Raw genomic sequence first — 57,106 nt, 5'->3', positions numbered from 1 at the left:
ATTTGGGTTTGTGTCTAGGTCACAGTGTCATATTGCACTTAAAGCTGCTTTGACTGATCTTGTACTAGAAGACAGAAGAACTGCAAACAGTCAGGCAGACCCAGTTCTGTCATGTTTAATCTTTGACTCGATGAAATTACTCTTTTCTCAGCTCTGGTTTGGTCTCCACCAACTCCTGTGAACAAAAAGGCAGGAGCTTAGTCCCACAAAACGTATTTGACTTTCTTCACTAGCTTATTGTTAACTTTCTCAGATTGCCTGTTTGTAAATTTGACACACAGATGCTTTTTAAGCCAGTGGCGTGCACTGGTGACCAAACCGGGGTTGATGAAAACAATAAGATAACAGAGTACAAAAAGCTAATTTAGGAGATACAATTCTCAATGGGTTTTCAACAAAGGCTGGGAAACCATAAATGTAAAGGCCACCTATACAATACTGATTTAATGAAGATGGTTTATCCCTAAATTTAATTCAGTGTCTGTGAGAGTAAATGCATTTTCATAAAATCAGTGACAATGTGGCTCAGCCCCTTTCTTCTCCTCAGAATCATTTAGGAGCAGTTATTTAAAATCAAACCTTGGTGCAGCAGGCTGATGAATGAGTATGCTGCATGTGTTTAATTTGTAAGGCCCTGTCTTCTGTGAATTGGAAGTGATTAGTTCATCGGACACTGCGGTTGAGTGTCATTCAGTGGACCTTCAGTTGTTGAGCTATTCATAGCAACACTTAGGTCTGTGTGTATAGCGTGGCTTGCCTGTTGGGTCGCCTGTTCCGGGTTTCTAATGCTTTAATCACAGGGACAGGAGCTTGATGCAAATGAAGTTACACGAACACGATGATTTCAGGCGGCCTCATTAGAGTAGATGTGTTAATTATGCGGGGGAAGAAATGAAGATATTTCATGCTATCAACTGGTGACGACCAAATCTTCAGCTGCAGGTATGAGTGCTTCGAAACATTACAGTCTATAAACAGTTTAAAAAAAAAGGATACTTGTGTGAAAATGTTTTTATTCTGTTGAGGTATCACATTAAATTCAATTATATGACAGAATTTACATGCAGGTTTCTTCTAATTTAGGGTTTTACAACAATCCCTCTGTGGCATATTTATCATATCACATCAAGGATCAGCTAATATGACCACATACAATGACATGAATGAATATCAGGATATTTCAATTGTGTATCATGTCCAAAGTTGAGACGAAGAACTTTTGGAGAATAATTTCAACACCGAGAGAAACGTCAACATATTTTCAGAGAAAAAAATGGTGAAATTACAGGAAGGAAATCCCTATTTTCTTTCATAAGCAATTTATTGCAATAATATTACTTTAATTTCAACAGTTCATTAATGATTTCCATCAAAAAACTTTCTCACAAAATTACAACTAAATTTAATATTCTAAAACAATAATGAAAGAAAATGACTTTGATTAAAAAATCTCCCTAATACAATATAATAAGAACCATATACTGATCTACAGCAATACAAAATGAGCACTGAGCATTCACTTGACATCTTGACAAGCTCACAACTATTATGTGATTTTTATTTTTTAGGTCAGTGTACATATAAGCTACAAAGTGAAATATACTATACATTCATTTTTAGACATTCACAGTCACTTGATGGATTCCGTGCCCTAAAAGCAACATTATTACATTAGCCCTGTCGTCCAGGACAGTGAGCAGGACGGACAAAACACTATCATCCTAATTAGATTGAGATCTTCAGGGGAACTCTCTCCTGGTTTGTTTCGCTCGGCGTCTTTGGGTTCTGGTAGGACAGTCTCACAAAAACCACAATGAGGATAGTTCCTGGAATAAAAGAAAAACACAATTTTGTTAAAATATTCCGGGACATTTCCCAACATTGCTGTGTTACTAGTGAACATTCACAGTGTCATGAAGTCTCGGTCAAATCTATATCATCTCGTATCAGCCTGCCACCAAAGCTGCTTTCAGACATGAGCTGAAGTCTGCACATTGTCCTTGAAATTTTCCAGATGAGCTCAAATCTCAAAGTCAGTTGCTCTAGAGTTTTTATGCAATTGTTCCTGCTAAGTTGAGTCTGTGAACTGAGTGTGAGTCGCTGAGTCAGCACGAAGCATCTTACCTATGACTGCAAAGGTGCCGAGCAGAATTCCCACTGCTGACTGAATAGTTGGCATGCCGTGCAACCGCTTGGCAGCCATTTTGCAGTTCCCTCTGACGTTGCAGGGACACACTGTCACTGACAGGAAAAGAACAACATCACACAAAAACATAGTTGTTAATTAAAAAAAAAAGAAATATAACCCACTGGAAAAATGTGTTATGTTCAGGACAGTTTGATTTGTTTTGTTTCAAACACTTCAGATGGCCTTGAAATAATGGAAAATGTGTTTTGGAGGCATATCTTCATTCCTGCTCATATATTTGACAATAACACACACAAACATAATCTCAATTTGGAGGTGACAGCTTGTTTTTCACACATGCTTCACTAGTGACTTTTCTCCCTGAGGTGCTTAAGAACCTCACCCCGTTTTAACTGTAAAATTACAGGCAGTTAAAACGCAAGGTCAATACTCTTCACACCTCTTAAGCTTATATTGAACTACATAGTTTATCTATCTGCACGATAACTTATGTGCTGTTGTGTGGTTTGTATATAAGGTGTCAGCAGCTTATGTTAGGCAGAACGCAGTTTTAGGACCGCTGTGTAATCACACGCCTGCAGCTGGAAAAAATCATTTGTAAAGCCACGTTAGGACAGAGTTATAGGACGAGCTGGCACACAGGGCTTGATCTCTATTGATTGTTCTTGTACGCTTTTGTCCCGTCACCTCCCCGCGCTCGCTTCGGCTCATCAGCAGGAGCGTCAGCATTTACCTGGCAGGTTTATGAAGGTGCTCCTGGGAGGGGAGCTGCTGTCAGAAATGGTGAAGGGCACGGTGTAGACCTCGGGGGACAGGTAGGGGATGTTTAAGGACAGGTTGGTGTGAGTATCTGAAGTAAAAAATAAATAATATAGAAATTGACTGATTATTACATTTTTCTCATAAATATATAACAATTATAGACACAAGGCGTTTCACATTTTTATTGGATAATAATTCAAATTTTGGAGGAGGGGTACATTTTGATCACACTTGCATATAATCTGTCCACTAGTCTCACATTTCGGAAACCATTCATCTTATCTGTTTCAGACTTTGCATGTGAATTGTTGAGAGCCAAATGAAGAGCAGTATTAAATTTGGTGTGATTTGGAAAAGTAATTTGTTCAATATTAATAAGCTTCGAGTAAGCATGGGACCAGTGCTCGGTGGCAGCGGAGACTGAAATGAATCGGTGTTCAGCGAACTTTAAATGAAAAGCTTCAGGGCTGCATGAACTAAGTGGCCGGTCACCACTTGCCGTCGACCAATTACTGCAGGTCACTTCCACAGTTTCAGAGAGAAAGCTGCAACCAGCATCACCACAGAGCAAGGGAACGGTCCATTCCAAACAGGCAGGTTTAGAACTCCCCTATTTAGAATGACTGAACAGCAGGACACAGTAGAAACAAGATGACGATGATGTTTGAGAAATAATAGGTGTACATTTCCTGATACTGCCATTTGGGGGCCAAAGAAACATGCACAAACAGCATTGCCTCCTGTGCAGCACGAGTTGTTATTCACAATCCAGGCTCACTGATCAGAAAAGGTTTTAAATTAAGATATAAACTCTTTGTTACATCTGCAACGCTGAAGCCTGTGTCAATAATTATCACATACCACTTTACAATCTTTTACAATTCTTGTTAGCAAGAGGAAAAGAACCAACCCCTTTTCTGCACAACACAGCATGAGAGACTGGTTTGAGCTGTTTATGGAGAGGTCTGTCGAGAGTGAGCCTTTATCTTATCTAAGAAAATCGGTCTAAAATACACGGCCGGCCGCGTGACGTAAAAGCCCTGTCCAGTAAGCGAAGTGTTTATCAAGCTGTTTGAACTCTTATCTGAAGGTCTTAAACTCCACGCTCACACCTTTACCGTCATTGCCCCTCATGTTCTATTTGTCAGCCGGGGAGGCACAAGCTGTGCCGTGCTCCTCGAGAGACGCCTAATGTCTTTATCCTCCATCGTCGCGTTGTTTAGCCTCTGATGAGACATTTTCACAGAGCGGATCTGTGGCCGGCTAAAGTATTTATACATCGCAATGTTATTAAATGTGTATGTGTCAGACTGGATGTACCAAGTCTCTCCCATTATGGCTTGACAGTACATTCGTGAGATGACACACACACACGACCACACACACACCCACCCACACACACACACACACACACACACACACACACACACACACACACACACACACACACACACACACACACTCTCCCTCTAACACACACACACACACACACACACTGGTTGTGGTTGTGCCACGCAAACGGGCAACCCTACAGCTGACATTACACTGGCACAAGCGCACATCATTGGTATACGGCCATTATTGGCTGAAATCAGGTGCAAAGCATTCTGGGTGGTTCCTCTTTTAGCCTCCATTAGCTGGCAGGAGCCCAGCGGTGACGCCATAGAAATTACACAGATGATATAATTACAGCCGGGCTCAATCAATAGCAACAGGAACAGGGGAGGGAAAGAAGGAGGTTTAAAAAAGAAAACAGGAAGGGAAGTGGATGAGCTGTTTGAATGACTTATTATGATAAGACGTCAGTGGCAGTAAGTGGTTGACATTAAATAAGGCCAACACGAGCGGTTTCCGAAAAAAGAACAAAAATATTATATTTCCCATCTCAGACAGGGCTGGAGAAATTATAAAGGAAGAAAAATAGAAGAGGGCGATTGGCACATGTTCAGGGACACATCTCTCGGTTTCTTTCACTCTCTCCCCGTGGACGGCTATGAGCTGTGAGTGAAAGCATAAGTAAAGAGGCTGCATTTGAAAATCCATTTATAGGTGATGTCACATTGCTCGGCCTTGTGGCTGCCTGATAATCTGTCTTCTCCAATAAATTCACTTTCTCTTCGCTCTCCAGAAGCAGATTCTTATCAATACAGACTTAAAGCTGTTTACTTTGAACAAACCAGTAGACACAAACCATTTCGAGCTGCAGGGGTAATTTATCTACATGTCCATGTGAAAGTCATTTTGAAAATCGAACATGATGGAACGTTTTAGATGTCTACTCAATTCTCTATTGCTCGGTCATTTTAGGAGCAAATGTCAGGCGGCTCACTTTGCATGCTCACCAGATCTGGTCAGGATTTATGGTCTTATTTGGGTTGATGAATATATGCATGTTTTGCAGTATTTTGTACACGATTTAAGTATAATTAATACTTTGATACCCTATAAGTACGGCCATGTTTCGGTCCCTGTGTGTGTTTGTGTGACAGATAGAACTTGAGGACGGACGTTTGGTAAATGCAATATTCCATATTCACACTCTCCAGCTGATTCACTTTCGGGGCTGATCAGGTAAAGGTCAACATAAACAAGGTCAGAAGAAATGCATTTTCCAAGATATCTCTGCAAATAAGGGAGTCAGTGAGACAATCCAGAGCGGATATAAGTGAGATCAGGAGGAAAACACAAAGGAGTCCGAGAATGACATCAAGATTCATCACACGATCTCTGCATCCTGTGGGAGCGACAGACATGACTAATTCATGATCATATCTGGTATGAACAGGGCAGGAATGACATCACTATGACATCGTGGTGAAGTCAGAAAATGACGTCACGTAGTGTCATCTTGCATGAACTGTGGCAGCCAATGAGAATCGAGAGAAAACCCATCACCTACACAGAACATGACATCGTTATAGAATGTACAAAATTGAATGAAATATTTTTATTCAATGAGTCCACTTTAAGAATTGATAAGAAAGTTGTTCTAATTATGATGAATGTAGAAAAGTGGCTTCCCCTGATAAACCTTAAGAAATTGTGCTTGTGTATGTTGGACAATGGACTTGCTTGGGTTTCTTTAGGACGTTTCACCTCTCTCATCCCCTCTCAGTTTCTGTGGGTCTGTACCTCTGTTGAGAGTACTAATGTTAAACTGTCAGTTCACTGACCCCCCCCCCCCCACCACCGGGTGAGGCTTGGTCCAACAGCGCCATTAGTCCATTAGAACTGAGGAAGCCTCTTTGGGAGGAGGTGAAACGTCTTCAAGAAACAAGTCCAGATGCCAACACACACAAACATACCGTAGATACAACGACCTGGATGACTGAGAATCTTCACAGATATTCTCCTGACAAAGAGTGACCCTCCTCTTCTCTCTTATCATCATGACTTGATAATCCTGGCTGGATTCACCTCGTCTGCGTTCACCTCACCGTTAATCGGCGTGAGCTTCCAGTTCCGCCGAACCATGGCATCACTGCGCAGGGAGAAGTTGAGCCGCCCCCCGTGCTGAGGTCCGTCACTGTCCCTCGAGGCCAACACCAGCGCCTGGTCCTCCCAGCGAGGAGTACACAGGTACTTCCAGGAGTAGTCTCCAACCAGCACCGGGCTATTGTCATTCACATCCAGGATATGCACTGTCACCAGGGTGGACGCGGATAAGGACGAGTTTCCTGAGGGGGATAGGAAGAGATGTGGACAACACAATTTCACACCAAGGTAACAAAGCCTACAGAACAAATCCATGTCTCAGTTGTTATGATCCCTGTTAAAACTAATCCCTGAAAAATCAAAGTAGATGCTGTGAGAATCAGAGGGATGGAAGTCGAGGCCGGAAGTCGATATAAAACTCCGCCAAGGAGTTTCCTTGACGGAGTTTCTCAGCAGGATTTGTTTGCTGCATTATGCAAAAACATAAATAAATATTAAGGGAACTGATATCTGTGAGTGAGATCAATGTGAGTTTTTGGGTACTGAGAGATGTTCTGATGCTTATCATTCAACTGGATGACTCCCAGTTCATCCCAGTTCAACCAAATCACTCACTTTAAAGCAGTCTATGAGATTCACACAAAGATGATTCAGTAGAAAGAAAAATAATGATCAAATAAATACATGTATTAATGGGTTGAATCATACCTGCATAACATTTAGTTGAATCAATAGAACATGCACAAGCCCAGACCTCTTTAATAAAACACTTGTTCAGTATGAATACAAAGAATAAAGGTGAACTTACGTCCATCAACCGCAATGACCTCCATGGTGTACGTGCTGTTCTCCTCTCTGTCAAGGGCCTGCACAGTTTTCAGCTCTCCAGAGTATTTACCTATTGAAAAGTATTTCTTTGTGTCCCCTTGAAGAGAATACCTGCAGAGAATAACAAGTGCGTCTCTGTCAAATTAGAGCTGCATTATTGCACGAGTGATCATTCATACAGTTTTCATCCAAGGTTTACCTGATGGGGTGCGAGTCGGGGTCATGGCCTCGGATGGTGGCGATGACCCGTCCCGGCTCCTCGCCCTCTCTGACGGTCACCTCGTAATGGCTCTGCGACAGGATCGGACCCTCGTTCACGTCGTCAACATAAATAGCGACTGTGGCCGTGGACGCCGGTCCGTAACGTCCGCGGACCAGAGCCACTGGGTTCTGACCGCTGAGCACCAGGATGTACTCGCTCTCACGCTCAAAGTCCAACACCTGTGACCACAAGCAAAACACCCACAGAGGACAGAGTATGACCTTATACAGAAAAATGATCTATGACTGCAAATCAAATTAAAGCCGTGAAGTGACGAAATCCCATTAGAGAGACCGGATTCGCCCAAAACAGAAACATTTTTGTTACCATTTAAATACCCAGACGGTTGATAGTTTCCCATTCCCATCATGCAACATCGTCATTTCCCTATTGGGTGCACAAGTGTACAAATTATAAAAACCATGCCTATTGAAGCATATATATACTCTTTCAGCAAACTTTAAACCAAGTTCAATGGAAAATTCAATAAGATGATTCACACGGCAGAGTTCTTGGTGTGAGAAGATGACTGGAAATGGAGGACGTATGGCTCAGATTGAAGAGAAGAAGAGACGCATTGGGAGGGCAGGCAAAAGTATTGAAAGGTTAAGCAATATATATATGATGAGGGAACACAAAAGTAATCCTCAAAAGAATTCCCGTTGCGACCCTGCAGGGGCTCAGTAGATTCCCTCTTTTGCGAATTCTCAATTGGATTAAATGGGGGCAAAAAAAGCTTCCTAAAAATATTTTCATTCTTCAATAGGCTAAATTACCCCCCCCCCCCGAATATTTAATGACATTATCGCTTTTTTCAAAGATACTCAACGTCTCAGAGCTACAGCTCCTAGAAACAAATTCAAAGACAAACCTTTGAATTTGTTCTGTGGAATCAAGTGCTTGTAATAAGGCTGCTGACAGACAGCCCAACACCCACGCAGTAAAGAAACACAGCATGTCATCTGGGACCCGGCACAGCCCCTTGTTTCCACTCTCTTTATTTTTCTTCCAAGAAAAAGGATTTCACTGGCAGAGTCTTGCTGCGTTTCCGATACGAAGCAGACACTGAAGTCACAGCGGAAAAAAATGTTGATTTAGTGTGTCACTAATTTTCCATGATGATACAACGGCTGCTACGTGATAGAGCACTGAATATCCCTGTGTAGGGCGGATGTATCGATAGATTTGTACGACAATGGAATTCATATAAAATGATGTTGACGTTACTGGACATTTGATACATGAATTGGTGATTGTAAAAGACTATAAATTATATTTATAAGTTCATGAGTTTAGCCATGTACCACTCTCAATGCTTGTCTGGGATGAACAATAAATAATAAGGAGTATGGATAATAAGGTAAATAAGGAGCGGTAGATTTCAAATAATATAATCTGCAAACTAAAAATAGTAAGTGGGACCTGTTGACTTTGTCGGACAGAATAAAAAATGAGTGGTATGTAGATATTCATTGGTAATTAGTACCTAAACCCACAGATTGAAGAGAAAGGAGTCATGATTTATCAGAATATCCTATTTATTAGATTAGTTTAATGTAATCCCATGGATCTCATCTTGGAGAGCGTGTGAGACATCAGGTTTTCTACTCCAACGTTTTCTCTGTGGCCACAAAAAACGAGACACGATTAAACCAGCGGCGCCTCACATCATGCTGCGCTGTTGCCAAGGAGAAGAAACACAGGCCTTGGAGGGTGCATGAGTACCACTGGTGACTGGAAGTGATGCATCCAACTACTCAGCGTGTGTCAGTGCACCAGAACATGTGCATGGACCCTGGAGGCTGTGGTCGGTCATCTGAACCACCAGAACAGGTGCCAGTGAGCGGACGTATTTAACCTTAAAACAAATACAGACGTTTTCAGACCCCTTCATTTTGTTGTAAAATCAAATTTAACATTGATGAAAAGGCAATTTTTTGCCAATTTAAGTGAGAACTTCTTTCTGGCTACTTGATAAAAAAACTACATTTTTATAAAAGTCTTATGACCCTCTGCTGTGGGACTTCAAACTTGGGTCCGGTTGGTTACACCATGTTTGCTTTATTTCCACCAAGGAGGTTATATATTCCTCTGCATTTGTTTGTTTGTATGTTACCAGGATTGCTAAAAAACAGCTCCACTGATTTACATTCAACTTTTTGGATGGTTGGGGAATGACCCAAGAAAGAACCCTTCAAAGTTTGGAATGGATCCGGATCAGGGGGTTAATCCAGCATAATTTTTTTCTCTTTCTTTAATATTTAAAAATTAGGGTAATGTAAAATTTTTGTTGGTTTACCGAGAAATAAATCAGAGACCTTCATAAAAAAATTACTATCCAGACTGTACAGTGAAAAATATTCCTTTCAAATGTATCAGAGAATGGATATTTCGCAGTATTGTATAAGTTTACAATACATGTAAATGCAACATGGCGGATCAGCCTTGGCGGAGGAAAGTGCTCGCAAAGTTCCATTCAAGTTTTGTTTATCTTTTTACTTTTATATTTCTACTACAAGACCTAGGCAATTGTGTGTAGGTTCATTCAGCCTTAGTGGATCTCTGGCTCAACTGGGTGTGATTCTAGTTACCACTGAGATACGTGTGGAACCTTGGGTTCACTTGGGGTCAACTCATTTTCTTAAAACAGGAAATTTGCACTTTAAACCGATGAGTGATGGATGAATTTGTGTTTCTTATTTATGTGATTAATTGAGGTGTTAAAAGCCTGGTAAAGTTTGATTTCGTTTTTCTTTAACAAATAGTAAAACGTCTGACGTGTACAGTTCTTTCCCCTTGATTCGATTCTCCTCACTTCCTCTTGTTCATTATACATTTACCTCAATGGGCAGCCTCGAGCCCGGGCGGTAAACTGCTATTATTGTTCACCACAATCTAATTATTCACTCATGGGCTGTGAGCAGTGTGTAATTTCTAATAATGAAACTTGTTTGCCTTGTGGCGCTGACCTCACATTCTGGCACGACGTATTAAAGGATTTGCTCAAGAGCGTGTGAATCCTCCGGGGTTTTACTTCCAAAAGATTTCGATTTGAGCTTTATTATTATATTTCTTCTCATGTGCTAAATAAAACAACAGTTTCCCTTCGAGTGGTGCACATTTAGTCACAGGAATATTTCACGAGGTCAATGAAAGAGCTTTAAACACAGCTCCTCAAAGAGAGTCTTCATGTGTGCAACTGTCGTAGAGCAACAACATCCATTTTTTTGCTTTTTGACATCTCCTGCTTCATCTCAGACCTTGTGCAACTCACAGTTCAATCACATCCATCAACTCCCACAGAGAGTTTGAAAGTAATAACCTGGCTCCCGCTTCGCCCTCTTATAGAGACCAGATCACCACAGTGCACACACACACACACACACACACACGCACACACACACAGACACACAGAAACGCACACCCACACGAAGACAGACACATTCTCCCTGCATCCCTGAAATGCTGTGCTGGATTATAGGCTGCTGAAAGGGTGACCGCCTGGGACAGCAGAGATTTTTAGGACAAAACAGTTCATTGTCATCTTGACTCTTTCTTTATTTGAGGCTAAAGTATCGATGTATTGTGATATTCTCCCAAATAACCCAGATATGACTCGACCTAAACGTGACCTCTTTGGACAGCACAGTCACCGAGGACAGACACAAGCCCCCAAATTGTCCTAGACATTTATAGTCGTGCCCCTGAGAGTTGAAAAAAATCTGTGTGTACACTTTCAATCTCTAAACAGGATTTCCCCAAAAATATTTAATTAACATATCGCAATTTGGACTGAGCAAGAGTTTCCCGATCTTTGTAGGTCCGGTGATGTTGTGTTTATAGAAACTATGGAATGTTTTGTGTTGTTCACCTTCGAGAGCACAAGTGACACCTCATTGGTCTGCTTGTCCGTCACTAATGTAAAGACCTCCTCCTCGTTTCCAGACTCCAAGCGGTAGTCCACCTGCCAGCTGTCTCCTCCTCGCACGTCTGCGTCCCCTGCCAGCACAGCTGTGACTGTGGTGCCCACGGGGGCGTCCTCCAGGATGTGAAAGGGCCCATACTGTTTGGGACAGAGACAGAAAATATACAATCACTGAGCATAACTATGGATATAAATTATAATCAAAACAAACAGCGTCAATATATTTTTTTGTTACACTGCAATAAATGTTTTTGGCAATAACTACTATAAAATGTAGACTGTGCAGTCTGCTTTTTTTTCTATATTAGGTTGTTTTAACTGTGTGATATATTAATGTGTTCTTTTGAACTTTATAATAAGCATTAACACTTTTCGAGTTTATGTATTAATAATTAAATAAAATAATACTCAGCCATTATTTAAGCAGATTAAACAGTGGTCTATAACCAACACATAGTCAGGACCAATGCATCTGATAATCTTCTTTTCAGATTCATACATTTGACGAAAATATCCCTGAAAAGTAGGTTTACAGAGAGCTGCAATACTGGAGGCAAGGTAGTTTGAGAACATATGTTTTATTCAACTGCAGGAGAGACTGAATCATAATATTAAATATTCATTTCAGTATGTTTCAGCTACTCTGTGTTGTTGTTGTCATTTTGTCCTCATCAATAAGTCACGCATCAATAAGTCTGCCGTAAGTGACTGCATGTGAGTCTACGTTTGCCCCGGCTTGCCCTCCCGGCGTGAGGTGACCTTTATTCACACACCTCTGTGTGTTTGGACAGCCGTTTAATCTACCACTCACAGATGTCCTCTGGTGAAGCAGCCACAGTCTCTGATCTGGCTGCCCCATCAGCAGGGTCTCTGAACCCAGCCCTGTCACCACTCGCCTCCCACATCACCCCCCTATAGCGCTGCCTTCACATCGGCATGGAAAAAGCTGCACTACTCAGGCGTGACCCGCTCAAGAGCATTTTCCACCTCTGTGTTTGTGGTGTGTGTGTGTGTTGGTGTGTGTGTTGGCCATTATCTGAGCGAACACATCTAAGCATTCAGCTTAAACAATTGTTTGCTTGAAAGGCATATAATTAAAATCCTGGTTTGTAATAACGACACAAAGGCGACAGATATTTTTGTCAAAGAAAAAAACTCTTGAATCTTTTATCACATCTCCTGTTATTGGTCTGGACAGTCCTGCCGAAGCTCTGCGGCCAATTTCCGCTGTTACATTTAAAAGCGGTGCCTCTCTCTCCCCCGTCAAACTAAAACGTTCCTTCACAGCTCATAATGTCCGCAAACATCTTTCAGTGTCACCGCAGTCTGACGTAAGGAACAGCCAGAGACTGCCTCCCCATTATCGCAGCATGATGGCTCTCCCACCTAACTATCAACCCTCGTGACTGTTCTCTCTCCTCTATTATATATGTGGGTGGAACTGAGGGGATTTTCTATAATTGCCTATCTTTAGCCTATTTTGTTCTTTCATATACTAGCAGCTGCAACGAAACGAGGACTGCAACGCCTTGCTTCACTGGCTTTTGCTGATGTGTTCAGTTACACGCGCCATTGACTGCTCTTCTGTCTGTCCTGGGAGAGGGACTCCTCACATGTGGCCCCCTCGGAGGTTTCTACGTTTTATTCCCCAGGTAATAGGGTTTTTTAGTAGTTTTTCCTCAGTCTTGTTGAGGGTTAAAAACAGAAGAATTCGCCCCTTCTTAAGCCCTATGAGACAACTTGTGATTTGTCAATAGGGGAAATACAGATAAATTTGATTTGATTTAAAAATAGTTTGAAAATAGAGTCCATCTGAGAACTTGGGTACTCCAGCAAACCACTGAAATAAAGAATTATCTGATTCAGATTCTTACATAACTGTCTACCACGCTAATGGCACTGGATGTCGTCATTATGAAGATTTGGCCATTTATTAATGAGTGGAAAATAGTCTCCAAAGAAAGCCTCATGAGATTAGACTCTGATAACAGGATCCACTTGTGAGTACAAAGAACTGAATAAAACTCCTCCAATAACACGGTCCTATCGCCATAAGCCAGAGATTAGAAGACATATTTAGTTCCCCGCCAGGAAAATTAGATCAGTGACCTGCAGAGTAGATTCACAGTCTGCAGTCCAATAGCCACTTATTACAGCCTGTGATGTTTAGCTTTAGTCTTTTCTTTCAACCACATCGTTTATCTTGTCCTGAATGCTACGTGTGCTTGTGAGCGTGAGTGAGTGTGTCAGTGGGTTTGAACAGCGTGCTTGCGTACCTCATGTCGGGAGAAGACTGGCGGGTTATTGTTCTCGTCCTGCACCGTCACAACAACAGTGCAGGAGCTGTTTAAACCTGCCAGGGACATCATCACAGCGTCTGTTAGTGACTCAGGTTCAGTGCCTACCCCCCCACCCCGATCCGTGAGTCATGTGGACATCATCATCTGTCACCCGACCAGAGGCTAGCATACATCCACTGGACGACGTAGCATCATTGAAGCCACTGACGCAGTCGCCCACTAGGTTAATCAGCTTTTCTATTATGAAAGCTATTTTACATATGCATGGCATTATGATACTCTGAAGCAAAGCTGCTGCTTTATGAATCAACTGGTTTATAACAATTTCCTCATAACGATTGTTGTTTAAAGGCTCAGGGTGTAGAAATCAGCGACATCTAGTGGTGAAGTTGCATGTTGCAGCTGAATACCCTTCCCTTCCAAACATGAAGGAGAACCTGGGGTAACCTTCAGTCATCATAACTAGTCCAGTCTGGGCTACTGTAATTAACATGGCTGCCTTTATAGAAAGGACCCAGTCCTGATGTAAATATGGAATATTTAAACATAAAGGGCCAGTTCTAGGGTTAATAAAAAGATGTTCTACTTAAAAAAGAGGAAAAACCAGCCCACTTGCCTAAAGATGCAAGTCACAGTTAATTTCTTTAGGGTTAAGGTGAGGTTGTTAAATTCAATATGGCTTTAAAAATGATGCGTAGTCACCTTTGGCGTCCTCAGCTGTGATGGTGAGAGTGTACTGCGGTGCTGTGCCCTCCATACTGTCTGCTTGGACCGAGATGACCCCAGAGTCACGGTCCACTCTGAAGAGGGCACGAGGACTCTCTGGAATTTGCCCGACTAAACGGTAGAAAATCCGCACGTTGTCCGTCTTGGGATCGTCGTTGTCGGCTGCCTGCACTGTGAGGATTTCTGTCCCTGGTTTGGGATACAACAGAAAAACGATGGATAAATTAAAATTATTTCATTTTTTTGGTCAACTGTCATTGACATACAACACACTTCATCCCAGTTTTCCCAGGTCTGTGCACGGCCAAGGAACCTAAACAGTTTTTCTCTCTGCAAGGAGATACAGTAACACACCAAATTAGAATCAGGGGGAGGATGGATATAACAATAGCTGTCTCTTTTAATCCTCACTCAGCGATTTCATTTAGATTAACAGATTGTCCTGGCTGATTCATTTCCCAGAATCATCCGTTCTCGAGCGTCAACAAAAAAGCTTTTATGGAGGGACCTTATTTGTCATAACACGCCATGTGCTTTTTATGAGCACGGGCAACAGCGATGGTGCTTTCCCCTCTGTGTCCTGGCAAAACTCCCACTCGCCTTTCACAAAAGGTATCTGGCACTCTGGGCCTTTTCATCACTGCCGCGTTGCCTCTAGACAGCGTTTCTCTGCCTTGTTGTGAACAATATTCCCATTATGGAGTCAATGTGACCATTACCATTATTCAGAAGCCTCATTATGACGTTCTATTATGTGGGTGCTGGGTAATTAAAGACACATTAAAACATGTGAGTACTGCTTTTCATGCAGTGAGTCAATTTCTACAAAAACCTTTCCAATTGTTTGGTGAGGAACCGGCCAGTTACCTCGAGCAGCCAGTTCCTTCACCACAGTGTGGTACTGAGCTTGTGGGAAGGTGGGTCTGTTGTCGTTGGCGTCGCCCACCATCACCCTCAGCTCCACGGGCTTGGCGATCTCTCTTCCGTCGGGACGCTCAACCACGATGCTGATCTGGAACTGACAGGACAAACGGACAAACACCGTTTTTTGTTGTTGTTTTTTGTTGTTATTGATTGTTAAAGCTCTTATATTATTATATTGAAATAGAGGTAGTAATGTAAAAGATAAAGTTATCCTGCAGTAGATGGATGGACTGATTAATAGTGGATGGATGGACGGATGGACGGATGAATGGAAGTGAAAGTGCACTACAACATTCATCACTTTGTTCTCCCCTGGCAGACGGATGCATGAAGCTTACGCTGTGAAAAGGCTCCACAGGCTCCATCACTCAGGAAGTTCACAGCCTGACTGATGGAGCTGTGTTCAGACAAGAGGCTCTTCAACACATCCATGGATTATCAATCATTCTTGGTGTGATGGATCTAGAACCTTTCAATTAGTCAGGATAGAAAAAAGTTCCTCTACTTCACCTTTTCCTCTTTTTCTTCTTTAAATCAATTAAAATATCATGGAAAGTGACATTTTCATGAATACAAACTAATGCTATCTTTTCTATTATTAAAGTCAGCAACAGTTGGGATGTAAGTGTATCTGTACTTAACTTAAGTAGCTTTAGTTTCAGGTGATTTTTACTTTTACTCGTCAACATATATCAGCCAAAATACGTACTTACTATTTTTACAAAACATTGCGTGATATGTCCTCAATGTTTTTTCTATATATTTTTTACCATAATTGATTACAAAAGGGAAATTGGTCCATTGATCCAATCAGAGTGGAGCGGTAACATTAAACCCCGCCTCATTCCAGAAGCATAGCTCACCAGCAGCAGCAAATACACCATCCCCGAGAATCAGACCACTGCATTAGCGAATAGGAAACACACTCTCCAAGTACTTTAACTTTTGATACTTTATGTATATTCAAGAGCAATTAATGACTTTTACTCAAGTAGACATGTTAATGTGGTACTTTTGCTTTTGCTTGAATACATTATGGTCTATTGCCATTTCTTTAGTAGAATGTTTGGGAACACTAAATCAGTAGAGCTGATCAGGCTGATAATGGATTTTCAACCTCTACGTCTCTACAGAAAACAGAAAGTGCGGTGTGCCCGACACTTTGGTTTAAATATAATCACTTCCTCTGGTGTAGTTCAGTATTATGTATTAGTCCGTGTTGTTCTTTGACCACTTGAGCATTTGTGCCAGAATGTACCGTTCACTGAGCCATTCAGGGCTCTCAGGGGCTTCACTTGTGTTCACAACCCAAGAGTAAAACCAACAAATATTGACCTCTCTGTTAGTCTGAAGCAAGGAACTTTTGAACTGGAACATATAGTTTTACAACCCTTGTCATAATAGAATTATAATACTGTGCCAGAGGCTGGATATGTTCAAGGAACAGAGCTGCTCTTCAGTTTTCTCTCCTTAATCACCCCTGTTCAGTATAAAAATAGCTTGTTCTCTGTGCTCAAAGGTCCTTTAATAAAATCATTAAGATTCATAAGCTGTTTGTAAATTTGAGTTTTCTTTTCATGAACAACATGAGATATTGATTAGTGCAATTGCATGTGACGCTCGATGTTGTTTTTCTTTGGCATATTAATCCATGATCCTGCTCTGGGCCATCAGCGGCTGCAAATAATTAAAAAGTGGATAAAATCGGTGTGGCTCCGTTGGATTTATTAGCGAGCATCTTGGGAGGACCTGTAAATAAAGAGCTTTTCAATCAAGCTAACCATGTGGACAGATATGTTTGTATTACATATTCAAAGATATGAATAAGGGCTTGTGCATGTCCTGAAGGAGCCGTGAAGCCCTACAGCTCTAATGTTTAGATAGGTTCAACAGTAAACACGTGAGCACATTCATTACTGGGCACTGGAGGTGTTTTTGCTTGCAGCTGCACAGACCTGGTCTTGGGTCTCTCTGTCCAGAGGAGCATTGAGATAAATTACTCCTTCTCTGCTGATGGTGAAGAGCATCTCTGGGAACTCCCCGTCCAGACTGTACTGGGCCTGACTTCCACTCCATTTGACCTACATACACACACACATACATACAAACACAAAGTTATGAAAACAGAAAAAAATGATTATACAAGTGTGGTAAACCTTGCTTTTTTTTCTATCATGTTATTAAAGGTTTTATTTATCTGAGTACAACAATATATCATAAACCTGTGCAGCTTTGCAGCAGGACCTGCACGACGCGTAAGTACAAAGCTAAGCAACCATTTGTTTACACGATAAGGAGCCATCCAAATGCACTGACAATGATGTGGAACAGAGAGCTCGGCCAAAACTAACTATGCAGGCTGAAGGGGATTTTCCACTCTGCTTTACAGCCCTTGACAGAGCACTGTTCAGTGGAGCTGAAAGGACCCATGGTCGCCATCAAACAGCACCCAACAAGGAGAGGAGCCCGGTCACGGCACAGCTGATGCACACCCAGGGCATGTGTATCTGCTCAGCTCACTGTCACACACTCCTCCCTTGTTTTGGAGATGGCTGCCCAAATGCTCGGCTCTTGTATACACAAAGCCACTTCAATGCAGCTGGCCGCCTCCGAGTGTTATGCTGTGTTTTCTGGACCTCAGAAGTTATATGTTGATAGAGCTGATTGATGAACACTGTCTGCTCTATATAAAGTTCTGTACAAAACAACTGTGAGGTCATCTGTTTTGCCTCCGTCAGTGTTCGGATCTGCAGAGCACTTTCCGTCCCCCTCTATAGTTCGGGCTGCCTCAAGAGGGTTTTCTGCGTGTGTGCTTTTCTCGGAGGCGCTGCAGAGAGTAAGCAGTTGCTGAATTACACAAAAAGGGCAGGATGCCCTGCAGCTGATGACACTCGCTGTTCATGGATCCAATCGATAGCAAATTAATCTGCTACTATTTTGATAATTCCATGATTGCTTTGTCCATTGTCAAGGAAAAAGTCCCAAGGGTTGGCTGTCATCGCCTCTTATTTGCTACCTTTCATTGTAATTAGTAATAACACACTAAATATCTCTCGGCAAAAGAGTGCTAGCATTCAAAATATGTCCCCTCTGAGAAATTATCATTAATGATGCTGATTTTTTGGGGGGTTTGCCTCTTGGGGGCAGTGTAAACAAGCTCGAGGCCATCAAACAGATTATTTACACCTTCAGCAGATACAGAGCTTAATCTGATTTACTTGGAGTCACTTTTCTGTTAGCTGTCAGCTAAATGGGAAACTTTCCTCATCAGCTATATCTTTGTCCGTTGTTTGTCTCAGCGAAGGTTCAGCAAATGAGCCTACACGGAGTTTTCAGAGCTTCTCGGAGTGAGAATGAACCATCAGCTGTATGCAAGGTTCAGCGACACATCTCTGCTTCCTCCAACTAGCCAGAAATATCTCGAAGTGTAAGTAGAGTCTATTAGCAGTAGCTCAGCGATCAGGGGACGGACCCGCGGCCGCGAGGTCCTGTCAAGACAACATGCTTGGCCAGTCACAAGTCAGTCTCAGCTGTCAATCATGACAACACATTTTTTATAGCATCAAATAATTAATTGAAACCAAAAACAAAAATAGCACACAAGCAAACAACAGTGTGATACAGTGTCTTAAATTGACAGAAAATCTCTTTGAGGAAGATTTATTTTTGTTTCTAATTTTTTGTTTGTTTCGTCAAAACTAATAACATGGAGGAGGCGGGAAAGCACTTAGCTGAAAGAAGCTTAATTGTTCTGTAGAGCGGAGTCGACTTGAGGACTTGACATTATGAGTGAGGCCTTTGACATTATACACAATCATCTGATCTATTGTCAGAGTGGAGAAAGTCGTGATTACAGCAGCCTGGTGTTCACACCGACGTCAGATCATGTCTGATGAGTAACGTGCGCTGAAGGGTATCGATGATGCACGTATCAGTCGTGGTATTCAAAGCTGGTGATGAGGCCATGACGAAGGTCTAGCGGGGCTCGGACCAATCCTGTAGCAAATAATCAGATTTCATTAGACTGCTAAAACTGATGCGGTTAAGAGCTTTGACTCATTCATTCTCAGGCTCTGAGGACTCTCTTCCCCTCCAAAGTCTCAATGGATTGCATTACTAAGTTCAAGTTGTTCCACTGATTACATTAAATAACCCAGGTTTTAGGCAGGCAATCAGAAACATGCGATAGATAAGAGATTCAAATTAACCTCCCGAGCCCCGGTGACGCAAACCTATCATCGCGAATGCCTCGGTTTCGCATTTGGAATCAAACCCAGAGCTCATTTTGCTCCGGCTGCAGAATCAGTCAAATTGATCTCGACATCAATCTCGGCTCATGACTGATTTCCACACAGAGGCAGACGACGGCAGGAATGCAGAAAAGCACGTTGAGCAGCAGATTTCATTCCAGCATCTGTAGTCACACCGAGGACAGTGTGGGCGCAACATCTGTCACAGATGAGCGGACGTGGACTTGACCGCTCCGTTTATCCGAGGCAGCAGCGGAGGGAGGAGAGAGATCCACGGAGTGTGTGTGTCTGAACAAGACTGTATCTGTGTGTGTCATCGCAGCGGTGAGTCCCACCACCCACGGAGCGCAGCATGTACGATCACTCAGAGTGGGCGAGATGAGGCTTCCCCCAAGTAAACATCCACGTTCACCTAATCCGGTTTCAGAGTCAGGGTGAGGACAGATGGGATGGCTGTATCTAAATGGTTTTATATGATTGAGTCAGACATGGAACAATAGAGGCTTTGTTTCTCACTCCTGTTACACATTTTTTAAATTAAAACAGAAAGCGGATACACAATCTCAGCAAAATACCATCACACACCCTCATTTGCTAACACGCTCATTTATTAATATCAAAATGATTAATGAATGAGCCACAAAACTATCTGTCCTGAAGCGTTGTTAGGGAATTCAACTTGCAAGACACATTTTTTTTTGTTTTTGGTAGATTTCCACTCGCCCATTGAAAATATGACAAACAAAAAAAATAATCCAATGTGCCCACGCTTGTAAATCCACACATGTGCGGTGGGTGGAAGGGGCTGTTGGAACAGGAGAGATGAGAGGCTGAGGGCGAGTGAGGGGGAGGTGGGAGAAGACAGGAGGAGGGGGAGGTAATGTGATGTATCCACTGGCCACTGTGACTCGCAGCAGAACCCGCACGCTGCTTTTAATTCATCGACTTCACACGACTCTCTGTCTCACCCGCTCAGTCCGCGCATTTCAAGATTTCTTTAAAAAGCACAACCGCCATGGGCCATTTAGTTTTCTTTACTTCACGTGTTAGGAAAAACCTCTGAGGGCTATTAAGTTATTTATAGACATGCAGCTGATATGGGTATAATGATGAGCCAGGGGTTAGACAAGCCCGGTGGACGTACACAGAGACCTGTGTGTTACAGGAAGCTGAGAGAAAACCCTCTAGCAACAGAGTTAGCTGCTTTACGAGATCAATTTGAACCAGATTGATGATCAGATATCGTCAGGCAACACTTTAGTTTGGAGTTGGTCCTCGAAGGAACAGACACTGAGTCTGTGGGCGTGGGAACATTTTGAGAACATCCAAAAAGTTCTGTGAACAGACAATGTGCCCATATCCTCACAACATCACCATCGTTATGGCTGTAGCTTCCTCCATTGTTCTGTTTGTAGCAAACAAACAAACTTTGGCATGCAGGGTGGAAACAAAATCATTTTCATAAATTTGTGAAAAGCAGGAAATTATCACAAGTGAGAAACTGGAACCAAATCATGTTTGACTTTTTTGCTTGGAAAAATTTAAATTAATTTTTGAGTTATTAATAAAAGTAGTTGCTGATTCATTTTTTTAAGTTGCTGAATGAATTAATGAACCAATCAAATGTGAAGGTTTTTTGACACTTGAGGTATCGAGCAGCCTGCTACATATTCTCACTGTTTATGAGTCTGAAACAAATTCCTCTGTGTTTGAAACATCATTTATTTAACTGGACATTAAAACAGTATCTGGGTGAATTCTGCTCTTAAGCTGCTTTTTAATCAAACCGCTCTGAGTGGTGGTCAGTGGGTGGGAGAGTGGGTGGTCATGGGAGTTGAAGTGACTCAGTAGCCTGAAAGGATCCATGGCATTTGCACAGCATCAATAATTCAGCGTTTGGTCACTTAGGAGGACCCGAGAGGCTCTAAAAACAGCAACTGGCAACGTGATGCCACTTTACTCAGTCCAGGCTATTGACAGAATTTGATTAATCTCAATATGATAACAGTCGGAACTGCATTCACACGACGTCCCGCACTTACCCAAAGCTGCTTGGACGATTAAAGCTAAAATAAGTAAAAGTGGCTTCAATGAAGATGAGTGAAAACGCTCGAGGTTGTTGTGTGTCTGCGTGGCACGCACCTGAGAGATGGGGATGGGGTAGGGGCCCGGCAGGTTCTCCTGGAGTCGCACCGGGTCCGGGGATGCCCAGGTGTTTCCTGTCACCTCAACGGTAACGATGCCGGTGGTGAAGAAAGCGTTGGCCTTCCCGGCCATGTCCTTCACCATCACCGAGAGCTTGTAACGGCCGCACATCTCCGGGTCCAGAGTGGAGGCTCCTGGTGGTCACAGGGGGATGAATTCAATACAAGAACTCTGTATTTCAAAATCACTTTATTTCAGAATGTAGCTCTTTTACGAAAACATCAGTGCTGTATTTGACGCAACGGAAAATAACCCATTTTCAAGAAACACTCAAATAACTAGACGTGAAGACTTGTGGAAAAACAAGGAGACCCGTCTCTGGCTGTAGTTCCCCTGAAAAAGATGTGACTGATTTCACACATCACCCGCTTCATTTAACTCGCTGCTGCCTATCTGAGCCACCTGTGTGCTGTTCTTTTTTTATCACTTCATTTCCAACTTATTGCTCAGATGGAGAGAAATGGCACAAACACCCACTGCAATGGCAATTCTAACCGTTAGTCACAGCTCACTTAAGAAAAGAAAATCAAGAAGGTAATTTGAGGGAAACCAGCGGAGATGTCGGCCGGAGGCGAGGGACCAGCGAGCGTGAAAGTCGTCCGGCTCCTGCCAGGCCGTAACAAAGGACCGAGCCAGGGCTACACACACACAGGACTTTACTGCGTCTTGAGTATATCTGTGTGTGTGTGTACGTGTGTAGGTGTGTGTTCTGTATGCACATGTGATTAAATGAACTGTTATTGGCCAATCAAGTCTAAGTCCATCATGTTGTGTCTCATCACAAGATATTATTTGTATCACATTTCATATATAAAACACAGTAAGCATGACAAATAAATAAACCCTTTGAAATATCTAAGGAAATAAGGATGCATGACTGAAGCTTTTTCATTTTCCAGATTTGAAAATGTTCTCCTTTTTCCAATTATGTTTTCAAAACCACTGTGATTAAAACTAGTAGGTATTATGTGAGTTCATTTTGTTAAGCGCAGTCTGTTTCAAATGCAACATCCCTTCTGTGCACTGACAGAGCCAATCTTCTATTTTTATTTCTATTTATTCGCCCCATTTACTGTTTTGTGTCTTCAGATTTTAACCATTCTGAAACTTCAGAAGCACCTCTTTTTGTTTTCTTTTGTGTTTGCAGGAATGGCTCTATTGTATTCTATTCTATTAATAACCGTATTTTACATTTGAAGTAAATTGATAATTCACTTACTTTTACATAAACAAACACAGTTTTGATATTTAGAGCACATTCAACTTGTTTCCTAAAGAAATGTGACCAGTATAAATACTGAGCTTCATTACGGACAATGCTGCAAAACTATTTCTTGTTACTCATTGGTTGATATGAATAAATGCAAATTGCTAGTTGGCTGTTTTTTGTGGCAAGGTTAGTAATTAGCTACTACAAGACATGAGAAAGCCTCAAGGTGTAGGGTGTTCTCCTCTGTCCCTGTTTGGGACTGACCTTCCTCAGTGAGGGAGACCTCTCCAGTGATGGAGCCGATGGAGAACATTTGGCTGGAGGGAATCCTGGGCGTCTGTTCCATGAGCCTGAACCGCAGGTCGGCATGAGCAGTGTCGAGGTCGTCCCGATCCAGCGCCTCCACCTGCATGAATGGGATCCCTGAGGGGGGAGTGCAGAGTCAGTCATGTCCTATCTGAGCCCATGTGGTTGCTGAGCCTTGTAGCAGTTTGCAGAGAAGTGTTTCTTAGAGTGATAGAAATGTTTCTGTTCTACGTCGCCACATCATTTTTTCCATTAATACTGAGTTTAACATTCAATTTGAATCGACTGGCCCAGACTGAGTCAGACGGTCGCGTCAGGGCTCGAGGTTCTCGTACCTTTGAGGAGGCCGAGCTGCACGCTGCCTCGCATGCTCTCCCCTAGGAAAGTGGGCACGTTGTCGTTCTTGTCGATGACACACACTTCGACAGTGAAGCTCTGTCTGTGCACCGAGGCCCTGAAGGACACCTGCACGCACAAACACAAAGCATCTTTAAATAGCCCCCGCATGGAAGTGGTGCGCATGAGCCTTCCGCGGGAGAACATCACGACAATCCAAAGAGCGATTATCCCTCAGACTCAACCCTGGGAAGTTGTGTCCACACATTTTGGGGAGTTTGCAGGAGTTTGTCATAGTCAGACGTTTTCACAACAACAGGAAAAGTTTGCATCTGTTGCCTGTGAGAAAGTGAATCAACACACCCGCTCGCTTTACGTGGACATTTTCCTGCTGTGTTCTCAAATCGCCACACACACATATTTCCTGTACAAATACTATGGGGTGTCTGAAGTACAAGTTCCGGAAAATATCCCCAGCCAGACTGAGATATTTACAGAATCCCCACTAGTGACACAGTGTGGTGTGCTACCTGCAGGGAGTATGACGGCTGCTTCTCTCTGTCAAGCGGTTTCAGGGCGTAAAGGAACTGAGCGTCGACGCCGAATATCCCCTCATCGTCCCCGGTCAGCACCAGGTCGCTGTAATTACTGGGCAGGCTGTGGAGCTGCCGTGAGGAGAGGAACATTCATTAAACGGTTTGTGGCCCGATTAAAAGCAAGTCACGTGCATATCCTAATGTGCACTAATCACCATTAACACGGCCACTTACATGCATATGCTGTCCTGCTGCTTTAAAAAGTCATTAGTACATTAAATGTGTATTAATCAGCTGCCACCTTATTGTTGTTTAAACAGCTGAACCCACATCGCCCGGCTGTTTGGGAAAAGACTGAGCTGTTCAAACTGAATAGCTGTGACCCACTTGTAATGGTTTGTGTCTTCAGGAGGAATTAACAGGCTTAGGGGTTGGAAGGGAATCAGGATTAAAAGATGAGCCAACACATTGTTGATTTCAATCTTTTCAATGTTTTTTTTTTTACAATAAGAGAAATGTAAAAACAATTCCATATGTATTCCTTTAAATTCTCTTTGTGCCTGCACCTTGCCTTTTGACTAATAACCTAATTACCTCTACACTAGGCCCATGCTTTGCAGCAAGGCTCGAATAAGCAGGGATGAAGTTTAGATTTGATTTTTTTGAATGAGGTTTAAACTTCTCTTGAATGGCACATCACCACAAGGGCAAACAGTCCCCTTGTGAAAGAACATTTAAATTCACCAGATCCAGATTTTTATTTGGTTCTGCACCAATTCGCAGACACTTGTAAATATCAGTTGGATTTTTCACAATTTCTATCCTCTGAGAAATCGACGAAAACACATCATCTCTTGTAATGTTCAATAAAGTGAATATATCGGGAATCGGCCCCCTGCTCTGGATCCGCACCAAGATTCACCTTTTTTACAAAAACAAAAGTGCTTGTATAATCCTGCAAACTAAAAAGCAAACACACAGATGGAAACGTTTTCCTTGGTGCAGGTAAATATAAATATCACAGGAGCGTAAACATTTTCAATTTGATCCAGATCTGTTCTCAGGACAACTCCTTCACAGTAACCCACAAGATAAGTTCGACTCTCACTGTGCTCCTGCACTTTGAAAGGTTAAATAAGGTGATAATTCAAGAAGCTAAAATGGAAGCTATGATGAGTGAAGAGCTGACAAGTGAACACACCGGCATGAGGAGCTTTTACCTTGAACCAATCTGCCGCAATTATTGTGTCCTTTCCATTTATAACTCAGGAGCAGGACTATTATCCCACTCCTCCACTCTGGCCATTAACGTGCTGTTTAAAGTGTGTTAATGACATCAGTCAGACAAAAAGACTGACAATACGTCTGGCTTTCATACAAAATGGGATGACTTCTAAACTCAACTAATTAAAGTGCCAGATATTCATGCTGCAGCACGATCCATAAAGGCTGCCTGAGTGACACGGGCGAACAAATCCGCCCCGTCTGCCGTGCGGCTGCATGCAGAGGCTGAGTGTGACGCCCGAGAACCATTGTGAACACTCCAATTATAGTCTGGGAAATGACGGCAGCATGTTCGTACATCTCAAACCTTGAGGGCTAGAGAAAAAGAGACAATTTTCTATTTTCACTTGCTCACCATAGAGCCATGAAGGTCTTGGCTCAAAAGGCTGAAGAAAGATGCTTTCATTCACCTGATTTATTCTTAGCATCACAAACAGTATTCATTTATCATCTAAAATAGAACTACTGCCAACATGTCGAAATGTAATGTAACCTGCATCCTTACTTAGTATATAACGAATATAACATCTAGAGGGACACTCGGGTAATACATATCTCGGCTAAGGCCCAAAAATCGACATTTGAATTCCCAATTTCTTATTTCGATTTGCACTAAATTGCACACACTGACTAACATCTGTCCCTTAAACATTTTTCATGAAGACCCATTTATTGTTCCCTTGAGAAATTTACAAAGTTAGCTAAAACGTGAAAAAACGCCCTATCTCACAATAAATGTGAAAAACGAATCCCTGGATCTTTCCCTTGACCGAGTTCTTCACTGAAATCAAATGGATTCTTCTCTGACCCATCCCGCATCCTTCCATTAAGTTTTCTGGTATTGCGTTCAATAATTTTTCTGCATTATCCTGCTAAATAGCAGACAGACAAAAATGTCAACAAATTCAGCTCTTAGTGATTTGGCACTTAGCTATGCTCTAACCCCTCCCCCAAGTTTAGCTGGAAAAGATTTAAAACAAACTCACAACGATTGCATATCTAATATTTTACCAAAAAGCACAATATCTCAAACATTTGCTGGGTCGATTCAAGTAAATTGAAAGTTCTTACCTTGGCTAGATACCATGGGAAAATACCATCGTAGTTTTCAGGGACACCGATTTTAACATTTGCCCCAGAGCACGGTGCTAAAGTGTAAAGTATCACCAGCTGTGAAACGAGATATGAAATTAAGTCTTAGTGATGTTGCTCGTGCAGTAACATGCTCTTGTAAATGACTGAATAACAGTTTAAAGTGTGTGTTTTTTAATGGCAGCATCTTACTATGAGAGCCAGGATCAGCATCGGCGTGGCTCCTGTGTTCGCCATGAGCCTCTGTGAATGTGGCATATTCACAGCATTTCAAACCAAATGGCCTCAAACCCACAAGCAACACAATTCCTGCCCCGTTACTGATTCACCAACAATGGAATACTTTCATAGGCAAAGATTTCAAAGTTTTTAACGTGGACCACAGTCCGATTTTAATGCATAACCACCTTTAAAAAATGAGTCAGTCAGTAGCACATGAGAAAATAACAAAGCTGATCCGATTTGTAAGTAAAGCAGCTATTTGTATAAAACACATTTATAGATACAACTCTTTTTCCACGCACAATAACACAAATCACAATAATGGTAGCAGTAATGCCCTATATTCTTCTTTAACTCTATTTCAAAGAACAAAACTACACAACAACAGACTTCACACACACTGTAGCTCAACAATAAAAGAGGATGACAATGATAAAAACAGCCAGAAGGTACTTTCAAAGAATTTCACCCATATCAGACAGAAGGTTTTGTGTCTTACCTTCTCCAGAGGATGTGTGTGTTCCCTGTGAGAGGTGTGAGGGGACTTTAAATTGGATGGAAAACTTGGGTACTTGTACTCCTTTGGTGGTTTAATGGTTAACGCCTTCACATACACATGCTTAACTACCATGTTTCCTTCCTGTAAAACTAACGGCCAGTCAGGTTCTATTCCGCTGATACAATCAAATGAATATTTATGAGGATGTAAATCGCCTGAAGCGGCCGCGGCTACTTTTTCTTCTGATTTATTCTGCAGGACATGTTGCTTCAGTGAATAAAGGCAGAAGGAGATTTCAAGGTTTTTGTTTTCATGTTTTATTGGAAAAAAAAAGGAAATCAACATAAACAAAGAATCCTCAAATGATGTCAAAGTTCACAAGACGGATATAACTTATTGCTTTACTCATACATTCACAACCTGGACTCGATTTTATGGAACAACACACAATAACAGAGGTGTCCTCTCGTCTTCGACATCTCTTCAGGGACTTGGCCGAGGCATGAACCTGCATGCCACGTTTCAAGTAGACACGACTCCAGATGACCTGGTACAGTGATCCTCCACCGTGTTTTTTAGGGATAATGAGATGTGTTACATTCAGCGTCATTCATATACGTATATACACCAAATCCCCTCCAATACAGGAGCACAACAACAACAACAACAACAACCCAACAGCAAGGCAATCTTTTCAGGTCATTAGAAAAAAAACAAGCCTTGATTTGAGTGGATTTTTACCGACTGATCATTTTATGACAGTGACATGATATAAGGCAGACAAAAGCAAAAGAACATAAAAGTTTGCAAATCTTCATGCAGTCTATCACCATTATCATGATATGACTTGAATAATGTCAGTCGTGGTTTATCAATCAAGTCCTCTCTTCGCTCTCGGTTGGTGTCTAAAAAAAATATAAATATATTTCTGTACAGCTCTATTAGTCCTTTAGGGTTAGTGTTAAAACACACACAGCGTCTGGTCTTCAGAGGCCAAAGAAAAGAAGTGTCCATCTGTCCCACACGCTCCTCAGAGAACCGTGAGGTCGTGGCAGGACTTTGACTTCTGCCTGAAGGCCATCTTCTTGTTCTTGCGCGCGACCATGCGGCCCAGAAACCTCTTGGCCTTCTTGCCGATGCTCTCCCGGCGCCTGCAGTTGGCCATGCGCCGGGCGTTCTCCTCCTTGCTGTCTTTCCTCAGGCGGATCTGTCGGACGATGCCCTCGAAAAGGTCCCGCACGTTGTGGTGGAGGGACGCGGACGTCTCGATGAACTTGCAGTCGAACACCACTGCGCAGGCACCTCCCTCTGCGACACAGAAAACATGGAGAACAGGAAATTAAAACTCGGAAGGAAGTGTACATTTAAGAAGACGTTCAACAAACAGAGTATTTAGGTCGTTCTAAAGTGCATATATAAGCCTTCAGAGAAAATAATTTGAAATCTGTGGCACAGTTTGGAGTAGAATAGGAATGTGGGCCTGTGCTGAGCCTGAGCAGTCAAGTGAGAAATGAGGCCTGAGCCCATGAAGGATGGTCAGGCCCCAGTAGTTCTTTCAGATTGGAGCATTTACAGCCTAAAGGGCAGTTTCTATGCTTCAAATGATACATATTACATTATTTAAACTCACTAAAACCCACTCCCCCTGACCTAATAATGTCTCTATGGACCACTGGGGCACATCTCAGGCTCAACAGTGAGTCAATTATACTGACTTACCATCAACAGACACCTCTCTGGACCGCACCAGGTCACTCTTGTTGCCCACAAGGATTATGGGAATGTTCTCGGACTGCCTGGCCCGACGCAGCTGAATCCGCAGCTCTGACGCCTTCTCGAAGCTCGACTTGTCGGTCACTGAATACACGATGATGTAGGCATCTCCCATCCTCATGCACTGCTCCTTCAGCCACTGGGAGTTATCCTGCAGGGAAGAAACAGATGCTGAGTTAGGCATTATTCATGTCTGATTCAATCCTGTAGCCTAATATCCGTGGAGTCCATGTTGATGTATAAACATTTCATTAATAATATATTCCTCACCTGTTCCCAGATGTCGTACAACACGATGGATGCCTCCTCTTCATCCACCATGATAGATCTGTCATAAGTGTTTCCTGAGGGGGCAAAAAAAAAAGAGATATTACACATCGGCGCAGATGCTTATCTGAGTGTGTTTTTCCAATGTGTGTTTTTTTGCTTTTCATCAAACTGATTTGAGCACATTTCTCTTTTGTAGTCGGCACACTAAGCTGAGCAGAGCCTGTGATCAAACCAGCCTTTTATATTTCCCCTTCCCATTATGCTACTCAAGGTTTCTGACAGCTGTAAGGCTCTGGGCAGCGCTGGTGCCTGGCTGAAGATGGAAATAGTAATAATCAATGCAAGTGTAAAATAAGAAGCCTGTCTGTTTTTATATTAAATCAGCTCCACTTTAGCCCTATGCATCCCAGATACAAATGTTGAGTTTATATGGCTTCATATGACTTTCATGAAAATAAAAAATTATGTGTTTTTTAAAATGTGTTTGTTTCTTTGATTTGTTTTTATGTAAATGTTAAATTTTTTTAAAAAGAAGAATGTGGTCTTTAAACTCAAGTTCAAAAAGCATAAAACCTTATATCTAGGTTATCAGGATAAGATTAAATATTGCTCATTATAACGTGGACTAAATTGACCTTGGACAGACCTAATTATCACACGTGACTAAACAGGCAGTGCACATCTGGACTGCATCTGTGTGCGTGGGTTTCAAGGGTAGATGAGTCATCTCCCAGCATCACCGTTTATTTACCTGCTTCATCGCAGTCGTGACCGGGATCCTCGACTCCCCCAAAGACGCGCGCCAGGCTGGACTTGCCGACGCCGTGCTCCCCGAGGAGGACCACCTTGTACACCTGGCTCTCCGCCTCGCTGCCGGTGGAGATCACGGAGTCGGAGGAGTCCGAGGCGCAGCTGCCCCGGTGCTGCTCGGTCGGGGAGTAGGAGGTGCAGCGCAGAAGGTTGGACAGCTCGTCGGTTTGCCCGGTCTCGGGCATCGTGGCGCGCAGGTCCCGGTCGTCCACAGGCATGCTCCTGCGGTGCAGGTTGGGCAGATTCATGGGGAAGGGCATGCTCCCTCTCCTCTTGTCCATGCTCCGCAATTTGTCACCCTTGTTCAAAGTCATTGTGCGTTTATGGCGTGGATCTGTGGACACATGCGCCGTGCGTAAAATTGGGGATCTCATTCTCATAGTCGACCTGAGCACACGTGTTCTGCTCTACTCAATATAATAAAAACGCCAAATAACTAATACTTCAAATGTCTCGTCAGTATTGAAGACACTTACCCGGTGCTGGTAAATAAATCAAACGAAGGCAATACAATAATCCTCAGGTTTGAAGAGATCCTGTGATCGGTGAGGCGTGATTTGCTCGAGTCTGATGAGAGTCTCCGCTCAGTGTATTTATACAGGACCGGGAGTGACGTCGGCAGGGATTCGCCCCTGAGAATCACGTCTCCGCTTATTATAGTGGTGCGTAACGGTGCCATCATACAGAGGAGGGAGGGAGGGCTGAGGGCGCAGAGGAATCTCCCTTCCGCATCTCCAAATGGAGCTTTCTTGTGAGGGGGCGGCCAGGGATGAAACCTTGAAGAGGGGAAGCCCACTTAAAGCCAGAGAGATAGTGTATAAATATTTAATAATAATATAGAGCATAAGACGTTGGAAGGATATCCTCATGATGCAAGCTAAAGTGTATTAGGGCGCAGATGAGTGGAAATGTGATCCCCCTGTGTTCCTTAAATCTGTTTTGAGTTTCATTGTCTCTGTCATGTGGAGATCTCTGCTTCACTTATTCCATTTTGAGGAATTTTGAGTTATCTAATTTCAACGATGAACACGTTTTGGCGTGATTGATTCGGTTTTCACTGGCAGCTTAACCCTGCTCTCTTTTTTTTAACCAGTGCAATACCATTACATTTATTTCATGGATTTATTTTATGAATGGTGTTTGATGTTGGTTTTAAAATTGTAAATGCCCTAAACCTGAGGAGCAGTTTCTCCAAACTGCCATCACAGGTGAATACGTTCTCTATCATATGTGCAAATAAAACGAAACATGAACTCATAAGAATTCTACTCACGGTGGAATTTATTTATCATTCATCCCCCATTCCTCCTCCCGCCACCTCCCTGTCTAGAAGAATGAAGGCATGGCTGAAATGTAATGTCCTTGCATTTGCAGCTGTAATCATTGATCGACCTCAAACACACCTTTTGGTTCTTCGTTTCCATGCCTGAGATGAATGTTACAAAAATGCTGTAATATATCTGGTCCATACCAATGACACATAGTAAAATAATAATAATAAATACATAGTCTATTAGAGGAAAATATGGGAATGTCATGTCCTAAAGCAGCTCATGACTCGAGGTCATTTTTCTGTTTTGCCTCTGCATGTGTTATGGTTTCATTGTTCATTGTATTTGACATATATTGGACACACAGAGACACAACGAGGCTTCATGTGCTTCCCTGTGTGAACCATGGACTCAGGATTATGTGTTGCTGCCCCCTTGTGACTGTACTTGGTACATGCACTATTTAACCTTAAGAGCACTTTGCATTGGTGTGTTAACAAGCACGAGTCAAACATTCAGTATTTTTTGATTATCAGTCGTTAACAAACAAAGAAATCGACACACAAAGAATTTACCAGAATACAGTTTCTATATATATAGATATATATAATAGATATTTACTAAGGTATTAATATATATATATATATATACCTTAGTAAATATCTGTCCTCTTTATCTGCATGACGTGTAATTCCTCTGCAGTTTTTCAAGTTGTATATCAAAAATATTTTATCTTCATCCCTTACACCCTGTGCTGTAGTTGATAGGACCAATATGTAATTTATCACCATATGTGTATCATAACGGACTTTAATAACTATATTGATTATAAGGTCGATCAAACAAACAATTAATTTCCAGGATAAAGAGATTTTTTTAAACAAACTTATCATTATAAAGTTCCAGAAAAGCGACATAAAACAAAATCTACATTGAGATATTTCATAACTTTATCACATGCTTAAAAAACGTTTCAAGTGCAACTCAGAATATGTATCTATATCTCTATATATATCTACTTCTATATCAATGTATACATGTATCTGTAGCTATATATACAGCACTTTGTTTTTCCTCATTACTGTACTTTACATAAACTGTATTATATCCTTATTTTTGCTTGACATCTTCCTCCAGGCTATTCATATAATTGCATGCATGTTCTTGTATAAATCTACAGAGGACGAATATATGACTTGTATAAACGTTATATTGACGCATAATCATGTATAACACATTAATCTTAAACAGGCTGTTCTCAAGGTCCTGGATGTGTTTCCATGATGACCTCTCTAGCGCCCTCTGTCGCTCCAGGAAACCGGAAGTCGACGTTTTTAAAAGCGACATTGCGCATGTGTGAGCCTCTCGTGTCTTCGACCTCTACTACAGACCGGTGAGATCATCTCTGCTCTGCTTCTAACTCACTCTAATGTTAATATAAAGCCACAACTCGTGTGTGTATCTCGGTGTGAGTGCAGCTGCTTTAACCTCAGCTCCCCTCTCCGACTGCGAGCTCGTCTTTTAGCACCATTTTCTATCCGCAGCTGCTTATTGACCTTACGTGTGTCCGTTTAACTTTGCACACTCTGTTCCTTCTCGTCTTGTGAGGTGATCACACGTCGAGCCTGACTGTCCGTTGTTGTGTTGTGTTGTGTTGCTTCGTGTAGACAGCAGCCCTCCTCGCATCACCTCCAGCCTCCTGTCGTTGACCTGAGCCGCTCGTCCCGTCGTCATGTTCGCCTGCGCCAAGTTCGTCTCCACGCCCTCCCTGGTGGTGAGTGGGTCCTCCTGGGGGGTGTTTGGGGTGTTTTGCAGACTCCTGTTCTCCGTGTAGTTAAGTGTCCGATCCTGCATATGTGCCTGAAACTCACGGTCCTATCATGTTAGCTAACTATGCTAACACTAGCTCTCAGCTGTGTAGCGTCTTTGACCCCCAGCTGCTGTCTCCTCCTGCAGGGACAAACCTCAGTCTGTCCCCTGTGTCCTCGTGTACAACTGTTTATGCTCCACTTTAGACTCATGTGGATCTGAATTGTCTCAAGTTGTTGTAAAATACTCCTGAGACATTTGACAACTGATCTCTTACAGCAGCTATTGTCGCAGGAATAGTCTGTGAATAAAGATAGTCAGTCTATGGTCATTGTGTTTTAATGTTACTTATGTGAAAGGTTGTAGTATAATCAGGATAATGTACCTTTCCCCCCACCGGGTGTTTAATAAGGTTGAAAGTCTGAAATTCAATCATTTGAGTTTTAGGCCTTCAAAAAGTCTTGAAGGTCCAGTTGAAGATTTAGGTGAAAGGGATCTATTGGCAGAAATTGAATATTAAATAATCCTAGTGATGTTTTCACTAGTGTCTTTCATCTTAGTTGTACAAATTGTTGTTTTCTTTACCATAGAATGGGCCTGTTATATTTAAATACTTCCTCTCTATGGAGGCCGCCATGTTTTTTTTTTTTACAGTAGCCCAAACTGGACAAACCTAACACCTTTGAGTTTTTATGACAACTGAAGGCGACCACAGGTTATCTTTCTACGCACTGAACTTTTAAATGTCTTTCAGTATGTCTTAAAATGAGTTTCTTTCTTTTCAGATTTTTTTTTTTCAGATTGATTCTTTAGTCAAAAGTATTGACTTAAAATGATATTATTATTATTATTATTATAAAGAAACACACAAGTTCCCAAAATGAGAAAGCACTTGGCATGTTAACCTTTCATCAGAACAGCTGCCATTCCTTTCTGTCAATCAGTTGATTGACAGAATAAACTGCTGGGTAGCCAATACCCATCATTCCCCTTTTATACACGGAAACCCTCATTTAGCAAAGTAATGCTGCAGTAAAGTTCCACTTTTCCATCTGAAAGGTAAAGGAGTCGAAGTAGAAAGGAAATGAAGTATCTCAAATATCGTTTAGTATTTGAGACAAATGTAAGTGTAAAATGCAGGTAGTAATGTATGTGTGTTTGTAATTTAGTATTTAATTGATTGTTTATTTGTATTCTGTTCTGAATACAGATCCGTGCTGGATCCCGGGTACTGTACAGACCACTCTCAGCAGCAGTAGTCTCAGATGCCAGGAAAGCAGAGGTGAGTGACAAACTGTACTAGAGATTCTACCCGACACACTTTAATTGATCTCCTTTACTATTCTCATTACCTTGTTCGGTCATGAGTAATTTAGGTAATTTAAAAAGTTACCAGTTACATTGTTTTTACCCTTGAGATCGGATCACAAAAACCTCTTGTTAATACGAGGTGTGAACGGTGCCTTCGTGATCCTGCAGCATTTTGCTTTACACTAACTCGTTATACATTTGTGTTTCAGACTGCCTCACTCCTTGCACCACAGTCTATTGCAGCCTCTCAGCAGCAGCTAGCAGTGCGGGGTTTCCAGACCAGTGCCGTGAGCCGTGACATCGACACTGCCGCTAAGTTCATTGGTGCAGGAGCTGCCACTGTGGGAGTGGCCGGATCCGGGGCTGGAATCGGGACAGTGTTCGGCAGCCTTATTATCGGTTATGCCAGGTAAATTAAAAGCATCATCTGTCATTTTAAGGGCATTTTTTGAAATCTCCAACTATAAAGTGGAATACCTGTCCGAGGTGTTATTAATGCTTTATACCTCTAACTTCTTCTCCTTCTCCACAGGAACCCCTCGCTCAAGCAGCAGCTGTTCTCTTACGCCATCTTGGGCTTTGCTCTGTCTGAAGCCATGGGTCTCTTCTGTCTCATGGTTGCTTTCCTGATTCTGTTCGCCATGTAAACTAGCTCAGCACTTGGTGTTAAAGGGAAACGCATCACAAAGTCATCCTCTTATCTTGTTGCTTATTCCCAGTTATTCGTGCCCCTTAAAAAAAATGTGATGTATGAAACTCTGGCAAACCATTGGTCAATTTAAATGACGGTTTGACACCATGTTGTATTTTTAATCAAATCTTTTTGTTCACAAACAGGCAACAAATAATGGAAGTAAAAGAGTTAATAAGTCAATGTGCGTGTACATTCTTTTGTGTGTTTTTACATGTGTCCAGGTTTATTTTGTCTGTTTATTTCGACTGTTAGGCTGCAACCAAAGATCATTTTCATCTTCAGTACAACGGTACTCATCATTATTCTCAGTAGCTCAAGTGATCATATTTTAATTGCTTTGTTTTTTCAACCAACAGTAAAAAATCCCAATGATTTTGAATTTACTATCACAGAAAACTGGATAAATGGTACAGGGGAGAAGTAAGTCTAAGGTTAGATGTTCGAAAGGCAATCACCATGAATCATAGGGGCCATCAATAATTCACTCCTGTTTGAATTGGAGATAGTTGCATTGCTTTTAATAGCTTCTTTGTCATGTGACCCACTGACTCCAAACCCACTGTACTCTATTATTATTACCTGAGATAAACAGTGCACACCTCTTTTCTGGGGATTGTAGTGCTGCTTATTTTATATGAAACATAATATTGAACTATAAGCATATATGTTCAATAGCCCAATTTCATGTGACCCCCTGACTTTGCATCATATCAGATATCATTGCTTAACTAGATAAACAGTTCAAATCAAATTAAAGTTTATTGTCACATGCACCCATGACAGTGTCATCGTGGCAGTGAAATTCTTGTGACCTGGCAGGTCATGTCTCTTTTCATTGGATATAAGTCTGTCCTCATTTATATGCATAAGAATATCTTTAATTATTTCCTAACATAAACAGGACAAATATCTTAGTGTTTCTGATTATTTATAATGAATATCAATCATTTAGTATGCGGTATTATTAGCTCAGAAGCTGTATGATTGAATTTTGGCATTTTTCACTTAAAAAAATATAACTCCATAAATTTTTTACAATACCTATTGCCAATTTATTCTCTTTCATCAAACTTGTTGATCAATTACTTCAGTTACTGGTAATCTGGGGAAATTAATGAATCTGTACAGTACAGAATAAGTCAGATGGAGCTCCAACAGCAATTCCCTGGAGGCCCTAAGAAGACCAATCTGGTCATTTGAGGGTGCAATGAAAAAAGTGATCGTGGGAGCATGTAAATATAACACAATTAAATATATGATAACAATAAAAATGTCTAAAAAACAAAAATAGTCCTGGACTTAAACTGCATCTGTTTAAAAGGCAAGATGTGTCTTCTTTAGATCAAGAAGGATATTTTTTATCAGTGTAAGAATTTGTTGCCACTGAAGAGGAATTTTTTGTGAACACATCAGAGAATAAAACTACTGAATTAAAAAATGGGGCAAAATTGTGACTAAAAAAACAGAATCTAGACTAAATCCATCATCTGTTCCCACAAGGGTTAAAAATAGATTTCTGATGTTTATCATTTGCTCTCACCTCTCTGCACAACAACAGGTTTCCATGTGGAACTGAAGAATAGATCCCGGTTGCGGGAGGACAGATTTGAAGAACGCACCTGTCAGTGTTGAGCTTCTGCTGATGTTTCTAATGAAAGTGATTTAACAAGAGTGGAGATAAATCCGAACGTGTGCGTTTTGCAGTAAAATGGAGACAGAGACATCTAAATAAATGTTCTTCTTACACCAGGTTCACAGTGTGTGGAGGAGAAGTAGCTTGAAAACCGAGAAGCTAACGTGGTGTGTGTGTTCGATTCGCTGTCTCACATCTCTATTACGAGCAGAACAACGAAGAGGAGCCGCTGACAAACAGGTACAGGAGACAACAGGGAGGAGGGTTGCTTGTGTTTAATATTATTGAAGTGTCGCCTTCACTGGGTTAACAGGAGGCTCCTGAGCCCCTTGGAAGGATTCCTCAATGTGTAGGTAACTTCAGATCCATGTTGACACGACTGTATAATTATACCACATAACTAAGCTGTGAAAGCCCAGATAGACTGTGACAGTTACTCGTATCAAGGTCCCAAAGTGTGTGATGTAAACATTCTCCAGACCGTGAAACCACCAGTAGCCTGGACTGTTCACAAAAGGCAGGTTGAGGCAATTGCTTCATGTTTCTGACCCCACATCCTGACCCATCAGCTTTCTTTACTACTACTTCACTGATAGAGTATCACTCTTTGGAGCTGCTCAGTACTTCATCAATAATTTACCTCTCCATAACATCTTCCCTACATCCTGTATGTTTTTAGCAGATAACTAAAAAGGGCAAAAAAGAACGTCCTTCATGTCAGCCGGTTCTGGATCTCTTTGACCAGCAGTACAGTCGGGAGCTTGGGGACTTGTGGGCGTCTGCAAGGTAATTTTCTTTCTGAAACCGTTGATAACAGATTTGACACAGACAGTGTTTTTATCCGTCTTCCGTGTGGATTTCTTTTCTCCTGCAGGTCAGTGCTACTGGACCCTCGATCCTGGCAATATGGGGTCATGCTGAACCGCTTTACAGCTGTGACAGACATCACACAGAATCTCCAGTCGCAGGGTTTCTCCAGGTTCCTGCCACAGACTGACGTCTCCTCGCTGAACCAGACAGGAAAAGACTCTCTGTTGTCACCTCACTGCTTCTCTGAGCTCCCTCCTGATGACTCCAGTCCTCAACGTGCCAGTGCCTCTTCCGCACTCGGTCGGGACCTTCAACCCGATCCGTCTCTCACTTTGCCCCGTCCTTCTCTCCAGTGTTACATCCACCCCAACCCACTCAGGTTCCCCTCTCAGGCTCACCGGCCTGGCCAGCTGAAGCAGTACTACCTCCTGAACGCTGCCTCCCTGCTTCCTGTGCTGGCTTTACAAGTCAGAGATGGAGAAAAGGTTTTGGATCTTTGCTCCGCCCCGGGGGGGAAAGCCTTAGCAGTAATGCAGTGTGCCACCCCAGGTAAAAACTAAACAGAACTTTTCAAAGTTTTGTCTGATTTAATTTGAATCATGCTCAGAGTTTAAAGATTGTGATATGTTAATAAGTTAATATAACTTAGAGAAATGGAGATTTTCTAAAAAATGTTTTTTATATAATATTTATTTTAAGGACATTTTTTTCTGCTGTGTTTATAATGCTCAACATTGTTGCTCTGGAAGTAAAACTCTCGTTCATTTACTCAATCGAGATTTTAATTATCAGCCATAATATTATAACCATTCAAGGTAGACCTACGCTCCTGTAGAAGCCACAAGTCCATATGATTTCAACTGTGGTTTAAGAAAAACAAGGAAACGTAATTTGTACATATACAAATTCTGACTCATCAATGGAGAAAACAAATGGCAAATGTACTTCAGAAACCAGAGCTTTTTCTAAAAGTTGAAGCTCACTGTTGCACTGTATTGAATACTGCAAGTGGATTAGTGTGTTATAAATAAGTCTGTCCTCTATCATGTTCCAGAACTTCTCTGCTGTAATGAACCAGACCCTCATAGACGGGACTGGCTTACCAAAACCCTGGAGTCGTATGTGCCTCACTCACTTCACAGCAAGGTGATGGTGTCTGCACAGGATGGACAACGCTTTCAGAGTGAAGATGTGACGTACGACAAGGTGGGTGGAGACACCGGTCCTGTGTATGAGAGCTTGTGCTTTAAGGTAGACTTCCAGCTGAAATGAAGAAAATTGTCCATTTCAAAACTAGGAGCCTGCATGAAGAGGGAGACAAAAAAAATGGCTGGGGGGGGGAATCAAACGTGGTTTAACGTGACTGATGATGGAAGTGTAGGAAATATAACATGTACGTGGCTTATTTTAGAGACCTGCAGCTTTTAAAGTCATTCTTTCTTTCTGTCATTATCTCTTTCAGTTTTCTTACTTTACTTTCTCCTCTTGATCTTTTCTGTTTCTCAATGCCATTGCACTCTTGTGCTCTCTAACTGGGACTCTGAATTACTCACATTTCCATGTCTCTTTGTTTCAGGTTATAGTCGACGCTCCGTGTTCCAATGACCGGAGCTGGCTGTATTCTGGCAGCGCCCAGCAGGGGGTGCAGAGACTCAAGGAAAGAGCCAGACTGCCTGCGCTCCAGGCTCAGCTGCTGAGGTAAATCCAGTTCCCAATATATAAACATATCATCTATATGTACCCTTGGGGTATTCACCTGTAGCATTACTGTCCAAAGTTGTTTTAAAAACATTACTTTCTTTTTGGTCAGATTAGGGATAATGAAATACTTCCACACATTTGGAAAACAACATACACTGTTCTAACTCTCTTTTCAGGTCTGCACTGTCAGTGGTGCGTCCAGGGGGCCTTGTGGTCTATTCAACCTGCACACTGTCCAGCTCTGAGAACTACGCTGTGGTAGAGACGGTGCTGAAGGACTTTCCTGACGCGGAACCTGAAGACCTGTGGGAGGAGATAGCCATTCCTCTATCAGAGCACTTTGTGTTTAGACCCTCACACCCTGGTTATGGACAGACCTCTCACCAGCCCTCGCTGCTGCCACAGAATAGTGATGTGTCTCCTTATTCCAATAGACTCGGCATCTTAGTGGTTCCTCAGACTGGCAGGACCTGGGGACCCATGTTTTTGTCTCGGATTAGAAGAAGGATGTAGCGGCTGACTGTCCCGTGAAGATGTTTAGAAACAAATGGCTAAGCATACACATTATCTTTGTGCAGCTTTTGAGATGCAAAGTACATCGCAGAAACTGTCAATTTGTGAAACTATTAGAGAAGCACAGAAGTTCTAAACAGTGGTTTAGACATGGAGAAATAAACTTGTATGTGTGTGAGAGATGAACTGTTGCAGGTGAAACAGTTTTCACCTTTTAGAGGAAGTGTTTGAGCTAAAGTGTTTTGTGGTATAAAGCAGCTGAAAAACACAAAGTAACAATATAACTCTGTTCACATCATTTACACTTACCATCGAAGCTAGATAGATCCGAGACAACATATATTTATATAAAGCAGCTCAATTGATATTTTGTAGCAGGGAATCAAATCATAATGTGAAACTATAAAAAGAGTTGGTTGTGTGAACTAACTGAAGTGTTATCATCAGTGTCTGCAGTTGAATGTGCCCAGCCACTACTGTCAAAGCTTTGGTTACTTTTTTAGGCATTTTATTGCATTTATTGACAGGACAGATTGTAGAGTGAAAGGATAGGAGGAGAGAGAAGAGAAGATGCAGCAAAGGGCCTCTAGTCAGAGTTGAACCTGCGGCTGCTGCTGGGGAAACAAGGCCCAGTGGGACCTGGGCTGAGCTCTAACTGGAGCATTTAGCAGCAAAAACACCAGATTCTTCCCTCACAAGTTCGTGGGGACCAAAAACGGAAGGTGAATATTGAACGTGTTTCATCAAGTGGTCAAATGAATGTTAATGTTGCTTCCTTATTGCCAGAGGCCATCACAATTTGTGTTGGCTGACACCGATTGGCCAAAAACAGACATGATCTCTCAGCCTATGTTTAGTATTTACATTTATTATTTATTGTTCATTAAACTGGCTTTACAGTTATGCGATATTGATTAAACACAGGTCTTTCAAGCGCTCACATTCACATTGTGTCCACGTTTGATAATAAAACAGTCGTTATAAGGCTGCAACGTTCTGTAATGATTTGGTGAAAATTCAGCCACTGCTAATTCCATTGGCTGTGAGTGATAATGCCTCGAGTCTTATTTCAGTTTGTTTCCAAACACTGAATTAGAGATGACATGAGACTTGGCACCACAGAGGCTCACTCTCAGAATCTCCGTCTCACACACTTTGAATCTGTAATTTAGGTTGTGCTCATTCAATTTTGATAACCACTTGAGTCAGAAGTGTCTATCTGAACCTCCACGACTAATTTAAAGTTTATTGGCCAGTTTGTTTTTCAATATATAACTGTCATCGCAGTTACCTCCCTGTAAATGTTTTCATAGTCGACAAACTATCCCCGGGCGCTCGAGGCTTCCGGCGGGAATCGGTTTCATAACCACGAAATGTTTCGAAGGCAGTGCTGACAGAATTAACACACAGTTTATGTCTGTTTCTCCATCCCTGCATCGTCCTACTCCGAGTGAACAGAGGCTCTTCCGTCTTCCATCCTGCCTGTGTTCAGAGTGATTGAGAAGCAGCAGCGTCTCGCACGGTGGCTCATTACTCTGTGGCTCTTGTCTCACGCCTGAGTGAAGAGCAGACGCCGTTTGGTGGCAGTGCTGTAGCTTTTCATCAGGCTGTGATTGCTCAGACGAGAAGCTGAAAGTAGTTTGGAAGTGTCAATAGACAATAACGCATGAGCATTCATGAGCTGTGTTTTTTACCTTTTGAAACACATCAGACTGAAGTGGAAGTATCTGCCGTTGAAAAGGCGCATGTGTGTCTAAGGTCTTATTTCTTCCTCCCAAATATATGAGGCTGGAGGTTCCGAGCGAGCCTGTGACACACTGTCACGGCTATGATTGCTTGGATAGGAAAGCTGCAAGAGCCGGTTTCATCCAACTACCCTGCGTGACCATAGACACAAGCATTGTTCGGTATATTTATACAGCTATTTTTATTAGCTGTCCTACTTTTGCTTCCCTTCTGCATATTTAGAGGAGTAGCTCTCGAACGCGAGCGCATCATTACGCTACCGAAACATCGGCGTGGGGAGATGAGGAGAGTGGGGCTTCATCGGGGTTAACCATGTTGCTGACCTCTGCGTGAACTCTTGGCTTGTTGATGCTCCCCCTCATTGCAGTGTTTCCTCCAGGGGAGAATCTGTGAGCAGCTTTGCCTCCACTTCAAAGGGAGAGAATCTAGGCCTGCTTTGCATAATCAGGTGGAGAACAGCTTTTTGCCAGAGAGGCAGGAATTAATTTGTGGCACCGCCAGATGTAATCATTAAAACGCTAGTCATTGACAATAAGGGGAGAGGAGGAGGCGAAACCCGAGGAGGAACAGTAGATAGGACCAGAAAGAGATATAAAGTGTATAAGGACCCGAATGCCAGAGGACAGTGGAGACTAATGTGAACTACGCTCTGTTCTATGTCATTTTAGAACATGTGGGGATGATGTTCGTCTTCGCTTCTCGCATTCACTTTGTTTCTATTATTTCAAATGATGAAAACACATGTCCCGACTATTAAGACAGCTTTATATCAGTCTGTATAAGGGTTCCCATTGATGCTTGAATACCGGGAGAGAACTTTTCCACTCCAAGAAATAAGCTGTAATTTGAATATAACATTTAAACTTCCTGGTGTCTTTTGTTTGAAATGTAACTCCCGGTTTGTAAGAAGCTGTGGAGGACGATAGATATCCATAACTGTAGGCTGTAGGCTTTGACAATAACTCACAGCTTGCAGTCAACCAGGTGGTATGATTTTCTTTCATTTTTAAATTGTTATGGAGTCCATTGTTTATATGAGGGATACATTATCTATAGCACTGTTGAGGGGCAGCAGGGGGAGCTGGAGCCAATCCAAGCTGACATCTGGCGACAGGCGGAGTTCACCCTGGAAAGGTCGCCTGCGAATCCCAGGGACGACATTCAAAGACAAACAACCATTCATTCACATGTTGAGTCTCCAATTAACCCACCCCCAGTCTGCACGAAAAGAAAGAGTTGACGTATGTGAAGTATATAGTGTATCGAACCACCGCCCACGACCCTTAAAGGATGAGCGGAGAAGACAAAGGATGGATGGATCTGTAGAACATCCCTAACTCAGAAAAGCGCCCAATCAGATTCCCAATCACCGTCTGTCAGTCTGATATTTTGTCGTCCCTTCAATTTTTTTGACTTGAAGCGTTTGACAGTGAGTGTGTGTCAGTTAACAAGTGGATCTATGGATTTAGGGCCTTTTGGGAGAATCCATCATTCATTTCAAATGTCATCGTTTGTCAATATTCCATCAGTGGAAGTGAGAGCCTGGGATTGCTGCTCGTGATGGATTGTTACACGACGAATCTCTGAGGGAGTAAAGTCTGCGAAGAAGGACTGTCTCGTAGAGGTCTCCGTGTCCATCCGCACAAAGACAGATACAGGCTTTGTTAATATATTTACTGGAATGAGTGTGTAGTGTTGTTGAATACAAGAAGAAACACACTTAGAACGAAGAAGCTCGATCTCTGCGGGAGAGAAAACCAGTCGGACCAACTCCGACGTAACTGGGATGCAACCTGTCAAACAAATCTGCTCCAATCATCATGTTGCCACTTCCGGTTAGACAAGCAAAACATGAACGAGCACAAGTGTTTGTCTAATCCAAACCCAATAAATAATGCAGAAAAACAATCAAGGTTTTATTTGAGAGCTGACAGAACAAAGTGTTTTATGCCCTGCAGGGACATCAGGTGCCGTCGGTGAAACCACAGACAGAAGACGTCACAGGGAAATGAAGGGGACTGGTGGGAAATTGAGAGGGCAAAGGAAAAACTTTAAGATCAAGCGAAAGAACACAGACATTTTCCGGCTTTCATCCACTGTTTGTCCATCGCGCCCCTGCAGAGACTTGACATGCAAACAAAGCAAGAGCAAAGTGGGTTTTTTTTCGATTTAGCAAAGAGCCTGGTGATCCAGGGCTTCTCATAAAGAGGCCAGAAAAATACTGAAAACATGGGAGACGTGTGTTACAGGGAAATACAGAACTTGGAGCAGCAGTTTTAAGAATCGAGTCATGATGGTTCACAAATTAAATGTAACTTTGAAACAGGCTTAAATTATTGATGTGCGTTAACTATCAAAATGTGTATAGTAGAATTATAGCATGGAGTTCTCCACGTCATTAAATATGATATCTCAGCTCATGACCTCAGAGACAAGGGCGGATGATGGACATCATCAGAGCTGCTCACTTCAAGCGGATTTCAATCAAAACAATTGGACGAGAAGTGTCCAGTTCTGACCCAGTCCAGGGACAGTGACACATAAAAACGACCTTAGCAGACAGTTCTTGTGCAGCGAGATTTTTGGCTATAATAATGAAATGAGTTTCAGCCAAACATCCTCGTGTCATATTGATTTAATTATTTATGGCTTAACTTGCAGTTTGCTAATAATCCTTGACTTGGACTTGGTCTGAAAAAGTTGGCTTAACCTCTAGCTCTACTGACATTTGCAGCTCCATTATCCACCTTCAACAAAATACAGTATGAGATTAATGCATATGGAGGAAATTGAAATAAGAAGTTCTCAATTTGAAGTGACGATTTCCTGCAGCACTGGAGTATTCCTCCTGTCGTGTGGTAATGAGCCACTCGGTGCCTGGACGGTAGAAACTCCAAACTTCATTTTCACTTTATCATCATTCTAGAAAATCCCTCTCTCATTCTAATCCACCTCGTTGTGAGGCTGCTCCATAGCTTTAGTTCATGACCCTGTACTCAAATGAAGCTGCACACTGAATCCATGTGTTAACACTTATTAGACCCCTGCAAGCGCATGTGCCCCAAGAATAACATGTTCATCCAGAGCAGGTCTACGCAGAACGAGTTGCCTCATTTCAGTTTAACTTCACTTCTATTAAACTTCCAGACTTCAAACCTCGTCGGAGCGCCCGCTCCCCGAGTGGAGCAGAAGCATGAATAATAGATTCTTCACCCAAAGGGAGAAAAGGGTAAAGGAAGTCAGAGGGGACGAGGTAAGAAGCTGCTGATTAAAACTGATAGATTTGGCTCCAATACTTTCAGGTTAAAAGGTCATAAAAACATCCGATGGGGGTGTTAATCAAACGGGGGACACCTCATCAAGTTAAGAACATATTTGCAGGTAATCCAGGCAAAATGGATTCCTCCTGGTGCCTCCTTTCCAAATCCTTAGATGGGATATTCAATAGTCTATTCATCACATTTTATGCAGGCACTTAAGCACTTATATATAATATATTTATTATTCATCCTCAGTGGAGTGTGTAGCTGTAAAGTGCTACAGGACGCCATCCCTCTCTCCTCTCGGCGTTCTCACACCCTCTGTTTCTATTTTGATGGCATGAGAAATGGGCAGGTTGCCGTTAAAATCTGGCACCGATAAAAATACACTGAGTACCTGCAGTGATGAACGGGTTGTGCTACTTTGGTGATTTTAATTTATCATGGTTGTGTTTGGACCATTTCCCTGTTTTAAGACGGATACAGATTCAAGCCTGCTCACACTAGCTGTGTTTACAGGCTGATGCTATGGAATGTGCACATTGGCATTGGTAGCAGCAAACACAAAGTAGATCTGAGGCTACGGAAAACACAAAAACTCTGTATTGGCCTGATGGTTGTATCACTAATCATTAGGATTCATCCTCTGTATGACCTGAATGTCTGTAGAACACACTGTGACCATCTCTATGTCGGTTATTGAGACGTCTCACTGGTGGAACGAGCGACCCGCAGACTGACATTGTGGGCCGTCGCCATTGGCTGTGCCTGATGAATTGATCAATGGTGTAAAATGGGTGCTGCACTGTTCCTCAATGAAAACAGGTTCACTGTGTGGCTTTGGTCCAATGAGCATGAGTCAGTAGCCGGCGTGCTGACCACACCGGTGCAGCGGCCGACCTCGTTCGGAGGCGGTTTCACGAGGCGCAGGGGAGGTGACACTGAGGCCGATAATCTGAAGTCAGCAGCAAGGGAGGTGGCAGAAGGGAGATGTCTTCTATTTATCCTCCCTGTCGATGGTTCTCTTCTTCACCTGCACCCCGGCCCTTCTGTGGTTTCAGAACTTGCTATTCTCTCTGTCTCCTTGTCGCTGGACGACTTTCTCTCTGCCTTGCTCTGCGCCTATGTCTCAGGCTGTCTTCCCCCCCACCCCACCTCCCTCCTCTCTCTCCCTGTCAGACTCGGCCTTTGATCTTGCCAGTCCTTGCACAGAGGTAGACAGTGATGCTGTATGACTTTTCCCTGCCTATTAATGTCTTAACTCTTGCTCTGCCTTCTGCAGGAGGTCTACTGAGACATCATTTCCCCACGCGGCCCGATCTAATGACAGGCCTGGACTCGCTTAATCACTAGCATACTGTGTGTGTGTGTGTGTGTGTGTGTGTGTGTGTGTGTGTGTGTGTGTGTGTGTGTGTGTGTGTGTGTGTGTGTGTGTGTGTGTGTGTGTGTGTGTGTGTGTGTGTGTGTGTGTGTGTGTGTGTGTGTGTGTGTGTGTGTGTGCGTGTGTGTGTGTGTGGAGGTACTATGGGAAATTCAAATGAGGTGAGGAAAAGGTTTCCAATGTACATATAGAGACTAAAATAAATGTGGTGACAGCAATAACACTGCAATGTCCTTATCAGTGACAAACTCACCAACCTGTAACCTACTGTTTGTTTCTAGGGAGGACAACACAACACAACAGCCACTTGTAATCTGATGCTATTCATCATTCAGAGGCATAAGATAGATTCATAAGATATGATGAGATAAACATTGAATTGTTATATAACATGATACGTTCATCGCCAAGTCATTTTATTACTGTATTGGAAATATATGAATATGTGAAGGTGCCAGAAATATCTTAAACGCCCAAATATTTCAATCTCAGTCATCGCAAGAGCCTCTTGTAATTTGTAATCATTAGTGCTTAAGAAAGAAAATGAAGGAAACAAAACTTCTCCATGGCAATAAACAGGTAAATTAAAACAAATATCCATTAGAGACGCTACAGAGATTGCTTTTCCAGTGGCACAGGGAAAAAAATATATTCTATCAAGAGACAACAATCCTCAGAGCAGGGAGAAATTAGAGCTGAAGATTTATTGAAACCGTTATGAAATTATACTGAGCCATATGCTGCCACATTTAATCATGCACCCGAACGATGGCTACAATCAAACAAAACAACACTAATGTGGACATACTCCACCAAGGAACTTTTAATTGTGTTTATTAGGGATCCGGGAGGATTTAGTGGAAATACATTGGCAGAAAATGTTGTTATGTTATGTTTTGTGTATAAGTGTATAATTACCTGGTGAGTGATAGTCATCTGGATGCAATATGTTGCATCAGTAGAGGCCAGGTAAAGGAGTATTGCACTGGTGAAGCACTGTATTAAAAAGTATTAAAATCAATGCAGAACAAGAGATTTCTGTTTGTATTTTTGATTCTTCCCTGTACATTACCCACAATGCAACATGCCGACTGACTATTTGGTTTCCCCACGACTGTAAATCCTCTACAGGCTCATTTATGTTTGGACAGATGTATGTATGTGAGCCTCTGTCCATTTTCAATACAACTGCAGACGATGGCTCCAGATAAAAAGATAACGTTGGTAGCATCCGGATATTTCACCGTCGGTTTTGACCACAGGAGGAAATGGAGTCGCGTCGTCCATCTTTATACAAAGTCTATGTTTTGAAGAGATATTCTAAAAAAATGATGTTTTACTTGTCAGTAAGAAGTTAGTTTGACATCATTATGTTGTGTTTTGCTAATACAAATATAGTTTAAATAAATAAAGCTGTTTTCCTGCTCTCTGTATCTCTCTCTCTCTCTCTCTCTCTCTCTCTCTCTCTCTCTCTCTCTCTCTCTCTCTCTCTCTCTCTCCCTGCTGTCTATTCATTTTGCTGGAGTGATGACTCAGTTACTCGTCGTCTCACCGAGGCTTCAAAGGTGAAAAAAAATCCACCAGGTTTTCTGAACTCGGCTCAGCGGTGAATTATGACACCGGGTAATTGAGGAGGTTTCTGGGTTCGAGCTGCAGCTTTGGACGGAATCGGCGAGGAGGGTAACAACTTCTCAGTGACTGATGAATGTCTGTCAGAGAAACTATTAGTCATGAACTGTGCTTGCTTTAAAAACTGATATGAACAATGCAATATCAGCCAGTCTGGGTTTTTTATTAAAATATCTTATCATCTGCAGCAACAATATTAAATGATGGAAAGTAATTTATCCCAACCTTTCTAGTCATCTCTTCTCCAAATGCACATCGGTCTTCTTCCTCCCTTTAAGCCTTCACCTCCCCGCCTCTGAAGCTCCTCTTCCTCTTCTCCAACCGTCCTCTCTCTCCCTAAGTGCTAGCTCCCGGTCTCCAGCCTCAGGGATCCACACAACTTGATTGTGTTTTGATGTTCTTGTGAAACGTACAAGTGCACTCAGCACTCAAGAACCATAACATACATTTTCAGGACCGATCACCCAGAGGAGAAGCGGCAGAGGAGGAAAGGCCGGGTATTTACTATTACTGCTGTCGGCACAGAGCACGCACTTGATGCTCAAATTCACACATTAAAGGAAATCATTTGCTAATTCCTGAATCCTTACCTTTTCGGGTCCTGGACTGCGTAGTGCAGATGTAATTTTTGCCGTCTTTCAAAAAAGTTCCTGAAACTGTCAACTGACTTGGATGTTTGCATTCTCACATATGGTGATGTTTTTCTGTACATTCATTCTGCTTCTTGAGGGTTGGATAATAATCCATGTGATGGTGGCTGTGGGCCAGAAGATATAAACTGGACAGACTGAGGCCTCGTTTTTAATCTCTGAATAAGTCCCATTCATGTCTTCTTGGGGATTTCAATACACTGAAATTACATTTAATAAATCTCTTAATACAGAAACTTTGCAATGTTCTTTAGGAGTGAACGTCATACATTTTTATATGGGAGTCCAACCTCGATAATGAGTGATCGCAGAGGGAAAACGCTGGATCGGTTCATGTCCTGCATGTGAACTGTTTCCTCCTTAACAAGCACCGGGAGACTCTGACGGGGCTGAGGCCAATGAGGAGAATCATGGCTGAACATTTACTGAACTCGAGGCCGCGGAGCAAAAATTGATGTTTAATTTTCTCATGTCTCAGAGGGACTTTCCCTTTGAAGTGTTGTGTCTAATTTCATGCTGCACTCAAACAGAGAACACAGTGGGCTGAGCAGCTCTGCAGGAGCGGGACTGGTCATTATTACACACACATGCAGACATGCTTTCAAAATAACAAACAACAGCGATGACGGCATGAAATGACCTTTGCTTATTTGTCTTTAATATCCTTTCCTAATCCGACACATACAAAATTAAGAAAAGTCTGTTTGTTTGTTTTTCAACTTAAGCCCAAAGACATATCAACGAGGAAAGAAACGTGAATGTCAAACCCTCGGGGGCAACAACACCGGCCCGAGTGTGACAACAGGAACGGCCCATTGTGTTGTTGCTGTTTTGCCACATTCATTATGCACACCTAGTTTGAATGAATAATGCAGCTGACTAAATGGCTCTACAGAAGTAGTTCAATTATCATGAATAATTCATTTATTATTAAAAGGTGCTTGGAGATTTTATTCACACTGTGCGGCAGTGTATAATCACTTTGCCAGATTTGTGTTTGTCAAATGAGGCACAAACACCAACGCGGACGATCTCAGACACTTTTCCCAAGGAGGCTCACAAGTTTTGGTAATTTGTACAGAAAGTGAAATCCCACCGTTCGATATAACTGATGAACTTTAGTTCTTTTAAGTAAATGAGTCAAAACTCTAAAGAACATAAATCATACACCTCTTGAGAGATTATCTTATTTTCTCTTTTCCAAACTGTCAGCCCTAATGAAATGCTCACATTAAACTTAAATCTTCTTCTGCCGCCTCAACTCCCTCAGTCTCTTTTCCCAGCCAGGACTGTCCACTTGCCTGTCCACCACTCATCAGCCATCACGTGGAAATTATTACATTATTAATGGGCTTTAGGTTCCAGCTGAAACACTTCAGAATTCCACATCCTCCATCCATCCATACTGCATTCTGTTCCAGTGTCAGGGGGGCAGTGGTATCCTTCCCAGCATGCATTTGGTTAAAAGCAGAGAAAACGCTAGTCAGGCTTTGATCACATCGATCACGACACTATTTTTTGTTTCGGCTATATCCTTGAGTACTATTTGTGGAATTAAGATTTCCCACATTTTCACTGAGTAACTAAATAATTAAATATTAGTTTATAGTTTTGAACGTGATATTATGATTCTCATGCAGGCATGGCAATAAAAATGTGAGACTTGTTGAAGACTATTTGACGACACGCAAGGTTAATCAGGTTAACTGAAAGGCAATGAAGTGCATGATCTTGTTGGGATGAAGTCGTTAGCAGGAAGTAGAAAGACTCGGGGGGGGGGGTCAAATGTGCCTGTGACCTTTAAATGGGATCAATGAGCCGGAAGATGAAGGGTGGAATATGAAAAGATGGCAAAATGTTACCGACCTGAAACAGACCAAAATGAGGAGTGGATAAAGATGGTGAAGAAAAACATGCCTCTAAAGGATGAAACAAGGGTAACAAGTCCTGTGGGAGACTGTGTGAGGTTATACTTAAACACAGGAATGTTTAATACAAATTTCACACAGCCTTGTACACGAAGTACAGCTGAGGCTGACGGGAATATTATTCATAAAAAAAAAATGCATTGCAAAAAATCTTGAAATGATAACTGTTCTAAATTAAAACCTAAGGGATCCCCAAAGTTTTACATTTCTTTCCAGAAGGCAGGGACGGAGTTCCAGGGGGGGATTGGGGGGTCCGGACTCCCTCATTCAGAATATTGTCCCCCTCAATATCAATGAAAACATAAGCAACCATACTGCAAACATCATGTTAAATAGTAGTACGACATGCACTATAATATATTAGCATGTTAGCTTATTATAGATGCACAATATTGCATTTATAAGCGTGACAGATTGCACCCCCGTCCCCTCCTTGGTTCACAGTGGTTTGGTCCACTACAAACAATAACTGTGGCTCATCCTCTTAGGACCATCAACATCTAGATAAATGTCAGAGCAATTCAAATCTGATTCTTTTCCCCAAGATCCAGGAAGTAATGCCTGAGAAACAAGTAAAAGAGATGAAAAACAAAATGACTGCTCTTGCAATATCCTTCCAACAAGTTTTTCTGACAATCCGTCGAGCAGTTGTTACGTAATCTTGCTTAAATCCGAACAAACCAACCGGTAAGCGGACAGGAGAGGAGACATAACCTCCTTGGCGGAGCTCATGAGAGGACAAAGCTCTAGATCTGCGGCACACTAATCCCGCTGTCATCCCTCCACTCAGAGGCCTGGGAAAAGTGTTCCTGAAAGAAATAGATTGTAAAGCCCCGGCTCGGCTACATGCTGTGAGGCTGCAGCTGGCGGAGAGAGTTGCTGCGTTCGCTGTCTTTGTGGTCAACAAAAGGGCAGCCGCCCGGTGTCACCCTTTAAAACCTCCCCTGGAGCCGAGAAACGTGGCTCTCACTGACTCATCTTATCACACTGGGTCCAATCCTCACCAGGACACTTTGCTTGGGAGAGAAAGCGCTGACGCGGGAGCTTTTCATGAGCGCTCACCTTCTTGTTGTTTTTTCCCCGGCACAACCATTCGGACTTGTAAAGAACAGAGGCACATGATATGCAGGCTGCTGAGTCACCCTTAGCAAACGGCTCTCAATCAAATTATATCAACACGGACCAAGTGCAGTTTTGTCATCACATTGTTATGGTTCTCCGGGCGAATACATAAATGCCGACGGCCCCTTCAAAGGAAGAGCGTGTTCCCGGCCCGCAGTTGGAACATACTTTTGAAGGGCACGACTTCTCTCACCCTCGCTCAATCACGCAGACGATTCAACACCCCCACCGGGCCTCTCACGCAGCTTCAATCCAGTTCTTAAACCATAGATCTTGGCCTCTCCTCCCGCCACCACGATCGATCCTAGAACAACAGGTGTTCACAGGTGTTTAAATGTGGTCACGCATTGACTGAGAGCCTTTCTGAGCTCGAGAACAAAGGAAAGCAGCTCAGTGGGCAGTGGGGGAGAGGGAGGACGGCGGTTTGTGTGATGTCCTCTGGATGTTTGATATGTCACCTTCCCTTTTTGTGCCAGGGATGTTGTGTTGAATGTTTAAACGTCCCGGTGATGCGAGTGACGTTCCTTAACTGTTCTGGATGGTAAAAACCCCAAACTCATTTAGTTGAACTTGCAAAATGAGATTAAGATTTATTTTAATTTCATGCTATTTGATTTAATTCTTCAGAATTCACCATCTCAGATAATGACAACTAATGATTCACATGATTTTCTTTACTGCCAACGTGATGATGATTGTGACTGATGTCCTCATGCATAAAGTTCTGTTTTGCATTTCTTTGAAAGGTTTCTAATGTTATCTGAACTGTTGGATGTGAACATTTTCAGGGTTATTCCGTCTGGCGATCGTGGAAACATAAACAAAATGTTAATTGTGACCTTTTTCCTTTTGACTAAAAATGAAACTTCTCCCTCAGGGACGTAGAATTGATCAATCAAACACAGCATGCTTTGCAAAAAGGGCAGTACAAGCCCTGAGGGAATATTAAACTTAACATAAACACGACTTCATTTTTCATATGGCCCATTTTCTTTCAGCTCTCGGCTATTTCAATGCTCTCTGTTCAATTATAATAATCACAGTGAAGCAAGACGGTCCATTCAACTGTAATGTGCCTGGAAGCTGATGCTCCTAAAGGTAAATAACATTTTAACACACAGTCACTTGAATGTTGAAAATCCAAGAAATCTATTTAAAAAAAATCGTGTTTTGACCTCTTAGGGGTAAATGGATTATCTGTGTTCAGTATCTTGCAAAAGTTGACTCCAGAATACCAATTGAAGAAGCCGGGAATTGAACCAACAACTGTCTGGTTAGTGCACAACCTCCTCCACCTCCTGAGCGACAGCTGCACTACAAAATGTCAGAGGATGATCAGAGTCAGAAGTGTTGGAGTCATGAGCGTCTGTACAAGATGACAGGACAATCCATCTGGAATCAATGCTGGTGTCTGGACCCTTTGTTTGAGCAAAGAACATTTCTGAATCACTTGGTTGAACATTTAATTAGCTTCTCTAAAAGCTTATCTTGTTGTTTAGAAAATAATTTAAAAAAGGAACAATTTTAACACTCACACAGACAAACACATGCGTCTTCAAAGATGATTGTTCTTTTGTATTTATTCCACTGATCACAGCCAATCAAACACAATCATGTGTCTGCTTCTCATGTCTCTCCTTCTTCTCCTCCTCCTCCTTCCACTGGCTCCACTTCTTCATCCTCCCCTGCCCTTGCTCTTCTGCATGACCAGTTCCATGTCAGCCCTTAATTGTGTTTTGATGTTCCTCCAGACCTGCAATTGAGCCCCATTCTCGCCAGCCAAAACAGAACCGACATTTGTCAATGCACAGGCACTGGGAGTTTGCTCACTCTCTCTTTCTCTCTCTCTCTCTCTGCTGTTCACCTCCATTTAACCTTCTTTTCCTTCAGTTTTCTCCCTCGTTCTTTTGTCTTTAACACACTTGATGTTTCTATCTTTCTATCTTAGAAGTCTTCAGAGACCGCGCAACGGACCAGTAACATCAATGTAGGATGACACCAAAGACCTCCTTCCCCCCTGGGGCCCATGTCACATGTAATCACTGTTACTTATAAGGCCAACACACACACACACACACACACACACACACAAAGACAGATAGACAAACACAGACACAGACACACACATACACACACACACACACACACCCACACACACGCACACACCGTTAGTCTCCCAACACTCAGCTAAGCTCAGCTCGGGGAGTAAATATTTGTGCTGTGCAAGCTCGAGACTGAGGAAGGCTCCCCACCTCAGCACTGTGCCACCAAATCATGAAATATTCAGAGATAGAGAGATAGGAGGAAGGGAGGAAGAAATGAAAGTGTAGGAGTGAGAGGATAAAAAAGAGAGAGAGAGAGAGGGGTCACGCATAACAGAATAAGATGGACTGAGGGGAGAGAAGTGCGTGGGGAGGTGGCTTGGCGCTGCAGCAGAAGATCTGAAGGGAAGGAGCGGGTACGTTTGTGAAAAGGAAGTGAAAGGGAAAGCGAAGGAGGTGTTGAAGGAGTGAGATAGGAGGGAGCAAGGCTGAGGAGCGAGGAAGAGAGCGTGAAAGGGGCAGCGGGGGAGAATGGGGGGGGCGGGGGGGGTGCTCCAATTGTGGAGGATACATAAAGATGTCGACTGACAGGCGGACGGAATCAGAAAGAATCAGGCAGCACAATGCGTGGTGTCCGGCAGCGGAGGAGATGTGTGAGAGTAAATGGATCGAAGGAGACAATGCTCTGAAGCTCTGTATGGTCCCAGACAGTCTGCAGCTGGAGAGTGATAATCCCCATCCAGGACTTAATAAGGGTTTATTCTTTCACAGGTCATTTTGTCCTGGCATCTTGAAAGTCATCTCACCGGCAGAGCTGCTTGATTCACTTCCACTCACTGCTCACTTTGTGACTTTAAAGGACCATTACACTCATGCATCCCCCCTCGTTTTGTGGTACTTGTTACTGTGGTTTAGCAAAGTTTTTTTTAAGTCAACCACCAGGTTTTAGTCACTGATTCACGCCGCTAACATTGGATAACATTTGTGGTTCCTGGACATTAATGACCTCGGTGATCACCTCCTCTGGCGCCTGACAGCAGGATCGAAGCCAAGAGTGGAATATCTTCTGGATGGATTGAAATCTGTTGCAGATATTCACGTATGGAAATAAAATTATAACATAATACACATTTTGCTTGCAACATCAAAAGTACTTCTACGTAGGATCAAAAACGTACTTTTTCTTAACAAAGGGATAGTTCACTGAAAAATGAAAATTCTGTCATTCTACTCACCAATATGTGATTGAGGGGTGGGTGAAAAGCTAGAAATATGGTGTAAATTACACTGTCCCGAGTCAAATTGAAATGTTGGGCTTACGGACACTTGGATGACACAACACCAGCAGTGTGGAGTCCTTTGTTCTGCATGCTGTATACCCGCTGAAACTCCAAAAGTATTATGTGGACTCAAACACTTCACTCACCCCTCCATCGGCATAGTGGCGACTGGATAATCACTCTGACCCCATCGCAATCAGACTGGGGTCAGAGTCGGCGGCTGTGACCAACAATTTCCATAAATTGCAAGTCGTGTGAAAATTTAAAATTTGGTAATTTTGTAACATAGTTTTTCTCATCTACAAAAACTTGTGCAGCACCAGTTATTCTACCAGGAACATACATTTGCATTGTTATCCCCGTTTCCTCTCCTCTGTGTGACACTAAGGGTTTCACCCGTCAGCGTGGATATTCAGAACACTTCAGAATTATTGATTCCTCAAACATCTCATAACCTGCCATCTTGTTTCTCTGTCGCTCCATACGATGTTTCATTTGTTCTCAACTGGTCAATGACAGTGAACACACTCGTCTAAAGCGGGGGTATAGAAAGTTCAGTGTTTTTGTATGTAAAATATATAACATTCAGAATCGGAATCAGAGTCAGAAATACTTTATTGATCCCAGGGGGAAATTGTGTTTGCAAGATCAGACAAGACAAATAGAGGCTTATAAGATTTACAAAAAATTGAAAAATAATATGAAATATGTACAATATGTGCGTGCTGAACATTGAAATTAGTCCAGTGGGTTGACTCCGAGTATCTGACACTCAGAGGGAGGAGTTGTGTAGTTTATTTCAACTGGCTTTTCAGTTTATTGTGTTCTGTTCATTTGCTGTGGGATCTGTCCTTTAAATTATTTGGTTGAAAAACTGTTACGTAATGTTAATTTCAGAGAAAACTATTTATGGCCAGCAGACACAAACAGTACATCCCTCCATTAACTATACCGCTCATCCTTTAAGGGTCGCAGGGGCCTTGAGCTGCTGGTCTCTGACATTGAAAGCTATTCCAATTAGTTTGATCTGAAAACAGATATTTCCTTTGACTCTGAGGCAATGAAGTCTAGACAGGAACACATTGGCCAAACCAGGGCTACAACCTTCTTCCCCCTTGCTGTGAAGCAACTGAGTAAACCCTTGCACTACTTTAACAACCACAAGCAACAGAATCAAAGTAATATAACATTTAAAGTTTATCAGAATTTATATTGAATTCATTATTATAGCAGTTTGGAGTGATCCACACAGGATACAGCTGCCGTGCACCATTTCTGGCTCCTTGGCAGGAATCCATAAGCATTATTTTGCTTAGTATATTGAACTTTAACCAGTTTTAGCCAATATATTCTAGAATGCGGTTCAGCCAAAAACTAATTATTTACGTTCTTTATTTACATTTATTTATTTGGCTGATGCTTTTGTGACATTGGGTATAATTGTTGAACGTGTGATGATGAACATAGACCAAGTTATGTGAACTGTAGGGAGAGCTAAATGAGATATAGTGTTTGTACAGCAGATAGTGTTTGTACAGCAAAATAACCCTAACACCCTAACCCTAACTCCAACCCAAACTCTAACCCCTAACCCTAACCCAAACCCCTCTGGTAGAGTACAGGCTGAAGAGGCTGCGATGTTCATTTTCTTTGAGGATAATCAGTTATAACTTTAAAAACATTAAACACTTATCTCAAGAGTGATGCTCATTTTTATATGATGGTTTAAATGAAAGTGATTTATGATGATCTGGGCATTTCATCACAATCTAATTTGCATCTAAGATATAGTGTTTGAAGAGCTGATGTTTTCTGGAATGTGATGCAATAGGTCAAATTCAGATGGTTAATCCTCCCGAGAGCACAAATGAGCTCAGTGTGTTAAGTGGAAATATGTTCATGAGATTCTTCAACAAACACACACTATTGATTCATCACTGCACTCTCCTACAGCATTGAGTCATGATGGAGAGAAAAAAAAAGAGAAAAACGAGACAATCAGAGATTCCATCATCTGTAGTCTATGTATCCTCCTTCCTTGTCAAAATCTGACATCTACAGTTAGGTCCATAAATATTTGGACATTGACACAATTTTCATTATTTTGGCTCTGTACACCACCACAATGGATTTGAAATGAAAGAATCCAGATGAAGGTTAAGTGCAGACGTTCAGCTTTAATTTGAGGGTGTTTACATCCAAATCAGGTGAACGGTGTAGGA

General features: G+C 42.2%; 4 protein-coding genes across 6 annotated transcripts; 2 read left to right on the top strand and 2 right to left on the bottom strand.

The window, feature by feature from the left end:
- Positions 1-996: 996 nt before the first annotated feature.
- On the bottom strand, positions 997-26,784 carry cdh16 (cadherin 16, KSP-cadherin). Its single transcript, XM_062381919.1, has 17 exons — positions 26,723-26,784; positions 26,510-26,608; positions 24,149-24,283; positions 23,618-23,747; positions 23,241-23,399; positions 21,704-21,900; positions 17,267-17,392; positions 15,255-15,405; positions 14,364-14,576; positions 13,638-13,714; positions 11,308-11,499; positions 7,374-7,615; positions 7,155-7,285; positions 6,349-6,588; positions 2,883-2,999; positions 2,125-2,241; positions 997-1,826 (listed from the first exon to the last, which is right to left on the bottom strand). Exons 1-17 carry the CDS (start codon positions 26,765-26,767, stop codon positions 1,726-1,728), a joined length of 2,472 nt encoding a protein of 823 aa, XP_062237903.1. The 5' UTR covers positions 26,768-26,784; the 3' UTR covers positions 997-1,725.
- Positions 26,785-27,552: 768 nt separating this feature from the next.
- On the bottom strand, positions 27,553-30,722 carry rrad (Ras-related associated with diabetes). The gene is made up of 5 exons (XM_062381906.1): positions 30,581-30,722; positions 30,046-30,438; positions 29,295-29,368; positions 28,971-29,175; positions 27,553-28,559 (listed from the first exon to the last, which is right to left on the bottom strand). Exons 2-5 carry the CDS (start codon positions 30,416-30,418, stop codon positions 28,282-28,284), a joined length of 930 nt encoding a protein of 309 aa, XP_062237890.1. The 5' UTR covers positions 30,419-30,438; positions 30,581-30,722; the 3' UTR covers positions 27,553-28,281.
- A 1,907-nt stretch (positions 30,723-32,629) lies between these two features.
- On the top strand, positions 32,630-35,369 carry LOC133943526 (ATP synthase F(0) complex subunit C3, mitochondrial-like). Of its 2 annotated transcripts, none has more exons than XM_062381886.1 (5): positions 32,630-32,768; positions 33,043-33,149; positions 34,395-34,466; positions 34,705-34,904; positions 35,028-35,369. In XM_062381886.1, exons 2-5 carry the CDS (start codon positions 33,108-33,110, stop codon positions 35,140-35,142), a joined length of 429 nt encoding a protein of 142 aa, XP_062237870.1. In that variant the 5' UTR covers positions 32,630-32,768; positions 33,043-33,107; the 3' UTR covers positions 35,143-35,369. The 2 variants fall into 2 exon arrangements, with proteins under 2 accessions (XP_062237870.1, XP_062237879.1); XM_062381895.1 differs by having other exon boundaries at positions 32,685-32,806.
- Positions 35,370-36,796: 1,427 nt separating this feature from the next.
- nsun3 (NOP2/Sun RNA methyltransferase 3) lies at positions 36,797-40,792 on the top strand. 2 transcript variants are annotated; one of them, XM_062381873.1, is made up of 6 exons: positions 36,797-37,062; positions 37,505-37,608; positions 37,697-38,181; positions 38,687-38,838; positions 39,209-39,330; positions 39,510-40,792. In XM_062381873.1, exons 1-6 carry the CDS (start codon positions 36,922-36,924, stop codon positions 39,844-39,846), a joined length of 1,341 nt encoding a protein of 446 aa, XP_062237857.1. In that variant the 5' UTR covers positions 36,797-36,921; the 3' UTR covers positions 39,847-40,792. The 2 variants fall into 2 exon arrangements, with proteins under 2 accessions (XP_062237857.1, XP_062237849.1); XM_062381865.1 differs by having other exon boundaries at positions 37,502-37,608.
- The last annotated feature ends 16,314 nt before the right edge of the window (positions 40,793-57,106 follow it).

The sequence above is a fragment of the Platichthys flesus genome, chromosome 1, assembly GCF_949316205.1.
Source record: "Platichthys flesus chromosome 1, fPlaFle2.1, whole genome shotgun sequence".
NCBI lineage: Eukaryota > Metazoa > Chordata > Actinopteri > Pleuronectiformes > Pleuronectidae > Platichthys > Platichthys flesus.
This window is presented reverse-complemented; position numbering and strand designations above follow the sequence as displayed.

Excerpts from the sequence above, each read along its gene's own strand:
- rrad (XM_062381906.1), bottom strand. The coding sequence starts at position 30,418 with ATGACTTTGAACAAGGGTGACAAATTGCGGAGCATGGACAAGAGGAGA. Across the intron at positions 29,176-29,294 it reads TGTACGACATCTGGGAACAG|GATAACTCCCAGTGGCTGAA; the intron begins GTGAGGAATATA and ends TCTTCCCTGCAG. Across the intron at positions 28,560-28,970 it reads CAGAGAGGTGTCTGTTGATG|AGGGAGGTGCCTGCGCAGTG; the intron begins GTAAGTCAGTAT and ends TCTGTGTCGCAG.
- cdh16 (XM_062381919.1), bottom strand. The coding sequence starts at position 26,767 with ATGGCGAACACAGGAGCCACGCCGATGCTGATCCTGGCTCTCATA. Across the intron at positions 6,589-7,154 it reads GGTCATTGCGGTTGATGGAC|GAAACTCGTCCTTATCCGCG; the intron begins GTAAGTTCACCT and ends TATCCCCCTCAG. Across the intron at positions 2,242-2,882 it reads CACCTTCATAAACCTGCCAG|TGACAGTGTGTCCCTGCAAC; the intron begins GTAAATGCTGAC and ends TTTTCCTGTCAG.
- LOC133943526 (XM_062381886.1), top strand. The coding sequence starts at position 33,108 with ATGTTCGCCTGCGCCAAGTTCGTCTCCACGCCCTCCCTGGTG. Across the intron at positions 33,150-34,394 it reads TCTCCACGCCCTCCCTGGTG|ATCCGTGCTGGATCCCGGGT; the intron begins GTGAGTGGGTCC and ends TTCTGAATACAG. Across the intron at positions 34,905-35,027 it reads CTTATTATCGGTTATGCCAG|GAACCCCTCGCTCAAGCAGC; the intron begins GTAAATTAAAAG and ends CCTTCTCCACAG.
- nsun3 (XM_062381865.1), top strand. The coding sequence starts at position 36,922 with ATGTTCTTCTTACACCAGGTTCACAGTGTGTGGAGGAGAAGTAGCTTG. Across the intron at positions 38,182-38,686 it reads AATGCAGTGTGCCACCCCAG|AACTTCTCTGCTGTAATGAA; the intron begins GTAAAAACTAAA and ends ATCATGTTCCAG. Across the intron at positions 39,331-39,509 it reads CTCCAGGCTCAGCTGCTGAG|GTCTGCACTGTCAGTGGTGC; the intron begins GTAAATCCAGTT and ends CTCTCTTTTCAG.